The sequence below is a fragment of the Phragmites australis genome, chromosome 3, assembly GCF_958298935.1.
Source record: "Phragmites australis chromosome 3, lpPhrAust1.1, whole genome shotgun sequence".
Lineage (NCBI taxonomy): Eukaryota > Viridiplantae > Streptophyta > Magnoliopsida > Poales > Poaceae > Phragmites > Phragmites australis.
In genome coordinates, this window is record NC_084923.1 from 15047320 (window position 1) to 15101474 (window position 54155).

Sequence of the window (54155 nt, forward strand, 5' to 3'; positions counted from 1 at the left end):
TACCACAACCACAAGCGCTTGGATCTCCCACATGCACGCGGCGCGTACGGGAGTTGCACTCCTGCCTGTGCCTGCGCCTGGCGCTCGCATGTGGTGTACCCGCGTGGTGGCCGTGCGCGCATGCAGTCGCAGAGCCGCGAGAGCCGGTCCAGCGATCTACTAGCCAGCAGGCGAGTGCTGAAGCCCGCGGTGGCAGCCGCGCATGTGGCCTGTCCGACGGTTAGAGGGAGGCCGGCCGGCCGACTCGATCGATCGGCTCCGTTCGCTCAGGAGTCTCGTGCGCGCGGGACTCCTGGAGCCTGGACCACCAATAATGGACGGAGACGGAGGCAGTGGCGGCAGTGCTGTCCATCAACTGCGCGACTTTCGCACGGCGTCGGCACATGCGTGTTGTGGCTCTCCACGATCCAGTTATTTGAAGCGCGCTTTTGTTGGGGCCCGGCAATGGCGCATTGCGCTGAAAACGTATGGCTACTGCTGCTTCTCGTCGTGGTCGTAGCTGGCGGTAGGGATGAAAACGGTTCAAATAGCATCGGAAAAAGGTTAAATCACTCTTGATTTCATATTTTCGCTTAAAAAATTTTGATAACGATAATAAAAAACGAATAGGATATTGATAATATGAGAAAACCGAAAACAATATTATCAAGATGGAAAATGCTGGTATCGATAAGAATCAATAATTTAAATCCGAAGGAACATATATATACATAGCATAACATAGCCTCAAACTATCAAATACGCACGCTAGTTGGTTTCCTCTGTTGAGTCTATGTCTATATATCAAACACAGCAATAGATCAGGATCAGACAATCAGGCATGTCGATCAATCTATGTACCATGACGCCATGAGCAGCAGGAGGCAGGCACACAACATGGCAAAAAAAAAAAAGTTCTGAAGGTCACCAGGAGGTGGCAGCTGGCACACAAACCACAGCACAGCACATGAATGTCCGAATGTACCAGGAGGCAGGCACAACGCACACAGCACAACACGAGTCACATGGCCTGGGAGGCTGGGACATCACACAAGTGGGGAGGCCTGTTGGGCGGCCGGAGAAGCTGGAGTGTTGGGCTATGGGACAAAGAAATTTGAGAATTTTTGTTGGAAATTACCGGTCCAAAATGAAAAAAACTCACGAACGATCGGAAATGATCTAAATCGTTTTATTATCATTTTCGTATAATTTTATCATTTTTATTTTCATTTTTTCAAATATTGTTTCCGGCTCATCCGATCGGAAAAAATTGAAAATGATCTATAGAATTTTAAGTTTTACCATTTTCATTTTCATACACTAACTCGTGGATTTTGGTATGGAAAGGAAGAGAGGAATCGGGACTGAGTGCCAGCATGCTGGGTCGGGCTCTAACAATCCCAAGTCTATTTGATAAGCCCAAGTCTATTTGATACCAAAGCCCGATGGACGGCCCGGCTCATTCTCATCATGGGACTTAATTCAGAACAGACCATCTCAGGCCGTCGATCTCAAGATCAGCGGTGCAACGGCAAGTGGCCCGCTCTGTTTTCGTCAGACACCACACCAGGAGCAGATTCCCTTTCCCCAAGAGTGACTTTACACAAGAGAAAGCTGCTTGCATTGCGCTACGCAAACGAGAGACACTGCCACCTTTCACTGGTGTGCGTGTCGATGGCGATTGATAGATCGCTCAGCAGGGTAAAGTGGCCCGCGCGCACGCACTGGCTGCTACTGATCGATCGAGACATGCACGATAGTCAGGACATGCATGCTCCTGCATCCCGTCGACGTGTATAGTTCCGTGCACATGCATAGATTTTTCAATTCCGGGGGCCAAGAATAAGCCACGGAGGACAAGTTTGCAGTTTGAGTGAATGTATAGCGAATCCATGTACTTTTTTTTGGGCGAGGAAGTGAACCCGTTTACTTGTCGGTGCTTGCTGTTGGATAGGAGGCTCTGTTTCACAACATTCCTTGTCATTTTCGGAAGGAGTAATGCAACACGTTACACATGGATGCGTTCTGGGCCACTGGCGCGCACCGAACGCGATGAAGTCCGGGTGTCAAGACCGAACCCACAACAATAGTCCCGGCTATAGATGCTAGCTTCCTCATGTCGGTATCATCGCAGCTGCCATCACGAGTTAACTGAAGACCGAGTTCTAAAGAAACTGCATTCCTCACGTATGTCTCTGACATTTTTGTTGTAGACATACTTCATGATGTGACTATACAGATGAGGAGGAGCCCGTGAGGTTAGGGCTGAGCATAGACTCTCAAACCTTAAGACGATCAAAGTGACATAGATAATAGGGTGAAGACCGTCGCCGCCACGCCAACATCACTACATGCCAACGACCTCTTCCTCACGCCGGCATCCGCTACATCACCATCGATCCCGAGCCCTTCATCAAGCTCTATGGCCATATCAGGATCAGATCAGACATACATGCTTCCACTATAATAGTTTTGGTGTTCATGATTAGGGCTAATTCTCAAGATTAGGATATAATATTTGGTATCAGAGTCTAATTAGCTCTTAATGAAGCCACTAATCCCCATTGATCTCGAATTAGGCCTATGGTTTATCTGTGAGCTGAAATCGCACATTGTTAGTCATGTTATGCCTTTGTTGATGATAATTAGATCCAGTTAAGGCGAAATTGGTTTTGGTTTAATATGTATTGCTCACGGATTAAATTGTTTTTTCTTGCTTATGCTTACGATTCGTGGTTTATTAGTTCAATTAAGTCTAAATCAGGCTCAGATCAGTACTAATGGTATAGGATTAGGGGGATTTTGTTTCGGATTATTGTGTTTTAGCCCTAATTTGCCTCGACTTAGAGCTAATGATCCACAAATCAAATCAATTTCATGTTTATCTTCATGATTAGTGACCTATATGTCCATTTTGGGTTTGTATTAATACACATAGTGAAATTAGATCACAATTATGTGCAATTGTTTATCAATTAGGGTTAATTGGTCTCGGGTATATCAAATTGGTGTTGATTAATGTTAAATTAGGATCAATTAACCCCGATTAGCCCTAATTGACTTTAGACGAATACAATTAGGTGGCCCTTATGCTTATGTATTCATGAATTAGGTTTCCATCTTAAGTTTATGTATGTGTTTTTGACGGTTTCGGCTCAGATCAGAGTTTTTAGGTCATGTATTAGACTATATTCATGTGTGTTTATGTGTTCTTGTGTGCTAATAGGCTTGGATTAAGGATTTTAGGGAAAGAATTAGCCTCAGGTAGCATTAAGAAGGAGGAGAATTGGGAAAATCCGAGAAACCCTATTTTAAATCCTAAAGAAAGCCTCCAATTCCCCAATCTAAAACCCTAAAAATCCCCAATTTCTTGTCCTAAACCGAAACCTTAAAGGGATATTCCCTAAATTATGAGCCTAAATCCGAACCACATCCTCAAATCAAACCCTAAGACTAAAGGAGGGGGGTATTGCTTATGTTTTTGTGCCATTGAGGCCACCAGAGCTTCTTCCTCCCCTCTCTTCAGCAGACTTTCATCTTCAATGTTGGACGCGTGCATGGATCTTCAACTTCATGTGGCCGCCATGTTTCTCCTGCAGATGTGTCGACATCCTCCTATCGCATCTCCCTCCTCAGCCGCGCGCGTTCTTCTCTGTCATGGCCACCGGTGTTGATCCGCTCGACGGAGCGGCTCACTTTCGATCATGCATGTGCCCCGGAGAAAGGATCAACGGCTGAGCTGTCTTCCCACCTCATCACTTCACTCTCCCTCACGGTCCCACTCTTCTTCATTTCACGCTAGCGGCACTGTGCCATCGGAGCCCTAGCGCTTCCAAGCGCCTCTCTCTCGGTGGAGAAGACGGGGAAATGAATTAGGGTTAGGGCAATAGGGCGTTGAGCGTGGTTTTGTTTTGGTGAAAACAGCGGCTGACCATCAGATGGAAATGGACGACTGTGATCTCCTCCGAGCGTTGATTGGGCCGGGGCGCGAGAAGAAGTGGGTCAGCTCACTGAATTGGGCCAGCGTCATACTTGGGCCGTCCTAGACAAGTTAGGCCGTGCGCAACCGAGCGCATGCGCTCGGGCCGAGCGCCTGGTGAGGTCCTTTTGGACCATTTTTTTCTTTATGTCTTTGGCCAAAAATTTTAAAGTCTATGGCCTTTTTCTTTTATCTGGGTTTTCCAGTGAATTTTAAAGGTTTCTATTGATGCTCTGAATTAACTAATGATTATGGCCCAAAAATAATATTTTTTTATGTACCAAATTTAAGGTTACCTCTCTGAAGTGAATTTTCTAGTGATTTATAATGTTTTTCCTTTATGCGATGGAATTTTTAATGATAATGGTCCAAATAAATAATGTTTATGCACTGGATCTTTTTCATGATTCAATGTGGTTCTTTTCCTGCACAGGTTTAATTAAGTAATGTGGTCCAAAATTATAACATTTTATGTACAAAAATTTATTAAAAAAAATCTGTGGATAAATTGGAACTAATGGAAAAATTATTTAGAGAAAATTGATGTTATTTTGGGCATGCTTGCATACTAACCAACATTGCTTGCGACCATTCGTTGACATTTTATGAAAGTCCATAGTTACTTTTTGACCAATATTGATTGTGATTATATACCATTTATGTATTTATTAAATTCTTTTATGTCATTTGGTCAATGGTGATATAGATTAGAATTGAGTTTTGCATGTTTTTAATCAGACCAACGTAGGGTTAATTTTGTATAAATACTATTTTATGATATTCACTACGTGAAAAAAATCATTAGTGACGGATGATAACTAGAATTAGTGACGAGTCCCGTACTCGTCACTCTTATCACGTCACTAATAATAGATCATTAGTGACGTATGATGATCAGTCACTAACGAGGTCATTAGTGATGTATCGTAACCGTGATCCATCGCTGTTGACTGAATATTAGTGATATATTGTAATCTTGACACGTCATTAATGACCGATGAATATTTTTCGTATTTTTTGGATACAAAAAAGTCAAAAAAAACAAAAATTTCAGCCGAGCCATCCCAACGCAAGCCCATCCCATATGCCTCACAAGCCACACTTTTCTCACATTGTTTTCAAGTTTGCGTTCTATGGGAATCGAACCCGTGACCTCCTTCTAGCGCGTGTAGCTACCTTACCACCTCTGCTATCACGTAGTTGTGATAGAAACCGGATATTTTATCCTTTTAACCTTCTTTTACGAAGGTCATTAGTGATGTATCATAACCATGATCCGTCAATAATGACTAATTTTGCCAAATTTTGTCGAGGGTTATAATTCGATAGGTGACCCGAAGTGCATTTGGTAAAACGGGCATAACTTTTGTATACGAACTCTGATTTTGACGTTTTTTTCTCTACGGATATCTAAAAAAAGTTATATCTATTTCTCCCCCACTTTGTCGAGTTCAGATAATTTTTCGAGGCAAAAAATGGCTTGAAAGGTTGAATTCTCGCCCCCGGAAGTTTTTGTATTATTTTCGGAACATACGTTTGTGTTCATAGCCATCACACCTAATATCAAACTTGAGCAGAAATGTACAATGGTTCATATTCTAGTGCTGCTGAGATGAGAAAAATAAAATAAAAAATATATGTTTGTGAATACCGTCATTAGTGATTGGAGTTTGTCATTAGTAACAGATTACAAGTTAACCCGTCACTAATGACTGGCATAGGACGACCCATCACTAATGAGTGGATCATCAGTGATAGGTCAAGTTTTGACCTGTCACTAATAACTAGCCTAGGACGATCCATCACTGATGATCTAATCATTAGTGACGGGTTACAACTTGACCCGTCACTAATAACTGACCTAGAATGACTCGTCATTGATGACTTAGTCATTATAGACGGGTCACAACTTGACCCATCACTATTATCATTAGTGATGAGTCATGTTACGATCTGTCACTAATGATCACTCATTAGTGATGTGTCTATATATGGTCCCGATCAGAAGGGATATTAGTGATACGTCCTTATTGAACCTGTCACTAATAGGACATTAGTGATGCGTGTTGAGTAGCTGTCACTAATGTGGTGTCTCCTTTGCTAGTTTTTTACGTAGTGGTTTCTCTAATATTGCCAAGTCTTTTACTTAGCTCTTAACGCTTTCTCTATTGCCGCCACAATTGATGGCATAAATCAACTTACGGGGAACAATTTTTCTGCTTGGAAAGCAAAAGTCACGGTTGTCCTTGGCGTTTTGGACCTTGACTATGCACTCAGGGTTGATGCACCCACTACCCCAGCCATTGGCATGGAGAATTTTGAGGAACAAAAGAAAACTTATGATACACTTTCTGAGAAGTGGGAGCGGTCCAAACGCATGTCACTTATGATAATGAGCATCTCAGATGCTATAAGGGGTGCAGTCCCTAACTCAGAGAAAGCTAAAACGTACTTGACATCCATAGAGGAGTAATTCAAAGGCACCTCCAAGATTTATGCCAGTACACTTATTCAGAAACTCATCAACACTAAGTATAATGGGCCTGGTAGCATAAGAGAACACATCATGATCATGACAGACATGGCTGCCAAGCTAAAGGGCATGGATATGAAAATCTCTGAGGGTTTTTCTTGTCCACTTCATTATGACCTCTCTCCCTCCTGAGTTTTATCATTTCAAGATAAACTACAATACTCAGAAGGAGAAAATAGACCATGAGCGATTTGATCGTGATGTGTGTCCAAGAGGAAGAGAGGCTGAGGGCTAAAAATAAAGATTTTGTTAATCAAGTAAGCAAGCTTTGGAACAAAATAAAATTACAAGCGGATTATAAATCTAAGAAGAAGTTGCTTTTTGTCGCTAAGCATGACAAGACAGCGTAGAGGGCGCCCCAGTCACCTGCTCCTTCTACCCCTAACATTGAAGAAACTGAACATAATAGTTGTCACTTCTGCAACAAGAAAGGATATTACCAGAAAGACTGTCCTGATTTCCTGAAGTGACTGGCAAGAAGGGCATTTCATACCATGAGAACCCTAAGAGAGGGGGAACAAAGTCTTAAGAGTAGCCCACAGAAGAAAGCTGAAGTTCAAACTGTAGGATCGATTATACTCTAATATGGCAATCAGAGGGGGTGAATTATTGCGAAACCAAATTCAAAGATTAATTCACTCAAATCAAAAATTGATTTAAACTTAGTATTCCACTTGAAACAGATTGTACATGCTCTAGTGAAAAAAATAGAAAAAAAATCGCTAGTCTGATTGCCCTCAAATTTGAACAACTGAAACTAGATTCAAATACAAAACTAACCCAATAAGAATCGGGTCAATCGGATATATGCATCAAGAATTATGCCTAGTCGAAGCAGATTGTATCAACTAGAATCGAGTTGATCAAAACCTAGTCGAGTTGAAAAAAAAGCTACTCGAGAGCAAACCAATCCCACTCGAAATTTTCTCATATAAAAAACTAGATATTCTAGCAAGGTTTTGGATGGATTAAACCAAGATGAAACTTGATAGAAACACAAAATTAATCGATAACCAAAACCAAGTACACTAAATATAGAACAGAAAAAAATTCCAAATAAGCAACTCATCAACTTACGAAACTTGATTTTTATTGCATATATGAGTTTACAAGATGCCTCTCCAAAGCATCCAACAAGTATTTACACAAAATCCTAAACCCTAGATAGCTCTACTCCCTAGATCAAAGTCTAAATTCTCTGAGTATGTTCTCGTTCTTGGTCCTCCTTACCCTGACCGAGACCCTCTCAATATATAGCCCTCCAAACTATGCTTGGTTTGGAAATAAACTAGTCGTATCCTACCTGGACACAAACCATACCAAAACATGTCCACCCATAACCGAATCCAACTCATGCTCGACTCCGACTCTGACTCTCGCTCGATTCTTTATGGGATTGGACTTTCTAACCTATCAGACCGCAGCTCGACTGAGCCATGTACTCGAACGACTCCATCATCCGAACACATCATCTAGTTGCCCACGACCTCGAGCCCATATGCTCTCCCGTAACGCACCTAGTTGCACACCTGCAACCTTGTCTTCATGTACACTATTCTCTAGACCAAACGTTCCGCATGGCATCCTTGATCACTATGACTTCAGTTCATCCTGAACCTAGTCACCGAGCCTTAGTTCCTCCCTAAACTTAGTTCGTTGATTCGTCATCGACCACGTTCGCCTTTGAGCAACACTTGCACATGAATCAAACAGCAAATTAGTACGAGCACAAGTCCTTCCCAACTTGACTCAAGATCAGTTCATGTAGCACCATGCAAACTCCAAATAAAACCAACACGCTAACATAAGCATACCCAACTTATGATAGCGCATCAAACCATATATGCTAACATAAGCATACTCAACTTTGCTCTACCAATTTTATTGTTCAAACTAATTCTTCATCACATGGTCTCACAGAAGCCATCTTATAACTTCCATTAGTATTTGGTAGTGGCTTCATTCTTCATCTTAATAATGTTTTTTGTTCCTTCCACATCATGAGGACCCTATTTTAATTTCTTCGTTGGACAATTATGGTTATTCTAATTTCAATGACAATAAATGTATAAATATGTTTAACTTCAAAAATTGTTAGTCTTGCTTCCTCTGAATGAATTATTAATATCTCTGAATGTCTGTGATGTGAGTAATGAGACTTGTTCGAAACTGTGGCATTGTCTTTTTTTTTTTGCCACATTTCGAATGGAAAATAGATCATCTCATTCAGGAAATGATTCTCCACCCTAAACTCCATTGCATAATTTGAGGGGGAGTTGTTGAGGTTTCTAAAATTCCCAATGAAGCACCTAAGGATGAGCTTCAATAGTCCCAGAAGATCCTAACTCATATAAAGAATATTCACCTGAGTGGTTTAATGCCGTGAAGGATCAATTAAAGTCTATGAACGATAATGATGAATGAAACTTAGTAGAAACTCCCGATAGAACCAAAACAATAGGATGCAAATGGGTCTACAAAAGAAAACTTGACTCCAAGGGAGATATCATAAGGTTCAAAGCAAGGCTCATAGCAAAAGACTAAGGATGAAAGTGTCTCAAGTTTGATAAAGTCATAAGCAACTGCATTTGTGTAAAGTTTAAAAGGAGAAAATTCATCGTTTTAGTCATAAGAAGGACCTCGACAAAGCTTTTACGTTCTTTGTATTGATGTTCACTGAGATGGGTTCAAAGCCATACATAGACAAAGTGATGAAGAAATACAATATGCATAAATGCTTTGTCATGCCTGCTCCTACTGTTAAGGTCAATAAGTTTGGGAAATTTTAATATGTGATGTTTGAGGAACCATTATGAAATTGATCAGATGAAGTCGGTTCCTTATGTTTCAGCAGTAAGAAGCATTATGTACACACCCTAATTTAGTTTTCGTAACCGGGATGCTTGACATATATAAGTCAAATCTAGAACCATGCATCTAGAAAATAATTAAGAAAGAACACTACATGCTCATGTTAAAAATCCATTTGCGAGATGTGGATACTAAGAAATCCATGACTGTTTATATCCTCACTCTTTCCAGAGGAGCTATCTCGTGGAAAAGCTCCAAACAAACACTTAAAGCATCATCAACAATGCGAGCCGAGTTTGTAGCATGTTATGAGACTGCTAAGTAGGTTGTATGGCTAAAGAACTTTTGTAATCCTAGAATTAAGAATGTAAGACAGCATGATGAAATGACTTATATTATACTTAGTTTTCTATACGAGTAACAACTAGTCGAGTGGTGCTGCCAAACATATCGATATTAAGTATCATGTTATGAAAGATAGAATCCAGGATGAAACACTCAGTGTCAATCATATAAGCTATGAGTTAATGCTTGCGGCACCACTCACTAAAGGCTCACCACTCGATATTTCGTGATTATGCTACGACATGGAGTTATTGGAAAGCAAGTGATTCTGGATAAGAGGATCATAAAATAAACCAACTCCCAATAAGCATAACAAATATCCATTTTGAGAGGAGATAGTATGCTATAGGTTATTGGGTTTTAGTGGCATTTCATTGGCCGTTGTAACATTGTCAGGACGCCAACCTCAGGTTCCTCTATGCCTCTTGTATCAATCTCTAGATCTAGTAGCTGATATGCACATAATTCAATAGAATCAAGTCCCTAGATCAAGTAACACTGTCAGGACCCCAACCTTAGGTTCCCCTGTGCCTCCTATATCATTCATTGCGCCGGTCATCACGGTGGTGCGGCATCGCATTGGAGGAGAGGGACAAGGCACTGATGGACGAGCACAGGATGGGCGACATGTGGACTGTTGGGGGCTCTCGTATGAACGCTGGCGGGCAGATTGGCCGACACGTAAGGAAGTTGGGCTAGTAGGGCAGTTGCGACCCACGCGCGGGAGAAGGGAGCAAGGCCGCGCCGAGAGGGAAAAGGAGAAGTAGCCCGAGGAGAAAAAAAGGATTAGACCCAGGTGAAAATGAGAAAAGGAGAAGAAAAGAAAGCTTAGATTTAAATTCAAATGAGAGACTTGAATTTGGATTTGACCTTGGAGGATCAATTCAAATGGGAATATTTAAATTATGAATTAGAAGTAAAGCTCTGAGATTTGGAAGATGATTTGAATCAATTGAATTTGAGCTGAAAAGAATCTAAGAGTATATTCGAAATTGAGAGACATTCAATTTCAAATCCCACTCAAGGAACCATAAAAACCATAAACTAAATGTAGATGAATCAATTAATGCATGGAGAATTTTAGAATTTAAGGTAGTGCATTTTGGAATACTTAGCCAAAGTAATACATTTGAATATGTATTTTCCCCTGATATTAGTTGGCTTTATTAATCACAATATTTTAATTTGGAGCAAACTTTGATATTAATTAGTATGTGAGATCATGTGATGAAAAATTGGTTTGATTGATAAAATTGGCAGAGCAAAGTGATTTAGCATAATGACATTTGGTTGATGTTCATGAGTTGCTGAGATATGCTTGGAGTATGCTTATGTTATGCGCTATCATTAGTTGGGTATGCTTAGTATGCTTATGTTATGCGCTATCATTAGTTGGGTATGCTTATGTTAGCGTGTTGGTTTTTCTTGGAGTTTGTGTGGTGTTGCGTGAACTGATCTTGAGTCAAGTCGGGAAGGACTTGTGCTCGTACTCGATTGTTGTTTTATTTATGTGCAGGTGTTGCTCGAAGGTGAAAGTGCATCTAGGCCCCCTAAGTAGGTTTTGGATTATTAATGACAAACGATTAAGGGACTAATGGTATGATGAGTTTATGAACAGGTTTTAAGTCTCATTGGTTAAGATAAGAGTTGTTGGCGTCCCTCAAAAAGAAAAGAGTTGTTGGCGTCCCTCAAAAAGAAAAGAGAAGCGGCATAGTTACTCAATAGGTTTAAATTTATTTTATTTTGAATTTGAGTTAAGGATAGTCGTACTATGAAGAGATATGCATGTTGATAGTCTTGAAGATGTCTCAGTACTCAAACTATCCTTTTAGGACCAAAAGATGAGAGACACAATCACTCACGGATACCGAGAAATAGTTTTTGTTGTCTGAGCCCGGAGTCTCCAGGTTAGCCCGGATACTCCGGACTCCGCCCAGTTGGTTGGAGTCTACGAGTGAGACTCCGCCAGAGAGTCTCGGTTTTAGTCGAAGAAACTCAACCTGAAGTCTCCGGGTTGGCCCGGATACTCCAGGGTTCTGTTAGTGGGCGGAGCCTCCGAGTGAGACTCTGCCAGCGAGTCTCATGTAAAGACGTGTGTGCTCAACCCGGAGTCTCTGGGTTGGCCCGGATACTCCGGTGTTCTGGTTGCGGCCGGAGTCTCCGAGTGAGACTCCGCTAGCGAGTCTCGGGTAAGGCCTTGTGTGCTTAACCGGAGTCTCCGGATTAGCCCGGATACTCTGGTGTTCTATTCGTGGTCATAGTCTTCGAGTGAGACTCCGCCAGAGAGTCTCGGGTAAGCCTTAAGTGTGTTACCCGGAGTCTCCAGTTTGGCCCGGATTCTCCAAGTCCTAACGTCTCTGAACCCTCCGGAGAGGCTTCGGACAGTATATTTTGCCTAAATCTTCGTGTGTTACCCAGAGTCTCTGGGTGAACCCGGATACTCCTGGTCAGTTCAAAATAGACTGTAACGGTTAGTTTTTTTAAGTGAGCTATATATAGCCCTCACCCCCTTTGTTGGGGTGCTGCTGAACCAACTCGTGGACACATACTTCTAAAGCCATCAAATAGCCTCCCTAACTCATCTAGAGCTCAAATTTGTGCAAGATTTGGAGATTAGGGTTTGAGAAGTGAGATTGAGTGCTAGAAAGCAAAAATTCCATTTTTGAGCACTTGAGGTCATCAACGAGATTTTGATTCACAATCTTTTCTCTTGGAACTGTGAGCTCCTAGACTGCAAGGCATCACCCGGGGAGCACCCAAATTTGTGGAGTGCCACGGGAAGTTTGTGTTACCCTCATTGAATTGAGTAAGAACCCTCGCTTGATCTTGAGAGAGGAAAGGGTTGGAAAAGACCTGGCTCTTTGTGAGCTCCTCAACGGAGACGTAGGCACCTCTTTGTAAAGTGGCCAAACTTCGGGAATAAATTCTTGTCCATTTTCATTTTGTTGCACATTAACTTGCTTTAGTTAATATTTGGAGATTTCTCCCGATCTACTTGTTAGTGTGCTTGTGACTGCAGGGTGTTGATGATACGGTACTTAAACTTCCTCTAGAACCTGTGGTAACCCTTGGAATCACTTAGATTTACTCAATAGTTCTTTAGTTTTGTTCTCCTGTATAATGCGGAATATCCGGGTTTTGTATAACCCGCAGTCTCCGGATTAACCCAGAGTATCCAGATCCAGTTATCCGCTATCAAGTTTTTAAATTGCAGGAAACACATATTCAACCCCCTCTAAGCGACATCTCGTACATTTCATAAGGCAAACGTGGTCGATAACGGATTGACGAACTAAGTTCAGGGAGGAATTGAGGTTCGATGACTAGGTTCAGGAGGAACTGAGGTCGTGGTGATCGAGGATGTTATACGGGACGTTCGAGCTGAGAAAATAATGCATAGGGAGACAAAGCTTCGCGATGGACGCAGGAGGCGATCTGATTGTGAGAGGACGTGAAGACTAATTCATGTTCAAGTCGGAGCATGCTTGAGGGAGTCGAGTGGTGGTTGGATTTGAGACAAGAGTTAGTATCAGAGATGGACTCTGAGTTGGTTACGTATATGCATGTTTGCATGGAAGATGTGTATGCATGGGAGATGTGCATGCATGATTACGTAAGATTTGTTGGCTAATTAGCTTAATTAGCGGAAGTTATTTGTCCTCTTGTGATTAGAGGAGGATAGAGGCCAGATTGAATACAACAGGGAGTTGTATTTCGATTTGGTCATGTTTGTGCGTGTGACTACCCTATAAATAGAGAGGTTTATTGTATTGAGTAGGTAAGTATAGAAAAGCGCAGAATAGGGTAGCACAACGCAACAAAGAGATAGAGAAACTTGAGAGAGAGTTATTTTGGGATTTCATGAGCACAACGCAACAGAGAGATAGAGAAACTCGAGAGAGAGCTATTTAGGGATTTCATGAAAATCCTTGTTGTATACTTTGGAGAGGCATCTTGTAACTCATCTATACAATGAAAATCAAATTTTGTAAGTTGATCAGTTGATGATTCAGAATTTTCACTCTGTTCTATTTTCTGCATGATCGGTTTTGGTTTTCAATTAATTTCATATTTCTATGAAGTTTCATGTTGGTTTAATCCATCCAAAACCTTGCTAGAATATCTAGTATTATATCTTAGAAAATTTTGAGTAGATTTGGTTTGTTCTCGAGTAGCTTTTTATCAACTCGACTAGATTTTGATCTACTCGATTCTGATTGACACAGTCTGCTTCGACCAGGAATAACTTTTGATCCACATATCCAATTTACTCGATTCTTCTTGGATTTGTTTCATATTTGAATCTAGTTTCTGCTGACCAAAATTAAGATCAATCCGACTAGCAAATCTTTCTCCACATCGTTTTTACTAGAGCTTGTGCAATCTGTTTCGAGTGGAATACCGAGTTTAAATATAGTTTCGATTTGGGTGAGTTAATCTTTAAATTTGGTTTCCACAATCGTTCACCCCCATCTGATTGGGTATTTGTGCATATTTGATCCTACACAATATGCTAAAACTCAGGATGTTACACTAGGGCACTCAACCGTGAGAGCAAATCAAAACTCATGTGCCCTAGCCTCCTATGCCACATCCAAAGCTTCGAAGAAGGTTATGCAATTAAACACCGAGGAGAACCATGAAACTCTGAAAAATTGACTCCAATGACTCTCCCAACTCGAGAAATGCGACAAACTAAAGCGCCTGAGGAATCAAGAACTCGAGAAGCATCGTATTTGAAACGTACTTCCAAATCCTCATCCAACACCTGAGATACATAAAGTAAATCGTATCTCAGATGCTCCACCAAAACCACATCTTTGAGAGTAAAACTCTCACTCATTTTTACTATACCTTTGGCCTTCACTTTACCTTTTCTATCAGCCTGCGAAAGTGATGTACTCATATCGCTTCATCGGGGTGACGCTGGAGAACTATGATGCATCTCCGATCATATGGCGCAAACAACCAGTCAATGAGCCACTTATTCTCCAAGCCTCCACTTGTCACCTCAGGCGGATCAAGCTCGGGGTCGTTGTAGTTGTCATCTGCCATGAAGCGAAGGTCGGCGATGTCTTTGTTCTTCTTCTTGTTCTTCAAGGGTTGCTCCTCCTCCGATCTCTCATCCTCGCTTGAGTAAGTGTCGATGTCACTGAGTACCACCACAAAAGCTTATAAAGCCGTCTTGGTTGTCTTCTTGGTCATCTTATCATGATTCTTGAAGAAGGTATTCTTGTTCTTCTTGTGCTTGTCGTGGTAGTGGTTACGGTCTTCCTTTTTCTTAAGCTTGGGGTAGTTCACCTTGAATGAATGGTGTCACCACACTCATAGTATCCACAAGAATCACCTCTCCTCCGATCTCATCGGTTGTTGTAGAAGTGAGTGAATTTCTTCACAATCAAAGCTAAATCTTCATCTTCAAGTACATCAACTTGCTCTTTAGTGATAGAGATCAAGGAACACAAAGCAAATCCACCAGGTAAAGGGATATCACAACAAAAACTAGCTACAGCCTGACCACCACCACTAGGTCCTGAAACCAATGTTATATTCTGAGACAGGGGTTTCCTAGACCTATCCTAGCCGCTTTGACTATTTCTATGGATTTTAGCTTGCTAAAAAGTTTATCACAAGTCAATTTATCATAATTGGATGACTCCTCAATACTAAAGATTTTTACTTCCCATATGCTACGATCAAGAGCATAGAGAAGCTTGACCGTACTCTTAGAGTAAGGTACAACCCCAGTGGATTTAAGATTCCTAATAATCCTATCAAATCGAGCAAACATGACATCTAAAGATACTACAGGGTTTTGCACAAACATTTAATATTCCTGATTGTACATGCTCTGGCACCGAGCCATGATTTGGTTAGTGTCCTCATGAAAGACACTAAGACTTGACCAAATCTCTTTAGTAGTACGAAGGTGTTGAACTCTATCAAATTCATTATGACCCAAACTAGTGAACAATATATTTCTAGCCTTGTTGTTGACTTCATATTGTTCAACCTGGGACTAAGAAGTGTGAGCGATACGAATTTTATAGTTGGAGTCTACAATCTCCCATATAGCACTTCCTTGTCTTAAAAGATAAGCCTCTATACGTACCTTTCAGTAAAAAAATCACAACCTTCAAAGAAAGGGGTCTTCTCATGTCTCTCCGTTTTCGCCTACAAATCATAAAGCCAGTTAAGATCAACAGGTGATCAAACTTGACTCTGATACTAATTGTAGGACTGAGTACGGTGACTAAGGGGGTGAATAGATGCCTCGCTAAATTCTTGGAAGGCCTTTTCCTATTTTCTCACTCAAAGTACCTCAAAACAAAGAGTGGAAGCCAAAAACCTAGAAAAACAAGTGAAAATCATAATGATCATGAAAAGACCATAACTCTACTAGATGGATCTAAACACTAGGTTCTATGAGAGACCAATCTAAGTGTCATCACTCACAAACTCTTGTAACTTGATTGAAAAACACTTAGATCCAAAAAAATGAGAACTAGATGAAGAAATTCTCCAAGTTGATGGATATAAAGGATGGGGATGGTTCAAGATCAACTTATATATAATTCTTATCCCTCTAGCAACAAGAAGAACAACTTCAACAAGGTAGAAAATTTCAGCTTTCAAACAAAAACGAAAATTACAACAAAAACCAAGAAACTTGCAACCAAGCAAGGGAGCTAATAGAGGAAAACTAGGCTATGAACACAAGTATAGGAGAAAGCATAAACTTTATTACTTCCATAGAACAGTCCTATTTTTGACAGATTACAAAGTATTTTGCATACAAAGACTCTCACATAATATATAGGTTAAGCACTCCTCTCATCCTTCTAAAACCCTACCTTACAACTATCAAATGATTGGCTCAAAGGGCTCAACCACCACTCCCCTTTATTTATAGCATATGATCCTTGAACTCTAAGTTTCCTAAATTGTTTCCAAAATACCCCTCCTTCAATACACTCATACCTACCACCGAGGGCATTTTCGTCCATATTTTTTCTCATCCATTGAATAGACATGGCACCTTCATGACTTAACTTCGTCTTGATGCAAGCTTCGCAATGATGCCACGTGCACTTCACACTCTTGCACGCTTCACAAAGCGTGACTCATCGCTAATTGCTTACACCTTAAGCAAGCAATCCGATATTGATACGTGTACTCTATCTTGCGATCTTGACCGCTGGTAAGTCACTTCCGCTTCCAATCCCTTGGGTTGCCTTGTCACTTGCACTGGTATCCCTTTTGCTTCACTTTGTCAACGCACCGTCTTCATCCACTATCTCATGCATTGCTTGCCATCTACGTGTACAATTAGGATCATCTTGACTCCGCCCGACCTCCTTGATCGACTAGTACCAAGCATCTCACTTAGCCCCGATCATCCCACCGTCAACATTGCATCAATCACCTACACAACATAACACAAGCAAATACGTATCTCCCACTCTATTATAGATTAGTCAAAATTAAAATCCTCTGTCGAAAAACTCATCTTAGAAAAAATTGTGAACACTCGATGTTCTTGTGTGAATAGTCTCTGATCACCGGAACATCCGGTGTGTGCAATATTTCCTCCATTGAAAATCTCCTGAAAAACCTTCTGGTGAAGTCTCCGATGTGTACAAAGCCTATCATCGGATCATCTGATGATTACAACTGCACCACACACCCCATTTTGCAACATCTCTAGAACAAATAGTCCAGTGAAGCATCCAGTGTGAACATCTTCAAGCATCGAACCATCCGATGTGCAGTACAGCTCCAGACAATCCATTTTGCACTACTCCTAGAAAATAGTCTGGTGTGCATCTTGCTTAAACACCAAACCATCCGGTGAACACATCAGTTTTTGCCTCTGAACTTAAATGCTCTGGCATGAACTTTTCTGAACACCGAATCATCCATTGTGGTCACCTCTCACACACCAGACTATCTGATGAGTATATTTTTCTGAACTCAGAGACAAAAATATCAATTTCATTTTTCTCTGTAACTTTGATTAGTTATGATCATAATTTGCAATACATAGACATGTTTATACAATTCTACCAATCATCAAACCAAATCAATAATCTTATCCATCATATATCATATATAAATCAATATATATTTTAACTTGATTTTTCATTGAGCCCTTCATCAAGCTCTATAGCCATATCAGGATCACGTCAGACATACATGCTTCCGCTCTAATGGTTTTTTTCATGATTAGAACTAATTCACATGATTAGGATCTAACACGTCATTGTTCATATGGGACTGTTCGCAAAAGGAAAAAAAATGTTCATCTGGTACTGGGGGCTGGGACCATCAACCATGCATGTCTTTTCTTTTGTTGTTAGTTAAAAACTTCTCGTTTCGTTTGGTACCATATGTGGTTAGACCTAGTGTTGGGCACGGCTCGGCCATGTAGTGCATCGTGCCATCTTTACTGGATACGATTAGTCTATCGTATCGTGCTAGTATGAGTTAATTTTAGAAAGATTTAAGTATGGCTTTTGACACGTAGTCCTGTCATCGTGGCATGCTAGTTCAGACATATCACTGCTCCATATCATCTCACAATATTTATATATTTATCTTTTACCATTTATATTTTTTATACTCATACATATTTCATAGTGCTTGATAATATTTACATATTTATCTTTTATCATCTCATACTTATATTTTTCATGCTCATATATTTTTTAATATCTTATATTTTGTATCAGAGAGATTAGATGATAAATACAAGAAAATAGTCATAGATTGTGTCATATCTTTTTCGTGCGTGCCAGCACGTGCACGGCTCACGCCATCATATCGTGCTAGTACATATACCGTGCTAAGATTCTAGCCACGACATGACACTCATGTTCATGTTGTGTCAGATTGGTCCAAAATATTTCGTATCGTATCGTATTTTGAGCTGTGCTAAAATTCGTGCCATAGGCAGCCCAGAAATGGCACGGCCAAGTCCAGCTCTAGTTAGACCGTAAGATTTAAGACTATCAGACTTCCACGCACGATGCATGCAAGCACTATCGAAAGAATGGAAACGTGGCGTGCATTCTAGTTGACGAACCAGAAATACTCCTAAATCTTGCTACGCATACAGAGTTGTAAAATAGTTGCCACGGTGCAAACCTGAATATACTTTAGTCTTACAGTGGTGGTCTAGTGGGAATGACTTTGTGGTTTCTGTCAGCATACATTTAGCATGTTGAGTCTACATAAAGGACTGATCATCTGCACATTTCTAGAAGAATGCCTTTCTACCACCAGATGTGGCTCAGAGCATATCTCTTCGGACCCAGTACTTATCAATTGATCGATGATACACGCAACTGCAATCCTTTACTAGCATGCTTCTGTAAGCTCAACCTCATGACTACATTTTTCTTTAGGTAATGGAAGTACAACACCTAGCCCATCAGAAGTAAGAACATGACAATTAACTTTCCAGCAACTTAAGAGAAATAAACACTAAGGTAGCTATGTTCTAAGAAGTTCTAATTTGATCACCCCAATAGCCAATAATTTGATTGAAAGGCTAGTGGTTAGGCCTGCCTAATGCTCCTCTGTCACCTCTCTTAAACAAGACCTTGGGGCTGGAGAACAATACGTGCAGGCCACTTCAATATTCACTTTGTGGCTAGCCAGCCATGGATGCATGCATGCACGTGGGGACATGATACAAAAGCTACAATTGTTTGATCCTACCTAGTTAAACTATGAGGGGGATGACACCCACATCCTTATCCTAACAGTGATCAGTGGGAATCTAGGTATTATATATATGTGTCTCTCTTTCGTGTTTGTTTACATAGGCTTTGACAAGCTTGGACGCGCGTGTACAGGGATTATTGGAGCATAATGATAGCCACTTGATCACGGTTTCTTGCAAGGAAGCACAGGCTCGATCTCTCCCCTCAAGGATAATATATGTTCCACATCGAAGGTAACATGCGTTCAACAGTAGTATATTTTGGGAGTACGCATGCGCAATACCTCATTAGAAAAGACGTCGTTGAAAATTTGGTTTCTAGTCTACTGTGTGCAAATGTTTCTGCGTGCTGAATTCAATTTCGTATTACTATAGGAGTGTAAGAAATTTGCTTAGCAGAACCTTAGCTGCCATAAGTTTTGTTTCCTTCCGCGATTAGGATTAGTATATTAGCCAAAGACTTTGATAGGCTAAGGCCCTATTTGGATACAAAGTATTTTTGAAATTTTGGAAAAATACGGCAATTTTGTAAAATACTTTGATTTTGGAAAGCTCAGACATGTTTGGATGTAACAAATATTGTAGTTTTAAAAACCATAGTATTGACAAAGCGGTTGTTATTGTAGTTTTCAAATACCTTTTTTCTAAACCATGTATTACATGACTCTAGTTTCTAAAATTGTAGCTTCTCGATACCATGATTTTTGAAAACTATAACATCCAAACATGCCCTATTGTGCTAGCTAGACTTAGGCCTGCTAATGGGTTGGATTGAAATGGGTTATTTGAGTGGGGTTGATACTTGGGTTTGCTCTGAATGGGTGAGGATGGATTAATATAGCTATCGGGTTAGACTGGGTTGGGTTTGATAGAAAAATGGACTGTATAGGGTTGGAATGGGCTACTTTGTTTCGGGTTCTTTTGGATTCAACCCATGGGTTCACCCATGGTCAATGCCCAATCCTCGACTCCTCCTCTTGCACGATCGCATGGGAACTAAACTACTCGAGGCGCTGGTGCTATCAGCGGGCGGCACGGAGCTGCGGCGGTGAAAGCCGAGCAAACCGGGGAGGTGTGCTGTTGACGAGGTTTTCTCTACCACCGTTGATTCGTCCTCCGAGCTCTGGCTCATCGTCGGCTTGCCCTCTCCACCGCCAGCTCTCCTCCCTTCGCCTCTCGCCTAGACTTGAGAAGAAGACCACAAATTTTTTTCTTAAAGGAAAGCGTTAATTGGATTTATGCCACCGCAACTTGGCTGACTCAGAAGAATGTCACTTGAATTTTAAAACTTCAAAAAACGCTCCCACAACTTTGTTGTACATTAAAAAATGTCATTCTGGGCGATATTGCCCTCACTATGCACTGTGGGCCCACTTGTCATTAGCTGTCTTCCTCTTCCTCTCGCCTGCCGCCCGTGCTTCATCTATGCCGCCCGACCTTCACCGCCCGAGCTCCGCAGCTGGTCGCCCGAACTCCACCCACGTCGTCTGACCCAAGGTGCCCACCGCTCGACCTCCACCCGCACCGCTCGAGCTCTGCCGCCGACCGCCTAACCTCCGCCCACGCGGTGAGGAATGGCGGCAGCGACGCTTGGTCCTTTGTAGAGCACCGCGTCGGCGATGAATGGCGGTGCGGTTAGGCTCAAGGAGGGTACCAATATGTCCAGCACGCGAGGAAGACGGCACGGACAGGCCCGATCGAAGCCTAGACAACAACGAGGAAGGCGGCACAGCGGCGCACCACTCCCATGGAGCAGGCCGAGGACAGGCCAGAGCCAAGGGGACCCATGCTCTAGCTTTTCAGGGTTGCGGCATGGCTCTTCACAGTCTCAGCTCAAGCTGAGGCGGTCTAGGTTGGCCAATCAATGACAAGCATCTCCATGACAGTCGGCAGGGAGTGGCGGCAAGGAAAACGTCAAGTGGGGCTTGTCTTGTTACGGATCCAGCGAAGAAACAACCCAAAAAGGAGATGGAGCTAGGGTGAAAGAAATCGACTGGCAGCTCACGTGTTGGAAGGATTTGGTAGCGGGTCTGAGCTTGTTCGATGACCAGACTCAAGGAAGATGACCCTACGAGGTTGGGCGGCCAGCAGTGGAGCTCAGGTGGCACGGGCGGAGGTCGGGCAGCAGGCAACGAAGTTCGGGTGGTGGAGATCGGCGATGCAGGCAAAGCACGGGCGACGGGCGAGAGGATGATGAAGACAGCCGATGACAAGTGGGCCCACAGTGCATAGTGAGGGCAATATCATCCAAAATGGTTTTTTTTTTAATGTACAGCTAGCAAAGTTGAGGTGGCGTTTTTCGAAGTTTCAAAATTCGAGTGGCATTATTCTGAATCGGTCAAGTTGCAGTCGCATAAATCTAATTAACCCTAAAGGAAAAAAGCAGCTCTAAAAATGCTGTCATTGAAACTTCAGAGATCAGTGCGTAGTATAAAAATAAACTAGATCATAACTACATTGACATCTGTGTGAACGCCTTCTTTCGGTGCAAGTTAGCCCTTAATATATATATATTCAGAGCTTGCCAGATGGTGAGCAGGAACGTGTCGTCGATGTATATATCCAATAATGCACACCAAAGTTCGCCGGCTAACTAATATGTACCCTCGGTGCAAGGAGCCTGGCCACATTAGACATGCACATTGAGCTGGAATGACGGTGCAAGGGCTGATTAGTGATTAGGAGTCTATCCCAAGTCTTCCTAACGTGCTAAAAATGTATAGATTACTGATCGGTCCGAGCAACAGAAAAGATGCAGACGGGAGAATAATCCAGGGTGTTCTAATGACAAAAGGGCATGGACGCTAGGTAGGCATTTAGGCAATGTATTGACACATCTCATGCATAGCATATGCCTTCATACACACACATACACATACAGAAGGGATCGACCAATATAATAGCGACGGTTGCATCTGTTGCAGCTGGCGTTTCGGTTTGTTGGATGGCATCGTGCATGTGGGTGCATGTGCTCGCTAGCTCCCGTTGCAACGCCAAACAAACAAAGCATTTAACCAAACTACACCCATGCACGCACGCCCTAGCTAGCTACTCATCGTTTGATTGATCTACCAATTCTAGCCACCAAAAAAGCATATGAGAGCGTATGGATCAATCGGTCGATGCATACATGGCGCCTACCAACATGTGTACACATCTGCTCGGAATGGCGACGCAAACCTTCCGCGAAGCCGCCGACCGGGTGTGCGGCCGGCGGCAAGATGCGATCGTCGGCCGTGTCCCGCCAACCGCAGCAACGGCACCATTAGAATAAGCCGCGCGCGCACCCTTTTGTAGGTGGTTCGCGGTAACGGCTCGGACATGCGCATCTGGAGCCGCACCGGCACATATATGATTGGGTGTTGCGCGCGCGCATGTTCTCGCGATCCCTATCCATCCATGGTGTAAACAACAAAGATTGCGGTTATATATGCGTGCGCACTCATTGCCTCTGCCGGAGTGATACCTTCTGTGTAGAAAAGCACTTGGCGCGCCTCCTCGTCCCTTTCGGCCGTCGAAGAAGGCGAGCGAACGATAGGATGAGAGGAGATAGGAGCAAGGCGATGCGGCCGATGGTGCCGGCGACGAGCGAGAGGGACATTCTGGAGGATTCTAGATTGATCAAGCAGGTGAGGGAGCTGCGGAGGCTGGTGCCGGCCTGCCGCGAGCCCTGTGGGCTCGGCGAGCTGTTCCAGGACGCGGCGAGCTACATCGAGGACTTGCAGGTGCAGGTGAAGGTGATGCGGATGCTGCTCGACAAGCTCTCCGACGACTGAATTATATTCTTGCGTGCGCACACGCATGCTTATACGAGAAGTTGTCAATTGTGTCCATGATTCGACTGGAACATACTACACGTACTATAAGCCAATTCATTCATACGAATTATTCAATTCTTGTTCTAAATTTTCCGTGCGTTGCAGATTTATTGAAAATGTTATTTGATTCATTCACACTTGTAATCCTCCAAAAAACCGTTTATATATACTTGTGAATCCATATGTGTGTATATCTGCTTGCAGTGAAAGTGTAACATATAAGAACATCTGCGATTTACTTTTGTGCAGTTTATGCGGTTGCAAAAGCTAAAAGTGTTGGTGAAATTAAAAAGCAGATTTTACATCCATTTTAATTCCGTTTCTGCGGTCTTATGTGATGGAGATGAACCTTCGAGACAGCCTGTGAATTGTCAACGGTAACGGGCTTTCCTGCAGGTTCCTACGAAAATCGAAATACGTCCTTGTATAGGCATGCCTGAATTGGCTGTTACGCCCTGCAGCAACGCTTGCGAGCAACCAAAATGGCCCGGTGAACAGTGATGGCACGGCAGCGTGCGAGTGGTGTGCCTTCACGGAAAAGACCGGCACGTTCAGCAGCAGCACTCTCGGAACACTGTGCCGGCCCGCGTGGGCGCGTAACAATCTGTCTCGCGGCGTGTGCGCACAGCACGGCAGACCGCAGACGGCCCGATAAACCATCGCCGCGGCATGGTTTAGCCCAGCCCACACACATACGGCCCGATTAATGCGCCCAGGCCCGGGAATTGGAGCACTTTCCCCGTACAATGTCGGTTCCGTCCAGCAAGTCAACAACCATTCTACTCGCCGTTGCCCTTCGCTGCTGCTTCCCCTCTCTCTCATTCCCTTTCCGCTCCCCCACGCCCCTCCCAGTGAACCCTAGGGTTTAGCGGCAACCTCCCTCCCCTCGCCGCACCTTCCGCGCCGCCGATGGACGTGGACTCCGACCCGGCCGCCGCGAGCAAGCCCAGCCAGATGGACCTCGAGGACCAGGCATGCCGCCGCCGCCGCCGCCGCCTCCCCCCGATTCCTCCCCTCGGCGATTGTTTCCCCATTTGGTTATGTGATACTAGAGTGACGATTTTATGCGCTGGATATGGAACGTGTGCAGACGGACGCAAAGGGGAAGGGGAAGGGGAAGGTGGAAGAAGAGGGGAACGAGAAAGGCGAGGAGCTCGCGGACTCCATCGGGAGCCTCTCCATCGGCCCGGGGCGCACCAACTTCAAGAAGAAGCCCGTCATCATCATCGTCATCGGCATGGCCGGTGCGTCGAATTCCCTCACCTGCTATTTCATTGACGTTTCCTACCAGGAATCCCCTCGCCAACATGTGGTGCTTTGATCTTTTGTTTCAGCAGTTTGGAGTTTTGGATATGATTGGTTCGGTCTATTGTGCAGGGACGGGGAAGACGACTTTTATGCATCGGCTGGTGTGCGATACACAGGCATCAAACAGGAGGGGCTACGTCATCAACCTTGACCCTGCGGTGATGACGCTGCCATTCGGGGCCAACATTGATATCCGCGATACAGTGCGGTATAAGGAAGTGATGAAGGAGTACGGACTTGGTCCCAACGGTGGCATCCTCACCTCGCTCAACTTGTTCGCCACCAAGTTTGATGAGGTTAGTGTCAGCCCATGGGGCGCTATAATCTATTTCATGATTCCATCTGACCCCGTTGCACAAACACACCTAGTTAGGTGAAAAATAGAGTTCAAACATATGATGACAATTTTAAACAGAATAGTTTTTGTGCTAGCCTCACAACAATGCCTAGTATGCTGTGTATAGGCACCAATTGCTTAGTAAGAACGCAAAAGAATTTTATATGTGCATCCGAGTATTAAATGATAATTTTTCAGCTGTGCAACTTCACAAACACACAACCTCTATTCTCAAATAGATGTCATCCTAGAATGTGTGAAGTCAAACTTTAGGAACTTTGGTCACTAATATACACAAAACTATTAGGATTTGACATATGAAAGTGATACCAATGAATTTATCATGAAAAAGTATTTTCACGCCATCAATTTTTTATCGACTTTTACCAATAGGTAGTTATGAAAAGTAACGGTCAAACGTGTTTGTTGGAGATCGTGTCGATGTCCTAAACGACAAGTAAAAAAAGAATGGAGGTAGTAATATTTAGATTGCTTCAGGACTAAACTTGAACACAAGGATGATATTTCGATATGCCGATCCTATGCATAGATCTCCATGAAACTGGGAAGTGTTTCGAATGCTCAGCAGTAGTCACTAGAATGCTGTGCACTGTTGAGATTCTACCGAACATAATAGGATCCAAGACAAATAGGACTGGTATGCTTTGCGAAATGATGTTTTTTACCTACTCAAATATGATAGAGGAATGCATTTTGGATGCTGTGTCAACTACTATTCCATGCTAACTGCTGTAGAAATTGCGTTCAATTTCAGCTTACATTGGAGTGCAGGGGAATTTTTCTGATGCCGTACTGAATAATTCAACTTATTTGTAAAATTATAGCACTTTTGATGGTATTTGAAAATTGCATTTTCCTGCTACCATCGTCTTATTCAGCTAACATGACCTCTAATATTCATTCTTAGGTTGTGTCTGTTATTGAAAGACGTGCAGGCCAGTTGGATTATGTGTTGGTGGACACTCCTGGCCAGATTGAGATCTTCACTTGGTCGGCTTCAGGAGCTATCATTACTGAAGCTTTTGCATCAACATTTCCAACAGTTGTTGCATATGTTGTTGACACACCCAGGTCAACAAACCCTGTTACTTTCATGAGCAACATGCTTTATGCCTGCAGTATTCTCTACAAAACCCGCCTCCCTCTGGTCCTGACATTTAACAAGGTTGATGTGGCCAAGCATGAGTTTGCTATCGAAGTATGTATACAATTTATGACAATATTGTTTCCTCTGTTGTTGATTCTATCTCATTAGCTTCTGCCATATATTATTCTCATGCTGTCAAAATTACACTTCACACGTCATGCAATGGCTCTCTTTTGTTTATACTTGGCAGAATTTGCATGCCGTGAAATATGTGTATGAACAACTCGGTTGAGTTTGTGTCCATTACCTTCAGTTTTGTTCATCTTGCTGACTTATTAGCCAGTTTGTGTTTTACAATATTGCACTTGTATATTCCACAAGTTTTGCTTTTCACAATATTACACTGATATCTGTAACTGGAGCTTAATCTTATTTACTGGACCAGTGGATGCAAGACTTTGAGGCGTTTCAGACAGCTTTGGATTCGGATAAATCTTACTCCTCTACATTTACCCGAAGCCTTTCTCTGGTTCTTGACGAATTTTACAAGAATCTACGTTCTGTTGGAGTATCTGCAGTATCTGGTACTGGAGTCGATGCATTTTTTGAAGCTATAGAAGCAAGCGCCAAGGAATACATGGAAACTTACAGGTCTTGTCTCCTAAGATGAACTGATAGAAGACTATCTGCCTACCTGTATTTACAGCCTCATTACTAATTGTTATTTGAAAATTTTCAGGGCTGATCTTGACAAGAGGATTGCTGAAAAGGAAAGACTGGAGGCGGAACGTAGGAAGGCGAACATGGAAAAATTGCAGAGAGATATGATGAAATCCAAAGGACAAACTGTGGTACTCAGCACTGGTTTGAAGGGCAAAAATCCTGCTTCAGACATGATGGATGATGCTGATGAGGAGGACGAAGAGGAGGCATCGGAAGATTTCAAGTTTTCTGAGGAGGACGAAGAAGGTGATGGAGAAGATGAGGAAGTGGCTCATTTTAGCTTTTGAGGTACTGTAGTATTACTCCATTTAAATACGAGCTTTACCTAATGTACTTAGTTGTTTTGGAATCTGAGGTTGTTAATAATACTTAAGTGTCTAGTTTTTGCATTGAATGTAAATTCGCATTTCAGGCACTAATGCTAACCAGTGTTTGCTACTTGAGCGAGAGGCATATTATATATGCACGTTATTAACATTTGCATTGTTCCAGTGGATAGTCCAGAATTCCAGATGCATTGCTAGTCTAAGACCAAGTTGAGATGTTATCGTTCCTCGTATACTAAGTTGTTTCTAGATTCTTCAATTCCAATATGATGTTATTAAGCTTTATCTTGGTAGGTGACCCAACATTAAGTTTACTTGGTGGTGTACTGATGGAAAACTCGTTGATACGTTTCCGATTTACTGAAGCGGTATGGAAAGCTGTCAATATCAGTAGGTGGTTGACTCTGCTATTAGTCTGTAAATCAAATCTAGCACTTTTTAAACAAGGCATTCTGGTGCTGGCAGTTTATGTGATAATTTTGGAACCTTTAGTTTGAATTCGATTCCATCGCTAAGCTGAACTAAATATCTTCATGCTACGTGCTAAGGACCGATGCGAATCTAAACAGTTTCAGTTTTGTCGTGTAACCTTCGCGAAGTCGCAAGTCATAACGTAATCTTTATTCACTTGAACAGCAGCCCAGCTGACCTGTTAGCTAACATCGTCTCATTCATCGCGTGATTCTAGTCGTTAACTCGTTGAGAAAAATGAACTCGGGGGACTATGCAAAGAAAGTCTTAATAAGATGTGGGGGTTTTGTCCAGAGTGCGAATCCCAAGGCGTAATCAGCGCTCCAAAAACATGACATTTGGGACTAAAGCTGGTGGCTGATCCCTAGCAAGACGAATTTTAGTAACGAGCCAAGTTTTTTTATAGCAGAAGGGACTTTGTTTCGTATTGATGTTCATAGTTACAAAGCAAATGTCGGGTGGTGACATATAACGCATATATGGTGGGGTTATGTATGGTGGGGTTATGTGGGCTTTTTTTTCTCTCAGTTAGAGTGGGCTTTCTTTTTATGTACAAAAATTTGAGTTTTTTTTATTTTTATATTTCTAACTTAAAATATTAAATAAATAGGTTGCTCGTAGAAAGATTTGCAAAAATAAACGTCTACCGCCCTCTCATGGGGCGACTACACTTTTATTGTAAATGAATGTAAAGAGACAAAGAAGTAGAGAATGAAAACAATGAACTCTTGTATTTATTGATCATAGTGTTTATATATTTATACATAGTGAAAAGATATTATGAGAGGACATGTCTATTGGGAAGACATCTCTTCTCAATAGACACAACTTTTGATAATTGATCACATGGTTATATCTAAAAGTGTCTATTCATAACACTCCCTCTTGATCAATTATCTTGAATATAAACTTTTTGTTAGAACTCCTCCAAAAATCATGTTGAAAAAATATGAGAAGAAAATAATATATTGATATGCCATTAAAACTCTTTTAAAACCCAATCGGAAAATATAAGGAGAAAATATCATGACATAGATAGGTTATTGCCTTATCATAAGCTCATATGAGAAATCTAAATAGGAAAAACTCATTTTGGTGGGCTTAGAGAACAATAATTATAATCTATGGATTATGTTAAAACCTCATGGAAAAATAGGAGTAATACAAGTGATATACTGTTAAAACTCCTTTAAAATTCAGTGAAAAAATAAGAATAAAATGGTACAACATATATTGATTATTGTCTCTTTGTAAACTCATATGAGAAAACCTTTAAAAGGAAAAACTCATAAGCGAGTTTAGAGAACAATAGATATGTCTTTGATATCTCTTTTAAAAAACCTGAAAGGAAAAATAAGAGATATGATATATGATCTTGTGTAGATATTGTCTCATTACAAATCTTATATGAGAAACCGTATAGGAAAAACTCATAAAAGAAAAGAGTGTAATATAATATGAACATATTATTATTTAGGGATAAACTCCCCCTGACCTAGTAAATCTCGTAGTCATCGCATACCAATTACGTGAATACATTTTGTAATACGGAAGTTGGTAAGGACTTAGTGAATAATATACGAGATTATTATATGATTTAGTTTGTAAGATTTCTATCTCTCTATTAGGAGGATAGAACATTTTAAGAGCAATATGTTTGGTTATACTGCTCTTTATGTAACATGTTTGTATTTGAGCAAATACGTGCAGAATTATCTTCATAGATAATTATTGATGATTCAATGGAATCAATACCACATGATATATGTGTTTTATCACTCTACGAAGTCATACACATATATGTGATGTTTCAGAATGATAGATGGAAGTAGCCTCTGAAATCTATTTTAATGACTCCTATGAGAAGACTATATCACCATGAAATCAGTCTGTGATATGTTGTTATGGGGATCAGTTATATAGCCAGTATATAGATATCCCACTATGATCATATATTGATTTTTTTGATAGAAAAATCTAGATCTTTGGTACCATAAAGATATCTATAGATATCTTCTTTGACTCCCGCCTAATGGCGTTGTTAGATATGTATTATTTAAACTAGCAAGTTATCTGCAAATGCAATATCAGATCTGTTGCGATTTGCAAGATACATGAGCGTTTTGATAGCACTAAGATATAGAATTTTAGGTTCAATATCTTTTCATTGTCAATCCAATGTATGAATGGATCTTGATTCATATTTAGGGATTGAATGATCATAAGTATTTTAATGGATATGATTGTTCAATATCATTTGGATATTGATGGACTGATGGATAAATATTCCTGAAGAAATATGATTAAGTTGTAGATTTAAGCAAAATTTGATTTTACCCAAATTATTCATCTCAAATTCCGTCATAAGATGATTACATATTTTGTCGTGTGTGGTTTGGAGATAAAACAAAATCTAATTGAGACTTTATTATGAACACACATATATAATCATTGTGTTTGGAGTAACCTTTCTGTGGAAAGAACTCATTTAGTAAATTGTACCACAATCAACTTAACTGCTTGAAGTCATGGAGTGACTTTGAGCTGTACACAATATATATTGCGATTTGTATTTAGATTCAGAATGCGAAGTCCATTAGGGACTTATATGTCCGAATCTATCCAATTCATTTGATCTGCCAATGATATTGAATATGAGAACATAATTTTCACATATACCATGGGGTATGTAGCATCATAATTGATGTCGGGCCTCTGCGTAAACCTATGTGCTACAAGCCTTGCTATTTCACCATCTTATGGACTAAAAATCCATTTTGCTTTCGTAGGGAAGATATTAGAGGTGTAGATATTACTTTTGTGAATACCTCTCTTTTGTGAGCGAGTGTAATTCTACCTCAATTGTTTCCTTCTATTTGGTCCGGTCCGAGTGCTTGAGGCACCCTGCCATGGCCATGAACTTTGGACTGGATCCAATTGAAGATCTTTTGCAATTTTTGAGGAGAAATTATTTGTCGAAAATTTGTAGTCTTTGGTATTGACTGATTCTATGTAATCAATATAGTTTGTGGAAATATTATCATATTTAACTTCGTGTATTTCCCAAAACAATGGAGTTAGGGTGTTCCCATGACCCAGCGCCTGAATTTGTGTACACATTTGTGTTGGGTATTTGGATGTTGAACATCTATATGCGTTTCGATAGTGAATATCCATAAGGTATCTATCAACTTGATGTTGTTGATTTGCATTTACTGTCGTAGAGGAGGGATTCCTCTGTTTCCGTAGTAGCTTACAAGAAGCTTTATTCTTTGTGACCGTACTTCTCCCCCTCTTATTTTGATTTGGGAGTTGAGTGATTTTGTTTGGTACCTCCACTCTTTTCGGCACATTCTTAACAGGAATGTAGGATTTGATGACACCTTTATGACGAGTAAACGCATCTGGCAAATGATTTGCAATATGTTGCAAATACAAGATGGTCTGAATAATGATTCAGATCTCAGATACGTGGATATGATGATTGAATGTGAACGTGTGTGACATTCTCTTATGATTCCTGGCATTTTTTGTGGTATTAATCTCCCCCTAATACCTGAAATTGTCCTCAAAATGTTATGAGCATACAGGCAATGAATATTTGGCTGAGGCCAAATTTCCATTTATTAACTGCAATGGAGGGAGTCGTATGATTGCAGTTGGATGAATTTGGTATAATGATGCGGTGTGTAAAGCTGCATGTCACCAACAAGATGTTGGTCAATTACAATTCTTTGGTCGGTCAGGCAAATAATTTGATTCTCTTGATGAGAGATTCAGCTAGACCATTTTGAATGTGCACATATGGTATTTAATGCAGTAGTGCCCAAAACCAAACAATAATTGAATGCACATTAAGGAACGGCATTATCCATGTGAATAGATTTGATCCTGCGTCCAGGATTATTTGCTCTATTTGATAATTTGAGCAATTAGTTTGGCATAAGTGTGGTGCCTTATGTATAAATTACACATATGAGACTATTTTCTAGATGCATCAAGCAACATTGTATAATACCTAGATGGTCCATAAAATTATTGAAATAGAACGACATGTATATTCTTGAATGCATTTAGGAAATTGGGTGGCGCATTATGAATTTTAAGGTAAGAGGGCCTTAAAATTAAATTCCCTGTGACACATGTGGTGTACATAAATCTGAAGATTTTGGGAATACTGTGACCAATAGAATTGCTAATGATTTTTCTCATCATCTCTAATGTAGAGTGACCAAGGCAATCATGCCAAGTCTTGATGTAATCAAGATAGAAAAATTATTTTGTACGCAATATGTGGTACGGGATTTAATGTATGTATACTACAATCCATATGGTATATAGGGAAGCTTGTCATATCCGTTGATTAAGAGGAAAAATTTCTCATGGGTTTCGATATGGAAACCATTCTGACGGATATCTCTATAACTTATAAGGTACGGGTTGAGTTGAGATACTATAGAGCATCAATGATTATGACTTGTGTACCCATAATGAGAGTAATTATGGCACGATCAAAGCCAATAATCACTACATCGCATCCAGCGGTTGTCAAAATATTTCATTATCTCTTAGTAAGAGTTTGGAAATATTTTGGTTTCCCTAAGTATAGAATTTGTGGTGTAACTATCCACAATACACATTTCCTCCATTGAGTTAACTCCCGTAGAATTCTATATATAGAATTGAAGAATTTGATATGAAATTCTTTTCAGATATATAGAATACATACATACTTTATTGTAATATCATAGTGCTGATATAATATTGTATTACAACATTTAATGGGGCGTAGATAATATGGTATCCAAGGAATTGAGAGACTATATAAGGTCTCTAAACATGTCGTGCGAAGCAAATCCGACAATCATATTTTCCGTGCTCATAGGATCTTCTGGCTGCAGAAGAATCTAGTTGTTACATGGTTCTTGCAGAACTTGTTGTGAACAACTAGCCTCCTTGGTGGAGTCAGTTTGAAGATTGAAGTGTACTTCAAATCTTTTTCCTTGAGCAAGTTGGTTATGTCCCACGGATTATAAATACAGATCAACTAAATATCTTGGAGTGCGATATTTCTTAGTGGAGTGCTTGTAGCATCTACACTTGCGACAAACATTAGATTTGTCAAGTTTGGAAATGCCTTGACCCTAATCCAGCTTCTGCTTTTTGTTGCATTTGTGTTTACCATTGAAGTTCTTTGGATGACATTTAATAGAGCCATTTGAACTTATTGTTATTCTGAACATTAGTATGTACTTCAGGTAAAGGAGCAGCGCCGATTGGACGCTAATGATGATTCCTTAGAAGGAGTTCATCATACTTTTCGGCCTGAAGTAATACATGGATTAAGTCAAAATAAACATGGTATGCTCTTGCATGGTATTGTTGTTGTAAGATCCTATCAGCGGGAAACATAGTAGATAAAGTTTTATCTAATTTTTTCGTATTTGTGGGTTCTTTTTCTGCAAAAACTCAATTCTGAGCAGATTCATGAACATCATTATTGTATTCTCCGACGGACTTAAAGTCCTGGAGTCGGAGATGTGTCCATTCATGACATGCATCGGGCAGAATGATTGTCTGATGTTCACATATGCTTTTGAGAGCTAGCTACAAAGTGCTCAGATTTTTCATTAGATACTCAGACTTAGGATCCAGATGGATATGATGCCTTATAACATGATCTTGTAGCGGTGATTCTTCCTCTTGGGGAGGTAGTAGTGCCGCTATTATTCCGTGGGACACAAGACTAATATTGACGTCCATTGTCCATGTTGGATAATTGTGACCGTCGAGTGTGAGTTCATCGAACTCTTTGCCAGCCTTTGTATCGTACATGGATTTTGACCATAGATTTGATTAATTTATAGTAGGTAAATTAAAAATCATTATGGTAATGTTTTAATAATAATGCAAAATTTGTAAAGTCAAGTTAAAACTTGAATTACATAGTGTAGATCTCAAATTATGTAGCTAACACGTTGAAGATAATCACCAGATGTGGTGTATATCTCACAGTAGTAGGAGGCATAATCTGACATTTGTCAGTAGATAGCTATGTTTCTATTACTTTGTGTTATACAAATTTTATGTTAACACTTTAAAGATAATCACCAAAATGGTGTAGGCCTTTATTTAATTCATATTCAAATTGAATACGCACATTAAGGATAGTTACTGTGTCCTAAATATAGTGTAGATCCTACAGTAGTACTTAGGTACTACCTTGTGTATGGTCAATATGAGATATGAATTAAGGTAATCACTTGAAAAGGTGTAGATATTTGTTCCAAATTTAACATTGGGTACGCACTTTAAGGATAGTTACTGTGTGTTAGACATAGTGTAGATTCCGCAGTAGTATTAGAGTACTACCTAATGTATGGCCAATATGCAAAGGTTTGGAATATTGTGTTATATCAAGTGGAAGAGGTAATCACCTTTTTTGCATTAATAATTAGGAGAAGAACGAGAAGAATACGCGGTCTCCAACGCCCTCAAGGTTGAAAATATAGCATCAATGAGTACCTGATGGCCTTCGTGCCTCTGTTCTAGATGGTCGAAATCGATTTCTTCTCTGTGTTGATGCCGATGAACGCCTTGTAGAGCGCGAGTGCATTGCCTTTGTAGCACAGTGTAGATCGTTTGTCTGTGATGAATGGCGAAGATACGCACGGGGGCACCTGAGGATTAGTCGCAGTAGAAGACGATGGAGTTCATAAGGAGAGTGGAATCGCAGCCCATCTCGTTGTCCATCTCTGTTCTTGCCGTCGGTGTTCTTCTATTGTGGCCGATGTCTCGGTGGAGAACATTCGTGCTGATAACATATTGTAAATGAATGTAAAGAGACAAAGAAGTAGAGAATGAAATCAATGAACTCTTGTATTCATTGATCATGGTGTTTACATATTTATATATGGTAAAAAGACATGATGAGAGGACATGTCTATTGAAAAGACATATATTCTCGAATTTTTAGAGCAACAGAAGACTACTGTTATGAATAGATCATATAGAAGAGGAAACGAGAGGTAGGAACAGTAATTTTGATGACTACTGTTCATCCAATGGCTGAACGCCCTCAAGAAGCGGTACGGGCCTAGCCATCATCGGTAGACGTTTATTTTTACCAATCTTCCTACGAGAAGCCTATTTTTACCAATCTTTCTACTAGAAGCCTATTTTAAGTTAGAAAATAAAAAAATAAAAAACTCTAGAAATTTAGCGTCCACTTGGTTCGAAAGAAAGCCCACTCTAACTCAGAGGGGAAAAGCCCACATAACAGCGAGTCCACGGCCCACGCGGCCACCGCATCAAGAACACCAACTCTGCCCCCATCCAGCAGCCTCTCAGCCCCGCACCTCACCAGAGAGACGCCACCAGTACCACCACCACCACCCCCGCAAGCGACGACGGCGAGATGTTCCTGCGGCGGATCCTGACCGGCGGTGGCGGCCTGGCGGCATTGCGTGCGGCACGCGCCGTGAAGGAGACAACGGGGATCGTGGGCCTCGACGTGGTGCCCAACGCGCGGGAGGTGCTCATCGGGCTTTACACGCGCACGCTCAAGGAGATCGAGGCCGTCCCCAAGGACGAGGGCTACCGCAAGGCCGTCGAGTCCTTCACCAATCACCGCCTCCAGATCTGCCAGGAGGAGGACGACTGGAAGCTCATCGAGGACAGAATCGGATGCGGGCAGGTCGAGGAGCTCATCGAGGAAGCCCAGGACGAGCTCAAGCTCATCGCCAAGATGATTGGTACACTTGACTCTTTGCTATCTCCACTCCCCCATTTCCTCCCCTTGGTCTCGTTATCTCTACACTAGATTCCTTTTTTATGCTGTAGCTTTAAGCCTTTACTGATCCATAAGATAGAAATCAGGGCAATTGATGTACATTTGTTTCAGTTAGTTCATTTTGTATGATGGCTGCCTTGTATGATAGATGGTTTCATGATCTGGGGACAACAACATAGTGGCACTTGATGCGTGATTAGCTCATGTAGGACGAGTGGCTGTCGATTGGTAGTAGGGTCTTTGGTGATAGAATTATGTTCTAGTGGATATAGATAGATGGGATGTTTGTTTTGAGGTTGCTTGTTGATCATGGGAAATATCCATGGCATTGCTCGTTTATTGTCTGGCTGTCCGTAGCGGCGAGCCTACGATTGTGGTAAGGTAGGTAATAGTCTAATAGATGTTGTTCAAGCATATAACCTGTGTTTCCTTAACACTAAAGCTTTTGGATGTACTGGTCGGTTTATGAAAACTCACCTTTGATGTGAAACACTTGTTTATGTAACCTGGAGTTTCTGTCTTGTAGTTATGTTTGCTTCTGGTCTCATGGTGCATGTTACATCAAGAATGATGCCATTCTTTCATTCAGCTTATTATATTTCAACTAAAAAGTCGTTTTACCATTTTATCACACTGATAAGAACTTGCAATTTTTGCAGTTCTATAGGCAAAGCATACACTGTTACACTGTTAAGGTTCTTGTAGAGCATTCATGCTTGATTCATATTCTTGCTGCTAAGCTAAGCTAAAGTGGGGAATAAAGTCACATAGATTTAAGTCTTATTTTCTCAAAAGAGAAGGTCATGGCTTGCTGATGCTTTTCATCTGAACTTGCCCCCAAAAATATAAGGGGGAAATGGTGCATCGACTTGGTGGCAAACTGCCAAAAAGGAGCACCCTGATATATCAAACACTAACTAATACAACACTCTAGTTCGCTGTTACTAATGGGAGGGAATAGTGGCACAAATGGTCATGTTATGCTAAACTTGAAGTTTGTTAAGTTATTGTTACTGTAACTCTTGATGACCAACAATTGATTTACCCATCATCTATTCCTTAGTATTAAGATTGCTGACTGTGTGTGAGTGTGTCCGAAATATATTTGCAACACTGCTTATGTCTATGAACATGTTCCAGGCTTCTAGTTCCAGCATATATATCTGCATGTGTTATTTGCTGATACAAAACTTTTGGGCTCCAGTTTATTTTAAGTTTAGTATTATGTTGCAACGAATGGCAGAATGGGATCCATGGGGTGTTCCTGATGACTATGAATGTGAGGTGATTGAAGATGACACCCCGATTCCTAAGCATGTTCCGCAGCACCGGCCTGTTGCGCTTCCTGAGGAGTTCTTCAAGACATTGGATGCTGTCAAATCCGATCCCGCTCTGCAGGGCCAGGGCGATGCTCCTCCTCAGGTGAAGTCTTAAAGTTGTGAACTCTTCACGATATTTCATTTCACCTTTTGCGGCGTGACTAGTTTCATGTGTCATTTGCCAGCAATGTGCTTGTTGTTCCAAGCAGAATAAATTTGTAGCGAGTACTATCAAAGAATGAGTTAACTCAGTGATCTGACACAGTAAGATTTGTGTCCATGAATGCTTAATACCACGAACATCTTTTATGTTGTTGTTAATCTATGTTGACGAAAGATTGAATGTTAGGTGAGCTCTTAGTTTCTTGTATCCAAACCCTGCACTTCCTTGTTTGCCATCATTTGGTGACTGTTTAGATCTTGCATTGAAGACCACTTAAGCATTTCAGCGCCCTTTTCTCTGCCAATTTTTTACAGTCGTTTTATTTTTTTCTTGGAAACTTGGGCACGACCGCGCGAGGCTGCTCAGTTGGTCAGGTGCGCTCTGAAGCAGTGGACATCCTATCCAAGGAGTCCATTGCCTGGTGCGCCTATTTACGAAAGGCCGAACCCATAGGCCATAGTCCACGGCCAGCGCCCAGACTATGGGCGAGGCGGGCGGTGTTCGTTGGGCGCATCTGAACTGGACCGCCGGTCGCGCCGCCGGGGCCGGGCAGGCACCGTCCCACCGGCCATGGCTACGGCCTTTCGTAGCATACTTACTGGCGGTGCCATGCCGCCGTTTGGGCATGACGGCAAGAGGCGCGCGGGCGTGTGCGGCACCAGCAGGGCTTCGGGCCAGTTTGGCACGCGAGATCAAAGAGCCCAGCGGGAACCCTTGACGATGCTTGATGCGGCCGTGAACAGCAGTCGCGGGCCGCGGGGGCGGTGCAGGCGATGTGCGAAGTACTAATCCGCTCGGCAGCGCCGGCCTCGAGAATTGGTGGCGCGTCACGCTGCTTCCGCGAGGCCAGAACGTGCCAATAGGACCTGGAGGCTGGAGCGCGGCAACGCGGCATTCCAGAACTCACCTCTCGAAGATCAAGCATTAAGCTGAAACCGTAGCTATGCACTGGTACATGTATCCAAAAGAACCCTTTAGTTAATAACTTAGCAGTTCTGAGATAAATACACCACGGAGTCATTTCGAAGGGCCCACACGGGTACGCTGCACTTCGCGCTTACACCTACAGTGTTATCGGTAACAGCGTCTAGCTAACTTCACTGGAGTCCGGATGCCTTTGTACACCAAAAAGGACACAACCAAACGGCACCCGGCTACACCCTTACCCTATGTTCATACTATCAGTTCCTCAAAACATGCCCTCCCAATCACCCAACCAAATACATTACTTTCCTCCTCGCAGCTTCCACTTAAAACATCGGCATTTCTGGGACTACAGTCGGTTCGCAGCAGTGCTGGCGAGCTGCAGGAGACCATTAACCACTTCCAACTTGCTGTCAAGCTGCACCTTCTGCTCCACGTTACCATAGGGCCAGTGGAAGTTGGGTTCTCCAAAGCTGTAGTTGTAGCTCGGCAGAGGTTGAACCTGTAGGGGCTGAGACAGGGGCTGCAGGAGGTTGGGGAAGAAATAAGATGGCAGGCTGTTGCTCGACTGCTGGGAGGATGAAGTAGGAGTGCTGAGAGTGACTTTGCCTTCTGCCTCTGGCGCTGGCTTCTGAGTCAACCGCCTTCCAGGTCCACTGATGGGAAGGTCGCGTTGAGCGATCGCTTCCAGGTTGTATCGGCTGGGCTCAAAGTTGGTGACAGCGTTGTCGCCTCTGAACTTCAACGCCGCGATGTCGTACGCCTCTGCAGCCTCTTCTTCGGTTGCTGGAAGGAGTAAAGTTCGGTTAGTCCAGATGAGTCATGACTAGAACAATCCATTCATAAAAGTAACAAACGCATCATGTAAAATTCATAAAAGTAACCATTGCATAACGTAGAATAGGACCACATAAGTGCATCATAGGACGAGCTGGCACAATTCAGCAATATAATGGAGTGAGAATTATATACATGGTTACAAAAGAACAACTTATCCCTCAAGCACAAGTAACCATTCTACAACAAAATACTGATGTTAATAATGTGTCAAATAAATGTCAGAATGGATTTTTGGAACAAAATATATATTACACCAGCCTTTTCCCCAATCTTGCATTCTGATTTCAAGGTAATATTATTTCTCTTTTATTAAAGGTAAGAACAAGACCATAGCTTCCTATACATAAGCATACTGCCATACTAGGTTCTGGTATAAAAGGCTACATTCATTCAGGATATTCTTGGTACGAGACTACGAGACATCAGAGCTACAAGCTCTTACCAAAAGTCCCGAGATACAGGTCCTTGTTGCCTGCAACACGACCGATTCTTGCCTGCCAGCGTCCATGTTGGTGGTGCCTGGCAAAAATTATTAAGGTGCAAGTGGAGCAGATCGTCGCTTAAAGTTTGACACAGAAGATACTGATCAATTAATGGGTTCCTGTAGTTGAAAATTACCTTGTCACACCTCTGTAGATTGATGCTCCCCTAGAAAAGCCACTGCTTTTCCTACAGATTTACACCATAAAGTCATAAGCACACATATATAAGCAGCCTGAACATCATGTGATTGCAGTAGTATGAAATCTTAAGCAAGAGATACCTCCTCAGCGAGGCTACAACATCCTGCCTGCTCATGTTCTGCATCTCCTCAATCTCTCTGATGTAGTTTTCTCTCTAAGAAGATAACAAACTTCATGTTAATTACGTCATGAGCAAAGATGTGAGTATATGACAATTCTGAATTCGTCCAACGGAAAGATGAACATGTATACGATTCAACAAAAAGGCAAGCACACATTGTTCAGTTCGCAGCTATCTTAATTTAGATTAAAACTGGAGAGATTGTTCAGTTCGCAGCTATCTTAATTTAGATTAAAACTGGAGAGTATTGGTGCAATTGATGGTCAATATACTAATATTGTAGCTAAACACCTGAGTGATTTTCAGAGTGCAAACAAGAAATTTATGACGTTCATGCTGAAACTACATGTTCTCACATAGGAGATGAGAAAATATGATGAGTTTCCATGCATGCCTGAAGTACGACGCATATGTTCATGAAAATAGCTACCAGGATGCCTTATTACGTGCAATATCTAAACTGAACCTTGAAGCATGTTTCTTTGTAATTTATCAATACACAACTCTCCTGTGTGTCACAAGGGGAAAAAATGGACCGTTCAGGAATAAAGAGAAGTACATCACTTACAGGGAAGTTGGTAGTAGCATTAGCACCCCAATACTTCAGAGCAGCAAGATCATATGCCCTAGCAGCCTTATCTTCTTTGTCATAGCCACCTGCACCACACGTATTTTAAGCTTCTACCTAACATTATGCTGAGAAGGAACACTTAAGGATACAAAAGGCAGGAAGTAACTGTTCGTACCCAAATAAACTGCAGAAAGTCCCCCATAGAGCCAGCAGGATAATGACCATAAACAGAGTAGACATGAGAAGACCAGTGAGTTAGAACCAAAAGAGAACTGAAGAATGAAGATACAGAGTTGCAAAGAGCAAAAATATGAAGCACTTCTTCCATCGCTTGTTGTGGGAAATTTTATTCATAAAACATTACCATCTAATTGAGCAAATATTCACTAGACAAAGTGGTGCCATCCATGCATGCAAATCACCAACTTTAATTGAAAAAAGAAAGCATTACTGTATCAGATAGGCTTTAGCTAACAGCACGAGATGGCTGCGATCTATATCAAATGCACAAACAAAAACTAGCTCTTTTACATTATGGCAAGGTAATAGTAAGACACAAAGACACGAGGCAGTAAAATTTAGAGCAATGGCTCTCCTGAACATCAAATCATGGACTCAACATTTGAACTCATAGATTGAATGTATTATCCATATGTTATTTCCAGGTGCAACACACTGCATGCTAGTACCTCTGTAAGTGCACGCACACATGAATTCTGTACCCAGAAGCCCGGGACATGCATGAGTCATTCACCTTGCGCAACATGGTCGTGAGCCGAACACAAGTCTAACAACAAGGAACTATGGCATGCTCAAAATTTCACTGTAGTAAAAGTGGTGACGTCATCATAAATTCGCCATAAAGTACTACTGCATTTGGTTGCAGTTGCTTGCAGATGTTGTGCATGGCACCTAGATCATGCGCGCCATACTTCCAAGACTGAACCATAAATGAACTGTCAACCTACTGTGACATGCAGTGATGTGCCAGGTTTGCTAGTTCAAGCGCGTACCGATAGAATCTCAATGCCATGATCTAGGTGTATGCCCATTCAACGATCACAGGTCCTCTATCCATCGTCCGAAACTAAATTTCTCTTGTTTAAAAAAAGAAGTAAAAGAAAACTTGTTAAAATAAAAAACTGAACATTTGCAGTTTTCGTTAGGGACTAGCATTACTTCCAGCCCTAACCTCACCTAGAGCAGTCGCAGTACAGACAGTTCTAGCTAGATACTTCTGCATGTCTACCTCTATCCAACAACTACAAACTCTCCCGAAGCTGATCAACAAGGACGCACAGAAGCCACACTAACTGAAAAACACGTCACTGTCACAAAATATGTCCAGACATTTCCAAATTCAAAACCCTCTGCACGTATGGCAGGCAAAAACAAAATTGAAAGGGAGGCGAAAACAAAATGGAAAACGTACGTCGAAGAAAGAAAGAAACCGATCAAACCACAAACGCCTCGTGCATGAACCAAAAAACAAAAGTGGAAAAGCAAAGGCTGCATACACTGCATCTCTGACTCTGACAAACTGGCAGGTACTTACCCACAGCAGGCAAATTAGTAAATTACCACCCCAAGATATTAATCGGCATTCCATAAATAAACCCCGGTAATTAAACTGCTTTGGCAGCGACATTAGCCATAGGGATTAAAAAAGGCACCTACACCTACACAGGCTACACGGTCAAAGAGAGGGGCCGGCTTCGCAGGGAATCCGGGAACTGGGTCTTGCAGGGAGAGTGGTATGGTCTCCGCTCGTCATCATCGTCTACACAGAGATGCTCGTCACTTCATCCTTTCCCGAAACGGCGGAGTCCCATCATATCCTCTCCCCCCGTACACAAAAGATCCGGACCTCCCCCCCGCCCCCACCACACACACACAACGAAATCCCGTCCCGTCGCAGCACCATCCAGTCACTGCACCCCGGGCCCGCCGCGGTAATCACCGTCATGGCAAGAAGAGGGGAACATCCCAGACATGATTACCTTGGCGCCCCTTGCGCTTCTGGCCTTCCTTCCGGCACGTGTTGTCCCACAGGTGCGCCTCGTACCGCCCCGTCCACCTGTGCCTGGCCCACACGTGCGGCGGTTAATCACGTGACAGAAGTTAATCACACTCCCTAAACACGCTTAAGGGCAGCTACTGGCTGGGCACAGCACGTACGTACGGACGTACCTGGTCACCCCGCGGTAGGAGGAGGTCCTGTGGCCGGTGCCGTGCACGAGCGGCAGCGCCGGCGACGGCGGCGCAGGTTCGCGCGCGCGCGCGCGCGCGGAGGAGCCGGCTTCCATGGCGACGGTCACAGCGGTCGTCACCTCGGACGAAACCGGCGCCTGCACCGCCAAGGCGAGCCCCTCGGCAGTGCTGCTGCCGCTGCCGTTCCCGGAGGACGAGGGCAGCAGGAGGAGGGTCTGGTCGGGGCCAACCCCGCCAAGGAAAGTGGCGTCCGCGGCGAGGAAGTCATCGGCCGTGAAGGCGTCGAAGGGGAGGAACAGCGCGTCCGGCAGGCCCCCCGCCCCCATGGCCGGCGCGTAGGCGAACGAGACGGCGCCGTTCGTCGGCGGCGACATCCCGGCGCCCGATCAATCTCGCCCTGGGGTTTTGGGGTCTCTCTCTCTCACTCTCACCTTCTCGCCGTTGAAGGGAAACAAACACGGAGCCGGGGGAGGAGGGCGGCGCCGCGGCGGGGTGTACGCGGAAGAAGTGGCGGAGAGACGGAGGAACGGATGGTAGGGACGGATATTTATAGGCGAGGGGGTGATAATGATAGCTGGGGTGGTCTCGCACCTCTCCGCTGGTCTTCTATGGCTGTGGAATGGAATGGAATGGACACGGGGGTGGTGGGGTAGGTGGGGTGGGTTCTGCGGCCTGCCGTGGGGCCGGGTCTTCCGCAGTGCTCTGCTGAGCTCTTTCGGCTGCCACTGCGCAGCCCAGCGGCCCTCCTTTTGTTTGCGTGTTCAAATAGTGCCTCCCGTGTGGCGGTTTCGGTTTAAATATTTGGATGGTCTTGGCAGGGCTCAGGGACCTGAGAAAAAGGCAGGGTGAATGGATCGTGAGTTCATGACTGGAGGAAGATATGTAACTCAACAAAATTGATGTTTGTTGAAAAAGAGTTAAAAAATGCATATGAGTGGCAGATTGCGTTGCCTTACAGCTTAAGAAAAGAGTTGAACAAAGCATGTTCTTAGTCGTCAAACTGTTTTCAAACATTTCGATCCCGAAACTAAAATATTATCTAATAGGAGAGAACCAGGAAATATCACAATTCTAAGTTAGGTGTCGTAACTCAGCATGCATATGATTTGACGGTCCTGCTATGAAAACAAAATAGCTTTAATTGCTCGGTTAGTATATAAATACATATCATTCTAGATAAGATATGGTCTCCAATACATAGATTTGATCAATATTTTTTATTAGAATATATTTATAAAATTTATTGAATTTGTAATATTATGAAAGTTTTTTAAGACAAATATGCACATATGATTTTAAGGTTTCAAAACTGAATATTTTGAAAGCAATTGTTAATCAAATCCGATAATATTAAGCAACAGAAAGTAATGGATATATTGTTTTATTGAATTAGTTGTCGTCAGAACTAGCAGTGCATGATCTGTAACTATAGATTTATTACATATATTTACCCCCAACTTGTCACCAAGCTTATGTGTGTTACGCAAACATATCACATTTATAACGGTCTCCCTGAGACTGCTATCTTTGACCGCTCAAATCCAAGAATATTAAATGGTAGAAAGTCATGTAATAGGAGAGTAACAGAAAATATCACCATTCTAAGTTAGCCATCCTCAGATTGATATGCAAAACAAAATTCCTTTAATTACTCGGTTATTATATGTTTATCTAGTGTTGTCGCTACCCATTAAGCTTATTGGCATTGTTATAGATCGTACTCTTTTCGATCAAAAATATATGACGTTTTTTATTTTTTATAGTCTTCGATGTGTAATTTTAACCACTATTTTCTATTAAAATATAGTTATAATATTTAATAAAAATCTAATATTATGAAATTATTTTTAAGATAAATTTACAGGTATGATTTTTATGTTTCAAAACTAAATATTTTGAAAGCTATTGACGGTTAAAGTTTTAAAAATTTAATCACATTTTGATCAAAATATTAAGTATTTATGACTGGATGTAGTATTTAGTTAGAATGTTCTCACTGAGACAACTGTGTTTGGCTGCTCCAACCCAAGCCTTTTAACAATGGAAAGCACCAGACATACCGTACTACTAAATTTGTTGGTGTCAAAACCAGGAGTGTATCACTGTTGAACAAACAAAAGTGATGTCTGTTGCAAAAAAAAAAGGTCGAATTCGCATGTGAGGCAGATTGGCTTTTCTTAGGTTTTTCAAAAGAAAACATTGGATTTTCTTACTGCTTGAGAAAAAAGGATGTCCAAGAAGAAGAAAAATAAGAACATGTTAATTTTCAAGCCTTTTTTCATAGAAAATCTGAAATTTGTAAGTGTAAAGTGCAAGGGAGAATATCACAGTTTCTAAGTTAGTTGTCGTTAGAACTCAAATTAAGTCAAAACTTGAAATGCATGATCACCACCTTCGCTACCCAAACCAAAATGTCTTAACTACTGAGTTATTATATGTTTACCTCGTGTTGCAGCACTACCATATAAACTTATATGCGCTAGCGCTACTATAGTTGTATTTATTATGTTCTCACTGAGACAGCTATGTTTCAATGCACTAATCCAAACAATAGAAAGTTTGTAAAGATATCGTACTACCGAATTTGAATTGTTGTTTTGTGTTGAAAAAACAAAGTTATTTTATAGAGAACATAATAAATGCAAAGTTCTGTAACTCACACATAAGCTTAGTGACGCGTTTGGATAAACATGTATAACTCATTAGTTACTTTTGTTTGTGTAGTAGACTAGTAGTGCTACAGATCATGCACTACCAGTTCTGACTATAACAGATCATATAGTACGTCGTGAAAATCCCCAAGCGCTTGATCATGTGCGGGGTGCGTCTACGTACAACACAAACAGAAGTCTGAGTCACCACCACTAAGTTATTACATGTTTTATATCTCAATATTCCACTGAAATTATGTCACTGTAAGTTAGTACAAGTCTGTCTCAACTAATCACGAAATATATTAATGTTTTCAACAGTTGATGCGTAAAACCCACGTCCAAAATACATTCTTAGCTCAATCTCCATGTGGGACGGGCACTTAATTCTAATTCAGATGTATTATGTTTGAAACACATAACACTTCATGCTTGTCCCATCCAACCTAAGCTCTACATGTGTGCCCCCACGCTATAATCTACTACTTAAGAACTTTCCAACGAAAATCTTAAATCATCTCTAACCATATTTCTTTTATTTAGTTTCTTTTTCGATTCTTCTCCTCATTCATATTTCTTTTATTTTCTCTAATCTTTGACAGTTTCTCTCGAAGTGATTCGTGAAGTGAAAGGAGAGATAGTCTCGTTTTGAATGGAATGAATTTAAGAATCTTTTTATGACAGAAATCGTAAAGGAAAACTGTTGAAACGTTGAGTGAAAAAAAAATCTTTTTTAAAGGGATTCTGAATATTGATAAAAATTAGTTGGAGATGATCTTAGTCGGCGTGGGTCGTTTGACGTATGACTATGCGATTTGATCGTAGTAGTTTTGAGTTAGCCCGTGCATCTTGTTGCGCAGAGCAAACATGAAAGCATTTACGCCTAGGCCGAGCCGCGCACGTACGCTAGCAAGCGCAGGAAGCACGCGCGGGGTTCGGGGGGAGAGGTCGCCCGGGTACGTAGCCACGCGAGGCCACGGCCCATCGCCTGCTCAGCTAAGCGTAGGCGTCATGATGCCGGGCGCACGACCCGTCCCCTCGGGGCCCGTCGATCGCGGGGCGGGGGCAGCCAGCCGCAGCCGCGGCGAGCGAGCGACAGCCTGACAGGGAGGTTTGCACGGCAGGCTGCGCTGCGCAGCTTGCACTGTACTGCAGCATGGACGTGACTCATTGAAGTGCCGGTTCGTACGTGCTATGCTGGAGACTGGAGGATTCGCTGCGCCTGCCCCTGCTTGCATTGCTCCGTGGGCCGCACCGGGCAGCGAGACGCTGGGCGGGGTCCCCGTGGTCAAAGGGCCAATCGACTGGAGTCGGGTCGGGTGCCGTTCCTTGAGGCTTTGGATTAGTGTATTGACTAGTGCTCGCCGACGGGCCTTCTCACTCCGGTCGTGGTCTACTCAGGGACGTCCGATAGAATTCAAACGCTACAGCAAGGCGAGTTTTTAGATTTTTCTCTCGGCAGGGCTAGGTCTGGCAACAGTACGGATCGGGACTGGTATAGTAAGAACATAATTGATTCGATGAATAAAAACCTGATTTGGATCTGATATGCATAACAGCTGCAAAATTGCCTCCGGTCTTGAACCCGATGAAGACTCGAACCACGCACGGGACCGCAGGCGGCAGCCGGAAGTCGAGGCGGGCGCGGGCAGCAATCGGGAGTTAGGCACGAGCGAGTGCCGACCGAGGGTAGGCGATGTCTGAGAGGCAGGCATGGGGGAGGGGGAGAGCGACGGCCAGAGCCAAGGAGGGCACGGCGCGCCAACAGGAGGAGGCCTGGGGTGCAAGCGGGTGGCGGCCGAAGCCAAGAAAGGCGTGGCGCACCAACGAGAGGTGACCTAGGGCGCGAGCGGGCGATGGGGGAGCTGAGGACGGTGCGATGCGACGATGGGAGGCGACCTAGGGCACGTACGGGCGACGATCAGGGGCCCATTGGCAACAATCTATCCCCGGTCCCGACCTGACCCGTAATCGGAGCCCCGACCCGTAATCCTGCGAGCGAAAATGTAGCCCCGCCCTCACCCCTGCCGGGTCTAAAATCCGCAGAGCCCCAGCAAAGCAAGCCTACCACGCAGGAGGTACGAAAACTTTGTCGCTCGTTTGAGTATATCCTATGTGAACATGCTCGACTATCGATTGTTTTAAGCCTCGGTAGGAGCTATAGTACCTAAAATTCAGGCTCAAACACACGTAACTCCCTACACAGTCACACCAACACATATTATAAGATACACGCTAGATATACAATCTATACGCACACTACGTATCCTAAGAAGATTGATGAAGTTATATAGGTTCTGCAAGCGGTGGGCATGTCATAATTTTATTGTAGCTTTATACGTATGAGGTTAGAGATTTATACATATGGATCGATCGGTTGCTTTTCAACGAAGGATAAATCGGATTCACCGTGCTAAGTAATTTGCATTTATCAAAATGAGAAATTGCGCAAAAAAAAAAAAGGGGATATCTATTTGGTAATCGGTACTACATCCATCATCCTGCGTAGAAATTGTTTATCATCCTGCGTTGCGTTGGACAAAGTTAAAAACGTTTATGCTAGCGAGTAGGGAGGATTTTTTTTTTCATTTTGGACGGGAGATAAACCGTAGAAATTGTTTTAGAGGATGCCAAATTTGTCGGATTCATGGATGGCGCAGAAAACAAAAATCAGCATTCAAGATTTAAAAAATAGAAATATCTCTATGACACACACACATCTAGATGACGTATCTGATGCCGTCCATGCAGGGCCGTCGATTAGCAAGTGCAAGATGGACGACTGCACAGGGCCTCCACCTGTAAGGGGCCTCACGTGATCATCAATCCTACCTTATTAAAATTAATTTCTATAATTTTAGATTATTAATTAGATCGTCAGCATATTAACTTGACCATTTATATCACTACAAACAGCTAAGTCTCATGAATTTTTATGTGAAGATTATATAGAACTATACGACTAGTACTAAGCATGTTTTAAACTGTAGGTGTAATTAAAATTTAATCATCCATTCAAATTGAATACTATGGTATAACATATAGAATATAAATAGACTCTTCACAAACCATAACTCTTCTAGATTGGATATTATTATATTTTTATGAATTTTTCAAATATTCCTCTTTTATTTATAAATATTGACCACATATAACATTAATTCTGTTTTTAACGGTACACATATAATTGTATTCGAGAAAAGATGTCATCTTTTCTGAGAGTGTAATTTCAATTTTACACATAGCCCCTATATACTGCGGTACGGCCCTGCGTCCATGCTAACCTCAGGTAATACGTACGCACCACTATCTCTAACATTACTATAGATTGTGTCGACATCCCGAACATAGAATTTCGATTTGGATTCATGCAATCGTGTCCTCTAGCATTTGTTCATTAAAAGTGCCTAGTCTGAAATTGATTTTACAATGTTTATAGGCGCACCATAGAAAGTTTAAATCTTTATTGTAGTTATATGTTAAAGATAACAACTCACAGTCACATCTTCTAAAAAATTATCAAAAAAGAACGTAACAACTCGATTATTCAGGTTCTGAAAAATTACCAGAGAAAATGAAATAGAGGAAAGAAATTTTTTCGTGTTACAAAACTTCGAGATATATTTTCATGAAAAATAAACCAAAGCAAACAAAAATAGCAAATGTAACCCAACACCCCAAAGAAAAAATATTGAACTCAGTCCGTCGTCCCGCACCCTCCCAAAAAGGTTTGCCATGCATTGCCATTGCCAACGCCAACCATGTAGACTAAAGCACTGTCACATTATTGGGTCATTTTCTTAAGAAGAAAAAAGGAATAGGCATTTAACTAAACTATTGATTTGTCTCATTTCTATGTTTTTCTAAATCTCTACTACATATAACACAAGTTATTCCCAGGTTACATCTTCCGCTATCATTCTCTCATCTAATAAAAATATCTAAAATTCAAATAATTTATCTATTTTTATCATTTACCCTCGTCTTCTCCTCTTTTTAGATACCATCTGAAATCAAACTAGGTATCGCTTCTAACGTATTCATTCGGTACCTTGAGATTATATTTAATATTACAACATCAAATATTTTTGTTTTTGTTATAACGCATGAACACTTAGCTAGTGAGATTTAAGAGGGTTATTCATTGGACGATGTGGATGGAAACCTGATTTAACTTAAATAGAGAGGCCTTCTTTCTGAAATCCTTTCCCCTAACCCAAACCCTAAACTACTTCCGCCGTCGCAGCGTTCACCTTCACCTCCTCTACCCGCTTCCTCCTCCTCTTCCACCTGTTGTCGTTAGCACCTAGTCTCTACTCTTTATCCCCAAAGTCTATGACAAGATGGCTCTGCGTTTTTGCACCGCAGCGAAGGCCAAAGTCGGCTATCTTCATGGTGGCAACATTGTGTCAGCATCCGAGATTTGTGACAGGAAACCACCCTCCAAATTTTCACAAGGGCATGTGAACGCAATGCTTACCAGACCATTCATTTACGTTGAGATTCATGTTGGAGAGGTAGATAAAAGTTCATAAGTTAGATAAGAGAATCAACGGATGTATGAGTAACAGACGACCGAGATAGACTACGAGTGCACAGCACATTACGGACAGACGATGCAAACGCAGCAGCCTCGATGACTTCCCTGATCCGGAATGGTGGTTTTGTACTTGAACACCATCTGCACCTCCGGATTGTTGGGCTATGTACTGGCTAAACGCAGCAAGAGCAACGGCCCCTACTTCTAGAGCAAGAAGAAGAAGAGTGGCCTCCATGCCTGTTCAGCTCCTCTCCAGGATAGGACGTGGGTTCCTGCTTTCCTCAAGTCCCTCCTATCACTTGTGTGTGGCATGAGGGTGTTGTGGGTGTCCTCCAGCTATGCCCCAGGAAATGCAGCTGCTGCAGTCTTGGATTTCTCAGTCACGGTTGGCGGATCGCTCTTCTTGTCTCTCGTGTTTGTTTAGACTTCTGCTTCTGGCTTCTCTGAAAAGCTGTGTTTTTTGTTTTTCTAAAAAGCTACTTTTGGATTTTAGCTATTGAATTTTACAATAATTTTTTGATTTCTCAGCACACTACTTCTCAGAAAAGCTACTCTCAGCTAGCTTCTCAGCTTCTAGTTCATTCACTTTTCAACAAACCCGTTTGTTTTGGTTTCTGGCTTCTAAGCTTCTGACAGAAGCAGAAGCCAGAAATAGTATGAAACAAGAATGCCCTTAATTCATACATGGCTACCTTCTTAAACGAATTGATCTTATCATTTGAGTTACTTTGCAGGTTGTTCTTCACCGGTAGGGTTGTTTTGTATCTGCTCGCTGCCACATTCGGGAGCTTCTTTGGTGCCGCTGGTGTCTCGTTCGCCTGCTGGCTTACAGTGATGGCGATAGCTGGGTTCTTTCGGTACACGCTCACCATTTCACCACTACAAATGGCTTCACGTGACAAGGATCAGACCTCTAATTGTGGATCCTTTTTTGGAGCCAAAGGAGAGCAACGAGAGGCAGAAGTGGAGCAGCGGCTTGAGAGCGAGAAGCCAAAGCTGTCAGTGAGCATCAAGGTGGAGGAGACCAATAAGACAGGAGAGTGTGGCTTGCTGTGGACAGATGAAACAATGTCTCGGAAGTGAGAGATTGAAGAAGACATAGGTAGCACACTCTGCAGACCTCGCCATTCTCTTGTTCCCGTATGTAGGGTATGTTTAGCCCTGGTTTGTTTTCTATTTTTGGTTCTGTTGCTATGAGAACTCAGAACAAACGGGGTTTGCAGAAGTGTTTTCTGGAGAAGTTATAAGTCTATTTCTGAGGAAAATAAACTAAAGCTGAAAAACTCGCTGAGAGAGATTTTTCTGAGAAGCTATGTACTGAGAAATCCAAAAAAAAATTGTAGAAACTAACAGCATATTTCTAAAAGCAACTTTTCAGATAAACCAAAAATACAGCATTTCAGAAAAGCCTAAAAACAGAAGCCCAAACAAACAGACCATTAGTTTTTTTGCCCACCCTTATCTAGTCTTATCTAACAAACATGTTTGGTTCTTTTGTTTAGTTTGAATTTGGGCAAAGTGAGTAATGGTTTTCTTATTTTTGAAAAAGAGCCAAATTGACTATCCTCTTCTAGTAAGGTTTGCATTGCCTAACCTTGTCAAGCAAGACTAGTGAACAAGTGTGGACAAAGAAACTAAACATGCCCATAATTTCTCCTATTTAAAAAAGACGTAAGTCATGTTCCGTCCACTAGATTCCTCTACTGATTCCTATGCCCGTCCTCCGCCTGTCCATCCGATCATTGTGCGTTCGCCCGATCGGACGCTCGTGCCCTTCGTCCGCACACCCGCTCACGCGCACAATTCCTCACTTGCATACCCACCCTTCTCGCTCTCTCCATTCCCTGGCTCTCTCCCCCTCGACCATCTCCTCCACCGATCCACCCTCATCCATCAACCCTGTCCTCCGCCCCCTCTCTCCTTCTATCCCACGGTGTGCTTCGGGGGCAGTCAGATCCAGTGTTCCTCGAGCTCGGGGCGGCCAAATCTGGTGGCTCGACGAGTGGAGGAGGAGCAATGGCTGGACGAGCGGAGGTAGAAGAGCGGCAGTTGGACGAGCGCCACATGCATGAGGCAGGCGAGCCTCTTCCACCTTAGGCAAGCGCCTCTATCGCGTTGGCGTGAGCTCACGCCGGCCTCCCTCTCAGGACCGGGCCACTAGAGTCTGGAGGCTTGCCTCCCCCGTTCGATATGCTGCCAACAGGTGACGCAGCTTCATCGCGGTGCTGCTCGCGCGGGAGCTCAGCCTCGCCTCCACCTGCATCGTCGCCTTCACCGAGGACCGGCCTTCTCCATCCAGTGCTCTCTCTCTCTCTCTCTCTCTCTCTCTCTCTCTCTCTCTCTCTCTCTCTCTCATAGCCCTCCTCTGCCTCCTCTACCCTCTTCCGATTTATGCATGGTTTAGATTTTTCTAGCGTACTGATCTTATGCATTCATAATGCATGGATGCTTATCGAAAGTAATCAATGGTCACCAATTTGTTTGATGAGATGCATATATTGTCTAGAGATAATGAATAAATGTGATTTGAGATGTGTAATAGATAATTCCAGTGAGATATGTGTGGCTTTCTTTCTGTAAATTATTGAGAGTGGTTTCTGGTAATTGGTTAAAATTAATGATCAATTTATCAATGTAAACAGTCCTCTGAGAGTGGTTCCAAGTCAAGTCCTCTGAGCTCGTGAAAACAGTGCAGTCTTGATACACTGAATCTATGGATGTTTTTTTGAAAGGGAATCTATGGTTGTTTAACTGTACATATCACAAACGCGTGGTTGGCATATGAAAATGGTTTCGCATCCTCTTGACACCATGATATAATATGAATAGATCATGTATGCTTTATCTGTTGTCATAATCCTAATAGTTCTTTATATATGAACATAGTTAATTCTTAAAAGATTAGAGTAGATTCTCTTCCACATTTGTGTTAGCTTTAGCATATTGGGCTTGGAAGTATAATATTCTTTTTGGTTACTTTTCATTTCTATCTATTTGATAGCTTATATTAAGGAGGTCAATATTTGTTTACGGTTTAGGCTGCATCATATTGTCATAATTTTGGGCTGGTTGATCATTGTTGCCAAGATCGCATTTTGCTAAGATTTGATCTCGTCATTCCATCAGCGATTCTTGCTTCCCTTTTTTTAGATTTGTTTGTCAATGTGCAGGGTTCATGTGATGTGCTGGTCATTCAGCGTGTTGGGGGCGCTAAAGGGGAGTCACTATCTAGCAATGGGAATATTGGAGGTGCTCTCCAGATGAAAGCAGTTTGTCAGATTGATAAAGGTTTCTCAGTCAACCTTCAGATTTATGTAATTACTTGCATATCTACTTTCCTATCTAAATTCAAATACTATATATTCTCATCAATTTCACAATTTTGGATTTCATTTGCATTTTTTTGACGAATACAAAAGGCAGCTTGATTGGTTCTATGAGGACGGTGCAGCAGTGTGAGGAACCATCCAAATAGTATTCTAATTAATCATGAGGAACCATCCAAATAGTATTCTAATTAATCATTAGGACGATCAATCACGACCACGACGATTAACCGAAATATCACCCCAGTAGTTCTGGCACGTATTTTATACCTAAGATCGGAACACATCTCTTTCCAACATACAATATCACAACAAAGCTTAAGTCAGAGCGAGTAATTAAATTATATTACAAGTTCTTAAACATTCAACCATTTACAATAATTTACACAAAGATTAGAGAAACTACGCAGCGGAAAAGTAACACCTATTAACACCAAAAACTAGGTGAAACCATATGCAATTAGGCTACACCCAAAAGCGCGTCACACGAGTAGTTTGCACTACCCATACATCGGTGAGCGTGAAGTAACCAAATACAAGCTCCTCCTCACTGGTAAAACCTGAAAGAGCAGCGTGAGTACGAAGGTACTCTTAAGACTTAATCTATAATAGATACATATAGCAGCCCGACTATAAGGAGAATGTATTGAGGTATTAGCAAGGAATTGACTACATGATTAAGTAAATTTCATAAGCGAAATGCAACTTAATATACACATGTGAGCTTCTATACTTAACCAAAAGTATATTTCTACCCTGTAGCCAACAACTTGAACATAAATGTAACTGGAACCATCTCATGTAATCAATAATCATTTCCAACCCTACCCAACACACCATTCCATATCACACATCACCAAATTCGAAAACTCTACGATCGATGCAAATGGACAGATGCATGCTCATAACCGAGAGCGCAGCAATTCGAATTATTTTTACACCCTACAGAGGGTACTCCTTTATCTACACGACTCGATGACCATATGGCTCACGTGTCCACACATGTCCACGTAAGTGGGTAATCATGTTAACCTTTCTCAATATGCTCTAACCGTTTGATCATACGCTGATAGGTACGTGGGTCATCCAGAACTATTCCCGGAGCAAACTAGATACCTTTACAAGCCTATTATACCCACGATAGCATCGACTCGCACGCCAAAATGCCACAACTACAAATGTATTTAGCTTATTATTCCCATATGCGATATGTAGTAAGTACGAAAAGTGCTAAATCCAACTGCGCCGACGAACGGTGCTTAAACGATGCAAGCGATCTATGGCATACGAGCTCCTCTCTCGAACTACACCGAGGAACTCCTCTGGTACAGAATATATCCCTAGCACCACTCATATCTCGTCTTATTCTCACATCTCATACAACTCACATCATTGTCATTATGTTTGTAAACAATAAGTAAGCCCTAAGCTCACGAATAATGATTGGACAATTGCTTGTCTTCTACTGAGGATCTATGCATTGCTAAGCATTTTGAATAATTTGTAAGTTATACATTAACAGTATTATCAAGGCTACAATGATATGGAT

General features: G+C 42.0%; 3 protein-coding genes across 3 annotated transcripts; 2 read left to right on the top strand and 1 right to left on the bottom strand.

The window, feature by feature from the left end:
• The first annotated feature begins 23951 nt into the window (after nucleotides 1-23951).
• Nucleotides 23952-27106, top strand: LOC133912365 (GPN-loop GTPase QQT2-like). The gene is made up of 6 exons (XM_062355052.1): nucleotides 23952-24164; nucleotides 24283-24436; nucleotides 24570-24796; nucleotides 25766-26056; nucleotides 26391-26596; nucleotides 26685-27106. The coding sequence occupies exons 1-6, from the start codon at nucleotides 24102-24104 to the stop codon at nucleotides 26953-26955; spliced, it is 1212 nt and encodes a 403-aa protein (XP_062211036.1). The 5' UTR covers nucleotides 23952-24101; the 3' UTR covers nucleotides 26956-27106.
• A 7683-nt stretch (nucleotides 27107-34789) lies between these two features.
• On the top strand, nucleotides 34790-36936 carry LOC133912366 (probable NADH dehydrogenase [ubiquinone] 1 alpha subcomplex subunit 5, mitochondrial). Its single transcript, XM_062355053.1, has 2 exons — nucleotides 34790-35219; nucleotides 36501-36936. Exons 1-2 carry the CDS (start codon nucleotides 34883-34885, stop codon nucleotides 36689-36691), a joined length of 528 nt encoding a protein of 175 aa, XP_062211037.1. The 5' UTR covers nucleotides 34790-34882; the 3' UTR covers nucleotides 36692-36936.
• Nucleotides 36937-37969: 1033 nt separating this feature from the next.
• On the bottom strand, nucleotides 37970-42723 carry LOC133912367 (AP2-like ethylene-responsive transcription factor AIL7). Its single transcript, XM_062355055.1, has 8 exons — nucleotides 42069-42723; nucleotides 41879-41961; nucleotides 40054-40062; nucleotides 39876-39964; nucleotides 39267-39340; nucleotides 39122-39172; nucleotides 38946-39022; nucleotides 37970-38449 (listed from the first exon to the last, which is right to left on the bottom strand). Exons 1-8 carry the CDS (start codon nucleotides 42461-42463, stop codon nucleotides 38013-38015), a joined length of 1215 nt encoding a protein of 404 aa, XP_062211039.1. The 5' UTR covers nucleotides 42464-42723; the 3' UTR covers nucleotides 37970-38012.
• Nucleotides 42724-54155: the final 11432 nt, after the last annotated feature.

Bases quoted from the DNA above. Each gene is read 5' to 3' on its own strand.
- LOC133912365 (XM_062355052.1), top strand. From the start codon at position 24,102: ATGGACGTGGACTCCGACCCGGCCGCCGCGAGCAAGCCCAGCCAGATG. The intron at 24,165-24,282 runs GCATGCCGCCGC...GAACGTGTGCAG, and splicing joins AGATGGACCTCGAGGACCAG to ACGGACGCAAAGGGGAAGGG. The intron at 24,437-24,569 runs GTGCGTCGAATT...TCTATTGTGCAG, and splicing joins CATCGTCATCGGCATGGCCG to GGACGGGGAAGACGACTTTT.
- LOC133912366 (XM_062355053.1), top strand. From the start codon at position 34,883: ATGTTCCTGCGGCGGATCCTGACCGGCGGTGGCGGCCTGGCGGCATTG. The intron at 35,220-36,500 runs GTACACTTGACT...AACGAATGGCAG, and splicing joins GCTCATCGCCAAGATGATTG to AATGGGATCCATGGGGTGTT.
- LOC133912367 (XM_062355055.1), bottom strand. From the start codon at position 42,463: ATGTCGCCGCCGACGAACGGCGCCGTCTCGTTCGCCTACGCGCCGGCC. The intron at 41,962-42,068 runs GTACGTCCGTAC...CGTGTGGGCCAG, and splicing joins TCCTACCGCGGGGTGACCAG to GCACAGGTGGACGGGGCGGT. The intron at 39,173-39,266 runs GTATCTCTTGCT...GTAAATCTGTAG, and splicing joins GTTGTAGCCTCGCTGAGGAG to GAAAAGCAGTGGCTTTTCTA.